The sequence below is a fragment of the Pteronotus mesoamericanus genome, unplaced genomic scaffold (assembly GCF_021234165.1).
Source record: "Pteronotus mesoamericanus isolate MK-2021 breed Mesoamerican mustached bat unplaced genomic scaffold, CSHL_Meso_final contig_56, whole genome shotgun sequence".
Taxonomy (NCBI): domain Eukaryota; kingdom Metazoa; phylum Chordata; class Mammalia; order Chiroptera; family Mormoopidae; genus Pteronotus; species Pteronotus mesoamericanus.
The window spans coordinates 10,648,946-10,719,870 of NW_026555201.1; the positions used below are offsets into that span (position 1 = coordinate 10,648,946).

General features: G+C 36.6%; 1 protein-coding gene across 4 annotated transcripts; it reads left to right on the forward strand.

Annotated features, from left to right (window-relative positions):
• Positions 1 to 15,177: 15,177 nt before the first annotated feature.
• Positions 15,178 to 46,062, forward strand: CPSF6 (cleavage and polyadenylation specific factor 6). 4 transcript variants are annotated; one of them, XM_054580085.1, is made up of 11 exons: positions 15,178 to 15,309; positions 23,933 to 24,142; positions 26,098 to 26,201; positions 29,034 to 29,179; positions 30,054 to 30,227; positions 30,355 to 30,465; positions 30,934 to 31,438; positions 33,751 to 33,866; positions 34,353 to 34,506; positions 36,925 to 37,117; positions 43,636 to 46,062. In XM_054580085.1, exons 1-10 carry the CDS (start codon positions 15,250 to 15,252, stop codon positions 37,112 to 37,114), a joined length of 1,770 nt encoding a protein of 589 aa, XP_054436060.1. In that variant the 5' UTR covers positions 15,178 to 15,249; the 3' UTR covers positions 37,115 to 37,117; positions 43,636 to 46,062. The 4 variants fall into 4 exon arrangements, with proteins under 4 accessions (XP_054436060.1, XP_054436061.1, XP_054436062.1 ...); XM_054580086.1 differs by having other exon boundaries at positions 36,928 to 37,117; XM_054580087.1 differs by lacking the exon at positions 30,355 to 30,465.
• Positions 46,063 to 70,925: the final 24,863 nt, after the last annotated feature.

Here is a 70,925-nt window from a genome sequence, read left to right on the forward strand (position 1 = left end):
CATGTCAACCTTAAACCTTCACTTTCTGACCCACTTTATTGTTTCTGACAGCTTTTGGGTGAATGTTTCTATCTTTTGGGTCTCTGTCCTTCTTTGATCATCTTTGCCAGCAGGGGGCTCTGTGCTCTCCTCCGGGAGTTCACTCTATGACACGGGATTTTTGCTCTTTTTTCTGAGAGCTGCCCTTCCGCATCCCAACATTGGCAAAAAGTAGTTACTAATTCTACTATCCTAGAATCTAGATGTTAAAAAAGATGCCTGATTTTCTAATGCCAATATTCATAAATACTTTATAATTAAATAATAAATCCCTCCTGGCTTCTGTAAACAATGGGTTCTGCATCATTACAAATGGAAATAAGCCTGACCTCCTATAGGCCTTTGTCTACAGAGTCTTAACAAATTGTAGTACTCTGAGCTCAATTGAATAGGTGCAAACTTGCTTCTCTGGAATATACATAGGCTGTCTTCTTTTTACCTAATAAGAGACATATAACTTCAGCTCATTTCTCTGGCGAATCACTTGTCAAAAGCGTGAGTGCTCTTCCTAGCTCAACTCTTCCATTCTTTCTCAGTGGAATGCAAAAAGGAAAAGAGATTCCTCCTTTCACACATAAGAAAATCATCTAGGAGGTGACTGTAGTTCTTGTCCACATCCCCTGTTGCTGAGTACTCTTTGCTTAATGATTACTTGAAGTGTCAGTGCTGCAGAATGAAACCACATTCAGGCCCCGTGATGATGGCCCCATGACTTCAATACAACCTTGAAGGTTGAGGTCATCTCTCATCAAGATGGAGCATTTCATCTCCTGCTCTAGCCCTCCATGAGCACCCCCAACATTTTGTCAAAGAAGAAGCCACCTCTAAGAACTATCCACACCAGTTTGGTTGCAGTTGTAAAGAATATGGTTCAAAAAGATATAATTTTGCATCCTCTTGTTTACCTGGTTGCATAAATTAGGTAGGTCTTAAAACAATACTCCATGCTGTGTTTCTGCAGAGAACAACAAGCTCTATCACATAACCAAAGCAGATTTTATGCATAATTCACTGCATTTCTCTTCCTAGAATACCTTTTTTTTCCCCACAGCAGCTGAAAAAATTTGTAAAAATCTCCTCTTTCTCTATACCTTTAAGCACCAGCATTACTCCCGGCAACTGGCCAGTTCCTGTAGAAGCCACAAGCCACTGAGAAAGTCTGCAGGACACTCTTCTGTCTGCCAAAAGGCAGTCTATGTTTATGGCTCTTGAAGACCAAAGAAATATACTGAGTAGTGGGTATCAGCTAATTATTTTTCTTGTGTAAACATGTCATCTGCTCAGGCTAAAGCTGAGGTCACTAGAACTGGGGTTCCTCCAGGTCTTGAAAAACATTGACCTCATTGGCCTCCTCTATCAGAGAGAGCACATTGTATTAGGAGGGACAGAAAATTCAATTTGAAATGATTTAAATAAGAAAGACAAATCGGTAGTTCATGATTTGTTACTCAAAGATTCAGAGTCAAGTCCTGGCTGATGTGGCTCAGTTGATGAGAACATTGTCCTATGACAAAGGGGTTATGTGTTCGATGCCCAGTCTCTCTCCCTTTGTCTCTCTTTAGCAATGATAAAACGTCCTTGGGTGAGGATTTAAAAATGTTTAAAAAAAAATAAAGATTAAGAGTGAGGATTTGCTACTTAAGGGCTTTGAACGTGCAGCACAGACCACCTGAGTAAGGACTGGGTTTCCTTCCATCTCTCCACTCAGTGTAGGCTTTATCCTTGGTCTCTACACCAAGGCCCTTGGGTGGTTCCAGAATCTTCTCACAACAACAAAATGGCTGCAGCAGTTTTAGCACATCCCATCACACCACACTCCCCAAGCAGGTGCAAGTAGTTCCTGAAGAACCGAGAGGCTTTCCCAGAAGACCCAGCAAACATTCCTTGGGGTTCATCAGCTGTGACTAGGATGTGTGAACCATCTCTGAACAAAGAACTGGTTTCTATGAAATGAGATTGTAGTTTTCTACCCCAAAGAAAATCAGGATGAGAAGTGAATTTTGAGTAATGAAAACAACGTTCATAAAACCTTCCTACCCATGTGCCCTTATCCTATCTTTCACAACTCCCTATGTTACCTGACACCAGTGACAGAAACCTCTGCTTATCTAAACTGATAAATTTTTCCGTGTTAGACTCAGAGGACCACTTTCCCTAGGTTATCTCATCTAATACCAAGTCCTTAAATGCCATCCATGTGCCTTCAGGTCATACCTTCGTCCTGAATGTTACAGAGATATGCTCAACTGTCTGATAGATATCTGCATTTATTTTATTCAAAAGCATTTGGCACTCTTCTTTAAAAAAAAAAAAGAATCCTTATCTTTTAGAGATAAATGCTAAAATGTTAAGAGAAGAAATGATTTATTTGAATTTTTCTTCAACATACTCCAGTGGACAAAAGGTGGAAGATGTGGATTTAGTTTAAATCAGATAGATGAAATGGTAGTTGTTGAAGCTGTAGGCGAGTATACATGAAATTACTATACTATTCTTTCTACCTTTGTGTATGTTTGACACTCTTCATAAGAAATTTTTTAAAGGCACCTCAAACTCAACATGTTTGTGAAATTAAGATATATTCAGCCACACTATATCCACATGTATAGAGACTTAATATAATACTGACTTTATAAGAGAAAAGGTATTTCTCTTTCATCAGAAAGTCTAATATATCACTCCACAGTGTCAGGGGCCCAAGTTTCTTCTATCTTGTTGTTCCACTATTTCTATGGTGCGCTCTTGGTCTTCATGGTCCCCAGACGACTTAATATCACATCACATTTTGACCAGAAAGAAGGAAAAGGTAATGGAGTATGCCACTTCCTTTAAGAGTGCACCCCAGAAGTCACAAACATCTTTCACTCAGATCCCATTGCCCAGAGCTTAATAGGTGAATAATCCAGTGGCAAGCAAGGCTGGGAAATATATCATCTTTTTGGATAGCCATGTGCCAAACTAAAGACTTCTAATAATAAAAAAGAAGGAAGGAGATACTGAGGGGCAACTTACAGTCTCTGGCCCATTTTGTCCCTCTCGTTACAAATATCCATGCGCATCCTTCTTCCCACACATTTGTTTCCTCTCTGGAGGCAGCCACCACCAACGTCCCATCCAGTTTCTGCATCTAGCTCAAAGTGTCCAATCTCTAGTTAATTCCCAGTCCTGTTTATGACATCCACATGTCATTCCTCATGGTCTCGTAGCCTATAAACTAAAAGACAAGTTATCTACCTCCAATCTTCCTGTTAGAAATTGTAGAGCAGGAATAGCCTATGTATATAAAATCTATTTGAAAAAGAGAAGAATGGGAAAAACACAGCATCTTCTGATTCATAGCAATCATCAAATCCTGCGGAGCACTAATTGCAAAGACTCCCTATCCCGATAGCAGAGTAAGTTCCTACGTTATCCAGTCTGGCAGGTGCCATTCTAGCTGTTTGGCGGTGAGTGGGTGGGGGAGTGGAGAACTCTCTCTTGAATCCTTGTCCCTTCCTCTCCATGACCCCAGGTTTTGTACTATGGCCACATCTGAAGTTGGTTTTGTAGAATGTGCCCTACTTAGGGTTGCTTAGTTTTCAAAAGGGACTTCTGTGGTACAGGCTTGGGAGCCTTTATGTAAGTGATCATACAACCAAAGGTTTCTCTGGACCTTTGTTAAGTCTCAAGACTGATCTTTTATGGAAAAAGCATGGAGCAGATTGTTCAGAAAGGAACACAGCCCTGCCAACACTTTGATTTTAGGCCAGTGAGGTCCATTTCAGACTTCTGACCTCCAAAATAGTAAGACACTAAATCCATGTTGTTTCAAACCACTAGGTGTGTAGTAATTTGTTACCACAGCCACAGGAAACTAATACAAGAACCTTCTACTTGTTAACATAGGGAAGCTGTGATACTGCTGAACCCAAAGAAGGAGGCATCCTGGAAGGGTGAGAAGAGGGCATTGTCAGTGATAGCTCTGCTCCCTGACTCTTTGAACACACTGCTTTGTGCCACATAGAGGTAAGTGCCATAAAGCCAGCAGCAAGAGCTTCCAACCAGGTATGTGGTCAGACCCAGACTGCAGACTCTTCACCCAATCTTTATCTCCACTTTTCTATCCCCGAATTTTCCATTCCTGACACAATTCTCTGGCTTCTAATACCTGCCTCTACCCCTCACCCTCAGTCTGTAGATTCAGAATTCTCTTCTCTAGCTCACTCAGCTCCGCCTTGCATGTAACTCTGCACTTGGCATTCATTGTCCCTTGATTTCTGTGACAAGCTTCAGGCAACAGGCCTCTCCGCCCCAGCTCAGCGGGTCCTTATGACTAAGGGAAGCAGGGGTTCAGGAGAGAACGGTGTTGTGATTGGGGGACCATGGTACTAAAGACTCAGCATCAAATAAATTACAGATTTGACCCATGGAATAGTTAAAAAGCAAAGAAAACTAGAAAAGTCTGTAAGACCTAAAAATTGTACTAAGCTGCCCAGGTCTTATAAAACAGAAATAAATCTGCAAAGATTTCCTAAGAAGACATCACACCATGAAGAATATAATCAGCACATTTAATTCAACATTATTAAATCATAAATTCAATATACCCAGGGAAAATATGCTAATTATATAAATATTAATTACTAATCAGACATTCAATTACTGTTTTACTAATGCCTCCCTTGTATTTAGAATAACTTAGAGGGAAAATCTAGGGAACCCAAGTTTTATTAAAAAATTATTCTGAAAAATGATCATTGTTTGCAGCATCTTAAGTGAAAATTTTGAAACAAGTTAAATATTCAATAGAGCAATAGCTAAATTAGTTATGCACAGACATAAAATATTATTATTCATATTTATCTTTAGGAAAAGTCTTAAAAACATGAGAAATTGCTTATTTTTATAGTAAATAAAAGAGGCAAGATAGATGAAATACAATATGATTTCAACTCTGTAAAATTCTGTATTGAGAAATATTAGGATAAAGTCACACAATGGATAATATATGTGCATTAAAATGATACAAAGGACTATCTATTGATACAGAAAGACATTTACATTGTGTCTTTGGGTTAAAAGAGGACATTTATTATGATGTCAGTTTTATTTTAACTTTTTTATTTATTGATTTTAGAGAGAGAGGAGGAAGGAGAAATATCAATCTGTTGTTTCACTTATTTATGTGTTCACTGGTTGACTCTTGTATGTGTCCTGACCAGGAATTGAACGCATAACCTTGGCATATCGGGACGATGCTCTAATCAACTGAGCCATCTGGTCAGGGCAATTGTGATGCCAGTTTTGAAAACAAATGTATATTTATCCATATACCTCAAAATATCAAGAAGGACACATGTGAAATGAAATAGAATTAGCTTCGTAGATAAGGTAAATTTTTATTTTCTCCTTTTTACTTTTCAGCATTGTCTAAATTTTTCTATAATCATCATATATTAACGGTCTATGGAACATTAAAAATACATAGTTATTTCCAGTCAGGGAAAAAAGCAAAAGAAAATACTCAAAGAATATACCCAACATGTTAATAGTAGTTGCCTCCACACAGTGATTTTTTTTTTATCTTATACTTTTTTATGCATTCTAACATTTCATTAAAGATACATTGTTATCTTTCTTTTTATTAATGGTTAAATTATCTTAAATTCTCTTTTATTGATCTTAGCACAGCTATGCCAGCTTTATTAACGCCTGTGCTTGTTTGCTATACCTTTTTGTATCCCTTTATTTCTAACCCTTCTGTGAGTCTTTGGTCAGGCATGTTTGCTACAGCATAATTTCAAGATCATATTGACTCTGACAATCTAGGGCTTTTAATTGGTGAGTTTAGTTTGATATGCACTGAGTGTGTCCTGATTTTTTGGACATAAACTACCATCATATTCTATGTTTTCTATTTATACTTTTGTTTTTCCTTCTTTTCTTTTTTCCTGGTTTCTGTTAGATTAGCAAAAAATTTCTGTCTTCCACCTTTTTTTCCCTGGTGTGAAGGTTATGTATCATGCCTCTCTGATTTTGGAGGTTTCCTTTAATTTTTGAATAACATATTTAACACATATAACAATTTAACATATTTTTCTCTAACAATGCCTGAAGTTATTCAATAGTTCTATTGTACTTCAGAAAAAAAAACCTTACTTAGCACAGGTTATTTCTATCTATTCTACTATCTTTATTATGCTTGCTCTTGCCAACATGTTTACTGCCTCATGGTTACAATATGATTGTCATAAACTCTGTTAGGTATCACATTTACATTCAAGCAGAAAAAGGAATGGGATGGGGAAAACTTTAACTTATAAATTGGGTATAGTAAGAGATTAGCAATAATAAAATTGAACAGTTTAACAACATACCTCTTTTATTTATTAAGAAGGCAAAAACTTTCTAATATTTTACTAGCAGAATTCCAACTAGGCTGCATTAACCACAACCAAATCACAATGCTATCCTAACTACAGAAGAAGCCAGGAAAATAAAGGCAACAAAGTGTTTGCCAGTAGATGAGGATTCCTTCCCACTTTAGGCAAAACTTGATTCTGACTCATAAAGAGGGAACAAAATGCATCCCTTCCTGCTATGATCTGGAGCAAGTGGCTATCCTCCACTGTAAAATTAGCACATTTGATTAGGTTATGTTTGTTGATGACATGTGGTGATGAAGGCCTGGGTCAGGATAACAATAACGGAGTAGAAAGGGTTTGAGAAATATTTAAAGGAAAACTCAAGAGGTTTGAGACTAAATGAGCCCAGGCTTTTCGATAACTTACATTTTTTCTTTTCATTTTTTTCATCCCTACCTAATAAACCCCTATATCCTATTTCCAATTGCTTTTATTCTAAGATTTATGTGGTATAGCCAGCACTGCTCTACCACCAACCTATTTAGAATTAGCTTTTTCTTCTGCAAAAAAAAAGGGGAGAGGACCTGGATTCATAGCTCCTTTCAGCTCTAAAATTTATTGATTTTTAACAATTCAATTCAGCCAACATTTATTAACTATTTATTCTCTTTATTGATTTGAGAAAGAGAAAACATCGATTTGTTGTTCCACTTATTTATGCATTCATCAGTTGCTCCTCGTACGTGCCCTGATCAGGGATCAAACCCAAAACCATGATGCATAGGAACGATGCTCTAACCAACTGAGCTACCCAGCCAAGGCTCATTAAATACTTTACACAACTAAAGCGTCCTTCCAGATTCTATGAGACCATAAAGATGAGAAAATGTGTTTATTATTCACAGTATAATAATGTGATATAAGGGTTTACCATCATTATCATCATCATCATCATCACCACCTATGGTCTTTTCTGCAGGCCTGCTTGCTTCCAAGGTCAGCCTTAACATTGTTGGAGCCTAGTGCAGATATAGTTTGTATTTTCACCCTAGGTATTTCTATTCCTGGCTCCATGTATTTGGGGTTGTTTCTATTTCTTTATTTATATTTTAAGAGTACATTTATTAAAGACGGGAACAGTGAAATAAGGAAGCATTTAGGATAGAAGAAGCAATAAGAGAGAGTCTAGTTGGGGGGCTGCTTGGGCTCACAGAGAAGTCAGAGAAAAAGAGGCCTTGGAGACAAGGGTCAGAGGGTTAGCCAGGGATGACCTGCCACGGCCCATGTCTCCCCTGTTTGCAAGTCTTATGAGGCCCCTTAGAGTTTAAGAAATGCATGTCTGTGGGGGGAAAAGAGAGGGAAGAGAAACAGGCAGGCTTGCTCCGGAAGAGGGAGACCACCACCTGAGACTGTTTTTTCAAAGAGGGAGACAGCATATAGAAAAATGAGTGAGTAGCAGGATTAGCTTCATTTTAGGAGAGTCCATGAAAATGAGATGGAGTTGGGGATACAATAGCTGGCTAGTCAGGCCTCTTGCTCCATCATAGCTTACCCAGCTCTTAATATGAAACATTTCTTCTTGACTTTGATTGATGAGGTGACATTTTGTAAAAATTTGTATGTGCTCACTATTGAATTATTTAATCACTGAATTGGCCATGTAGAGACTTAACACAGAACTAACTAATACCATATTTTGCTGTGTATAATGCATACTTTTTTTGCCCAAATTTTTGAGGGAAAAATAAAGATGCATATTATACCTAAGTAATACTAATTCTGTATCTATATAAATGTTTTAAGTGTTTTTATTTATGCTTGTACATTAAAAGTGTAAACCTAGAAAGCAATAACAATATCCCTATGCAAAATAATATCCTGAAATATAATAACTGGTTTTGTTTCTAAATATAAATAAATAAATTGAATTTAAAAATTTTTTTAAAAGATTTTTTTTCCTGAAAGTTTGAGCCAAAAACATGGGTGCTCATTTTACATGGCGAAATACTGCATGTGCCCTCTAATCTCATTCCTCTTTACCTCTGCAGCAAGATCCTGACTCCATGTTGCCGCCTTCGGTTTCTGCCTGCTTTCCAACTCGGTTCTCAAGTCTTTTACTCAACTTTGTGAATTCACTGATATCGTCACCAAACATTCTCTTACTGTTTATATGAGTTTGAGTCTTGTTTCTTTTACTTGCACCTGAATGCATCCTAAATGTCTAATAAGGAGAACCTATAAGTTTGCCAGTATCCAACCATTTTTGACCTATAAAATATAATTTTAGAAGGTTCAGTCTAACAGAATTTGGTAACAGGAACTGCAGTGTCTAAAATGTGCAACTGACTGATTCAAGGAAGAGCAAAAGAGGGTGTAATGCCCCACTTTTCTGAGCCTGCAAAGAAGTCTTATTTAGCAAAAAAAAAAAAAATAGTTGTCAATTGTTAATCAGTTGTCATCAAAGTGGAGGGAATATATAAATATATTCATCAGGATATGGAAAGATATTTGACAATGTACTTTTACATTTTTTAGTTAAAAAATTGAAGAATTAAGCTTAACTAATATTTAATATATGAACTAACACTAGTGTCCTCACTCAGTTCATACATCAAATAATTTTATGTCACTAAGGTTTGTGGCAGGCATGAATCTAGGTTTTCTGAGGCTTGATATACCTATATTTTGGGAGCTTTCTAAAAGAAAAAGAACAACAATTTGTGAATACAAAATAAGGTATGAAAGCAAATTGTTATTTAGAAGAAAAGAAACAGAAATTTCAATTTCCTGTGATCCTCTCATAAAGAGAAAATCATTATTTAGTATATTCCTGCCAGTAGAGACTTCTTTTTTGACTTGGGCGTCAATGAGGAGCATATTTTCCACTTGCAATTTTGCCTGTCTCTTTAGACTAATTTTCTAAAGAATAGTATCTGAAATCAGATACTATTCAGTGATTTCAAACTTTGTTTCTCTTCCACTACCCGTGTGTGGTGCCTAACATAGTTGAACTCACTTAGGTCTTGATATGACCTCTGGCCTTGCATCTTTGTATCACAGAAGCTAGGTGAGTCATCCCAGTGGCGATAAAAATATTCCTGGAAAGCATTGCTATACTAGATGGCTAACAACAGCTTACACCTAAGTATTTTCCATTAAACCCAAACTAAATGTACCCCCTCATTCAACATCCACTTGGATTTAAAAAGATGACTGCCTGGTGCATTTCTACCCTCATCTGGCATGAGGCAGGGGTGTATGACAGAGAAGAAAATGGAGTGGAAAAGAATAGTGGTCTCAAACAAATTGTGCAAGGAGCCCATGAAGTGGGGGACTTTGAATCATAAGCTTCTTTCGCTTCCCACATAGTCCCCCATGTTAGGGAAATGCAGAGAAAAGAGAGGGCCTTCTTCCCCAATGGACAGGATTTTAAAGGGAGTCCCGCAAACAGGCATTTAACATACTTTACTTGCAGTGTATTACGATACACAGCAGTTTACGAGAGCCCAGTTACATAGACTTACAAAATCTATTTTCTAGCTTTAACTAAGCTAACCATCACAAAATGCCCAAGTGTCTTAAAAAGAATCCTAAGAAACCCTGGTTCATAACTAATAGTAATAACATAAATATGAGTGAAAGACAAGAAAATGGCAGAGCCAACACTTTTATGCTTCTAGTAGGAATTCTCATCAGCCACATAATAAGATGAAAACAATGACAATGTTATCTGAGCTGACAAGAGTTGGCCCCAAAATTTCAAGACTATTTGAAATATTCATTTATATCCACTAATGATGGCATGAGGTTATGATGAGTAAAACATTTTAAAATCTTGCTTATTTCATTCTATAAAATTTTATATTGATATGTATGTTCATGATATTAAAATGTTAATATAAAATGCCTTAATAATGTTTACATTTATATATTATGACTGAATGTTTATAAATATTATACTCATAGAGGTGAGAATTTTTAAAATTCTGGGGACCAAATGGCTAAACTATGGCCTGTAGTACATTAGAACCAAAGTCACGTTCCTTTAGTGATTATGACATTTATTTATTTTGAGTAAGTTATAATGACAACATGTGTTAAATATTTAGGGATTATGGATTTTCCTGAATCATCAGGCTTTTGTCTATGCCATCCGATAGGTGAAATATGTTAGACAACCTTTACTGTGTCTGCTTAGCTCAAAGTAATAATTTTTCACTTACAATTTTCCAGCCTTTCCAAACTCAGGATAGAATTCATGAGCCCTGTGTTTACTCTGTGACCCTGCTGCCTTAGACAAACTTGATTGGCCAAGTAGACTTTTATAAAAACTGAGGTAATCAGTTGCTTTCTCTTTAGATTTTGTCATTTAAACTAAGATAGATGGACATTTTCTTGAAAGGTGGTGATTTAAACTCTGGAGCATAGCTGCGTTGCATAGCTATGTGCACAGAAAGGAGAAATATTTCCTTTATACAGAGAAATAGATGTACAGAAAACTTTAGGACATTATTAACCTCCTTTCCAACTCCTTTACTACTCTTCCTAAATATTTGATTTTATATTGTTTATATTGTTGGAGTGATGCAATTATGGGGTAGAGGTCACAGCCAAAAAATGTGAGCAACTCCTAGAAGCTGGAAAAGGCAAGAAGGTAGATTCTCCTCAAGAGCCTCCAAAAGCAATGCAGCCCTACCAATGCTTTGATTTTAGCTCATTGAGATCTGCTTTGGACTTTTGACATCTGAAACTATAGGATAATAAATTTGTGTTGTTTCAAGACACTAAATTTGTGGTAATTTGTTACAGCAGCAATATAAAACTAAAGTAGGTGGGCCAGAAGGAAGTTCCTCTGCAACAGTTAACATACAATTATTGAATTCCTCCCAAGGTGCTTTGGACTTTCAACTCTATGTAGATTTGAATAGAATTTCAGAACTGAGAGGAACCTTCATGGAGGAATTGAGGTAAAGACTTTTCTAAGGTTACTAAGCTAGTCAGTAGTAAAGCCAGGACAAGAATTTAAGCCTCCAATTTTTCATCTAGGTACATTAATGACTATAAGATGTCTACCAAAAAGGCTGTTATACAGAAGGTATTCAATAAGTGGTAGAGTTCTTGTTGTTGTTGTCATTGTGATTATGCACTTTTAAATTTATAATATTTCACTTTTAAACATTGCCAAGTAAGGAGGTACCCTGTGTTAAAGAACCCAAAATTCAACTGCAAAATTTAAAGACCTAATTGGCTTTATTGAACAATTCATGAATTGGGCAGTATCTCATCTAGTAAGTAGAAAGGTGTTCCAAGGAGCTGTACAAAATGGCTTTTATAGGCAGAAATGGGGTGGGTCAAAATTGTTAAAAGAGTGAATTATTTCAGGCAAGGTCACCTTTCCTTACTGGAAGGAAGAGGATCTTATTAGGCAGTTTACCTCACTAGTGTTAACCACAAAATTCCTGACTAACTGGCTTAAAACTCCACTCCAGGAAGAGGCTGAAATGACAAGTAGGTTAGGTAGTCAGTCTTGGTAAGACTTACAAGTGACTCCATTTGGAGTCTGCTGTTTCTTTTTTATCTCTGAAACAAGCATTGACCTGTGTGGCTCAATTGGTTGCATATCATTCTGCTGGTTTGATTCCCGCTCAGGGCACATGTCTGGATTGCAGGTTCGGTTCTCAGTCGGGGCGCAGGCAAGGAGCAACTGACTGATGCTTCTCTCTCACATCAATATTTTTCTCCCTCCCTTTCACCCTCTCTTCCTCTCTCTTTAAAAAATAAATAAAAATCTTTAAAAAAATACTCAAAACAAAATTCAGAGTGTTTCTGCCCTTGGGGGCATTTTCAGATCGAAACAATATGGTTGAGAGGTTAGGCTGCAATTTTGACATCTAGGAGAACAAAATATGGAGTCTAGGTCTTGTCAAGTGTGGTGTCTATAGTAAACCGTGTTTTGGGCTTGTCCTCAGAACAACAGCACCCTGGGAGGTAAGGGTGAACAAAACTAAACCAATCGCCCCCAAGATTCTCAATCATCTAGATTAGGGTGAACCTGTTTGTTGGTACTCCAAGATCCTATCAAAAGAAAATGAAAATCCTTTATTAAAAAAAAATTGTAAGTCTCACATTATTTTTCCAATTATCTTGAGCACACAGAGAGTCAGGTAACAAGACAACATGAGTGAGAACCAGCATAAACAACACACGACAAATAACTAGAACAAAAAACTAACAACAGACCCAATGGAACTTCAGGCATTGAAATTACCAATGACCTGGAATGGGTCTGCCTCAGGCTGGCAGATAGTGTGTGGGCTGTTGACTTCATGCGGAAAAGATTTCCCAGGATGAGTTTACGTGATTTTGAGAGCGCATTTATTAAAGGGATCAGTGAAACAAAGGCATGGCTTAGGTGGAAGGAGCCTGTATAAGTACTCTGCTTCAGCTTATGTTGTAGGAAAGAAGTGAGCCACACTGGGCTGTAAGGACTCACTGAGAAGCAACTCATAGTGAAAGAGGTGAGCCCAGGTGGGCTGCTTTTAGCTCACTGAAAAGTCTAGAATAGAAGAAACAACAGGAGAGAGCCCAGGCTGTGCTCTGCTTTGGCTCTCTAGAAATGTTAGAGGAAAAAAGTGAGCCATGGCAGGGCTGCTGTTAGCTCCCTGAAAAGTCAGAGAAAATGGGGCCTTGGAGACAAGTTCAGGGGGTAAGGCCCAGAGGAGCTGCTGCTGCCTGCTGCTCCTGCAGTTGCAAGTCTTGTGGGGACCCTTAGAGTTTAGAAGAGAAAAGTAAAGATGCATGCCTGAAAGGAAGAAAGATGTGGGAGTGTTGCCGAGGGATCTTGAGCTGAGTCTTTATTGGGGGTTCTTCCAAACATACATAATGAAAGAGCAGAAAACCAAAGTCTAAGAGAAAAAAAAAAATCTCAAAAGCAGCCATGGAAAAACCCCCAATGACCTTCAAAGAAACAGCCACACTGCCCTGGCTGGGTTGCTCAGTTGGTTAGAGCATCATGAGTGAGGTTTTGGGTTGAACCATTTTGGGGCACCTACAGGAGTCAACCAGCTAGAACTGCAAACCTGTGTTTCTCTCTCTCTCTCTCTCTCTCTCTCTCAAAAGAAAAAGAAAGAAAGAAAGAAAGAGCCACTCTAATGGCTAATTTTTTAAAGGCAACAACAGAAGTCAGAATCTTGAAATTAGTTTTAAGTGTACCAAAAGAAAGAACATAGACTGCTTCTCTTGTCAAATCCCCTTCTGTGACTCTCCCATCTTCTTTCACTTGTGATTGCTTTGAACCCACCAGGAAATCAAGGATAATCTCCTTACCTCATGATCTTTAACTGAATCATATATGAAAAATCTATTTTGCATTGTAAGGTAGCCCATTCACAGGTTCTGAGGATTGGGATGTAGTCATCTGTGATGGGCCATCATTGTGCCTACCACAGTACTCTCCTTTACCATGAGTGACTCTTCTTCTATAAAGCCCCATGGGAAATCAGTATAGTATTTTCAAGAAGCAGAAAAGCATAAGGTATTTTGCGTACTGCATTTAAGATTACCATGAAACTTCCACCTTGGTGAGGTGAATATTGTTACCCTGGTTTTAAGGATTCTGAGATTGAACATGAGAAAAATTAAGTAACCTGACTGAGCTCACCTAGCTGGTAAAACGTCTTACTAGAAATTTGTTTCCAGATCACCAAATTGGTCTTCATGACTCCAACAAAGGTTTGTCCACCATATCCAGAAAAGATATTGCTTGGCTTATTTATCATTGAATGAATGATTTCTGGCCAGTCTGGATCTTAGGAAACACACTTTAATTTGGTGGCAAAGAAATAAAGAAAAAAGTAAGTTTCAAACTAGGAGACATCTTTCAATCAAGTATTGGTGGTAACAGCTCTTTATCAACCACAAGACTCTGGTTAAATTCCATCGATTCTATTAGGCTTCAGTACCCTCATCTGTAAATTGAGCTGTATGGACCTCATAACACCCTTTTCAGTGTTATCCCCACCCCCACCCCCCTATCCCCGCGGGAAGGGGCATTCTATGATTCTACGAGAGAAGCCCCTCGCCTCAAGATGCCTCCACCTTGTTGGGTGGGCTCTAGGATGACTGCATTCATGTTAGAGATATCTGAACTATTCCAAAGAAAACCAACAGCAGATCTACGGAGGAAAAAAATGAGGGGCAATGAACGGGGTAAGTGGTGATGAAAGAACACGAGCAGGCGGCAGAGCTGTAAACATAAATAGAATGCAGATAATCTAGGTAGCATGCAAATAACTCAAGATAACCATCAACGGCTGTCTAGCGTTTGCAAGACAAATGAAACGCTGTTGGTGTCTGAGCGAGGATGCTGGGGTAAGTATATATTGTTGTCGCTCTCAAAGCGCTCGTAGAATGCTGGGCTACACTTTGTATTTATTGGGGGACGTGGAACTCCTGCCTTTCTAGAAGCCCTGGCTGTGAGACATGTTAAGAAAAACTGTGAAATAAAAATATACAAAACGTTTGACTGCGCCAGGGGCGGCGAGGAAACATAATTTCTGAGAACGGGGACGCCCCTCTCCTCTAGCCTCTTAAGGCCTAACTCATCCACACAAAAGAAACCGCCTAAGACCTCGCCCTCAGACAGGTAGCTTTTCCTCTCAGCCCGCCGAGAGCCTCAGCAGCTCGGGCGACCTCCGCCCCCAACTCTGCATCCCCCGCCAGCCGCCCCCGCCTCACCCCCCTCCCCGCTCCGTGCCTCGGAAGTGACGCAGCGTGCCCCGCCCCCACCGCTAGATCGGCTGCTGCTGCCGCTGCGGGTCGACCTGCAGGAGGCAGCGGCGGCGGCGGTGGACAAGGCCGAGGGAAGATGGCGGACGGCGTGGACCACATAGACATTTACGCAGATGTGGGCGAAGAGTTCAACCAGGTACGTGAGGGCCCGGGCCCACGCCGCCGAAGCAGGTGGTTCTGCGGCCCAGAAGCTGACTTGGGCCCGTCGAGGGCTGCGAGCCGGAGCGGCTGCAGACCGTGCGCCTTTGCGGTCCGTGGGCCGTGCCCCCAGACCCCTGCGCGCCGCTCCTCCCCACCCCCCTGCTTGTCGTTCTACCGCGTCGTTTCGGGGGCCGCGGTCTGTGCGGCCTGATGCGGGGCCGTGAGCGCGGACGCGGGCCGCAGTGTTGACGCCGCTGGCCGCAGTACCGCCGCCGCTGGCTCCTCCCTCGCTGCCGCCTCGCTCCCCATTGTTGGCGGCGGCCGACGGGCACTTCCCGCCGGGCAAGGCCCGGGCCGTGGAGCCGCATGTGTGCGGCGGAAAGAGCGGGCCGCCGCCGCTCGCCGTCCTCTGCCACGGGTTGAGGAGGAAGCCCGGCGAGGCGCGCGCTGTCCGCCGCCTCTTCCCCTGCCGGGCCGCTCGGGCTCCGATTTCTCTCCACGCTCCATTTTGTCTTTCTGTCCGCGCACGGTCGCCTCATGGAAGGCCGCATTCACTTGCCTTTTGTAACCCGCGCGCCTGGTTTCCTGGGCTGTCTCAGTGTGTGCGACAGGCTTCGGCGTGGCGCCTTCCTTCTCCTTTCCTCACAGTTTCTTACGGCGGCATAGATGTGGGCGCGTTTGCAACAAGTCCTTTGACTTTTGGGCCGATCGCTCTTGTTAAAAGTCGGTGCCCTGGCCGTCCCTCGGTGGTCGAGGGCTTGCGGTGCCTTTGAGGCCCAGTCATTCTTGGCCTTTTTGATGAAAATACATGGGACGATAGGTGGTCTGGGCCAAAAGGAAGACTTGGAAGCGGAGTGGTTGAATGGAACAAAAAAAAGATGGTAGCTCACGAGAGATCAGAGGAGTGATTAAAATAAAGAATGTTCGCCCGAAATTCTTATACCGTTTAAAAATAAAGGGTTGTAGATATGGCTTGATTTTAAATGCTAAATGTCTTCCGAGGGATCTGCTTTATGTTTTGGAAGGTTGGAGAAAGTGAGAGTGCAAGGTTTCCCCGGCATATTATAGGCCACTGTTGGCCTACGACGAGCCACCGAGCTTTGTTGGGCATCCTTGCAAAGATCTCATTTGTTAACTAGAGTCGTGCCGTTTAAGCTCTAAGCCTGCTGTTCACGTCTTTACTGCCTTTTATGTAGTAACACGTTTTTAAAAATCACATTGTGCCTAAAACTGCAGTGCATCAAAAAGCTTTATTTTTTTATATTTTCCAGGTCGGTATGAAAAACTTAATAAAATTCTACTGGTCAGTTGTGGCCCCCCCCCCCCCCCCCATTGAGGATCTTATGTGTGACTAGGGGCTTAAGATTTATTTAATTTTTTTTTTTCCATTGGGAAAGCTAGAAAACCTTATCTTCTTTTTCAGGAATGACTTTGTGACCCTGGTTTCAAGATTAGAAAAGAAAAAAATTTTAGTTAGCTTTAAATGTTTCCTACGCCATTAAAGACGGACTATGCTTAAATGTAAGCCATTGTAACCAAATGTTAGGTTTTAAAATTTTTATTCTTTTTATCGTACTTGTATTTCGAATATATGGTGCCTTAGTATGTCAGTGTCAAATTAGAAAGTTATCTTAAGTGCTACACAGTCAGATCTAATGCTTTTAAGGCCAATAAAGACCGCCAGGAATTTTTTTCCTTTTATCAAACCAGTTTAACATTTCATCCAAAAGTGGACCTTACCTGCAAATAAAGGAACAAATAAATGTTCAACACTGTCTGTCTTAGCTTTTCTTACAAGAGTATATACATTTGCTTTGCTTTTCTACACACAATAAATTAAGAATTGGGGTGCAATTGTAGAACTTGGGCTTTCTTCAGGACCTCTTTGTGAAATATATTTTAGGCTTTCCAAGGCTTAATTTGGATTGGCATTTCTCTAATTTGTATAGGTGGATGGAATGATACTTCTTTATCTCTGTTACTGCTAGTGCTGACTGAGCAGGAGGTAAAAAGATTAAATTTTGTGGCCCTGATGAAGAACTGTTACAGGGTTCTTTTAAAAATGTAACTTTGGTTGACTTGTACCTATACAGCATTTTCTCTCACATATAGTTGTATAGTTTTAGTAATAGATTTTTTTTTAATACTTTTATAATAGATTAGTGGGATTAAATAGAAGACACAAAAGATTTTCAAGGTTCAACCTTGGGTTTTTTTTTTTAATATTTATTTTTTAAATCTTATTTATTTATTAGAGTGAGGGGAAGGGAGGGGGAGAGGGAGAGAAATATCTGTATGGTTGCCTCTTGCACTCCCCCAACTGGAGACCCCAGGTGGGGTCGCCTGCAACTCAGGCATGTGCCCTGACTGGGAATCAAACTGGCGACCCCCTCATTTGCTGGCCAACATTCAATTCACTGAGCCACACCAGCCAGGGCCATCCTGGTTTTTAATTAGTTATTGATTTATTGATTTTTAGAGAGAGCGGGAAGGAGGAAGGGAAGACGTGGGGTTAGGGGAGAAACATCTCTGTTGCTCCACTTAGTTATCCATTCATTGGTTGATTCTTATATATGCCCTGACAGGGGACTCCAGCTCGTAACCTTGGTGTGTAGAGAGGACACTCTTAACTAACTGAGCTACCCTGCTAGGGCTCATGCTGTTTTTTAAAATGTTCGTATTATTGACGCTTTTTCCTGAAATTTTATCACAATTAGAAGCAACTACAAAATTATTACTGATATATTTACTTTGCACTATATTTCTAGCTGGTGTCATTATTTGTATTGGTTGCTGTAGTAAACTCGTTTTGTTGTAGCTGGGTAAAATGTTTTACTAAGTATGACCAGTCTTATTTTAGCTTCTAAACTGCTGTAAACATTTTTAAAGATCTTTGTTCTTTAATGTAAGCTGCAGTTTTCATTGAATTTGTGTGTTTTGAAATTCTTTGTAGTCTATGTATTTTCCATTTCTTCTAATTTATTTACCTTTAAATTTTTATTTATTGGTTTTGGGGGGGGAGAAAAAGAAAGAAAAATCTATTTGTCCACTTAGTTATGTGTTCATTGGTTGATTGTTGTATGTTCCCGGCATAGGGATCCAACCTGCAACTTTGGTTTATTGGGATGATGCGTTAACCAACTGAGCTACCCAGCCAAGGACTCTTCTGTTTTAAATAGGCATAGTTTTATGAAGCGCAGGCGCACACGCGTGCGTGTTTGTGTGTTTTGGTAAAGCACATATACACTTATTTCAAAAAGTGTGAGACATTCAACTGTCTTAGAAAGAACTTAAATTTGGAGATAGGATAAGAATAAGTTAATGAAACTATAATAGAGTTCCTTTCTTTACTGGAATTTGAGAACGGAGAATAAAGTTGAAGGGGAGAAGAAGGCACGAGGGACTGGGTTATTCTTTATGCTTACTCTTTAGTTCTTAAATTGTAAGTCTTTGGATGTAACCAAATTGAGAACAGTTGTTCCAGGGGAAGGAGAATTTGAACCACATCAGATCTCTGGATTAAGTTGAATTTGGAGTTGAGAAGAAAGCGGTTTTGTTTTAGCCTTTAGTGTGTATCAGTTTAATTTGAACTAGGATTTGTACTCAAATACAGAGTTACTAGCCTAATATTAATAATTACAGACTTTTATTCTGATTAAACTCAATAACAATTTTAAAACTCAATTGTTCAAAACATCTTGAGTTTCTATTATATGCCAACAAAGAGGGATGCAAAGTTTAGATAGAATGCACTGTAGTGCAGGTGAGAGGCACCTACATAATTTTAACAACTCTTGACAGGTTGTGTATTACAGAATCCACTCCTTTGTGTGTATCTTTACCTGTAGGATTTTTGTTGGCAGAGAAGGGGAAGGGGAAAGTCAACAATTCTATGAACCTCAGGAAAGCTGATTATGCATTAAAGTGGTGTGTGTTTTGCTTGCTGGGGATCAAAAGCTCTGAATGTAGAATTTAGTTACTGATTTGTTTGACAGTAGGTCACTGATAACTGCTGCTTTAGTAATCTGACCACCCAACTTTAAAATGAAACTATGTTAGTGGCCAGAAAAAAAATTTCATTTAGATGTTATGAACCCAGGCAGCCTCATAAGTCAGCTTGCCTTTATCTCATGAGTCATTCTACTTTATATTTAATCATTATGTAGCCATTCCTGCCAGTTGTCTAGCCAATATTGGGAAATGAGTTTATTAGACAAATATCAGTGAAACCTTATTTCTGAAAAATTTATATGTAATAGAAAACCCTTTAAGATACAGATGTAAGGCTGAGAATGAAGTTGGTATAAACTGATTCAGAAACTTGGAGAGAAATGTTTAGGGGAGATAGAATTCTTCTCACTCTATTATTCTTTTTTTTAAAATTTTATTTATTTTGAGAGTGGGGAAAGGAGGGAGAGAAGCATTGATGATACAGAGAAACATCGATCAGTTGGTTGCCTCTGTAACCAGACCCACAACAAAGGCATGTGTCCTGATTGGGAATTGAACCAACGACCTCTTGCTTTGTGGGATGATGCCCAACCGAGTCACACTGGCCAGGGCTCACTTCTGTTGTTTATGAGTATGATCCATTCAGCTGCCTATAAATTGTCTCCTTTGTGGTTTATGTGGCATGCTTTTAGAAAGAAGTTGGCTTCCTTACTATCAGTTGAGCTTTTTACAGGGATTACAAACTAATTTTAGTATCTACTCAATATAATTAGACAAAATCAGAAAATGACGTATTTTCTTTATTAGATTTTTATTTATTGATTTTTGAGAGAGAGAGAAACAGAAACATCGATTTATTCCATTTACTTATGCATTCATTGATTGCTTCTTGTATGTGCCCTGACCAGAGAGCAAACCTGTAACTATGGCATATTGTGATGGTGCTCTAACCAACTGAGCTACCTGGTCAGGGCAAAAAAAAATGAATATATTCTTTAAAAAAAAAAATAGGTATTCGATTGTGTTATCTGATACTGGATCGTGTGTGGTAATATTTTTCTTTCTTGATACAGAATACATTTGTAAATGCAAAATGTAACTTTCCCTTGCTTCTGTTTCTCTAAATGGAAATTACTATTAAATTACTTGGATTTCTTTTTCCCCTCCAGTAGTGGGATTTTGAAATAAGTACTGGTAGTATCATATAATGCAAGAATGATATTACTACAATTTTAGGACCAAAAGCAGTGTTGGACCTGTCAGGAAGAATAAAGTATATAGTACAGGTATACCATAGTCATTCCAATAATGGTATTCAGTATATACAGTATATATCTGTGATATTGAAGTTTTATGGAAGGTGATTAGGGAAAATATGTCTAAAAACAACTTTTTGGGAGGAGGGGGATGGTGATAATGAAAAAATGGTTGAGAAACATTGCTTTAAAAAGGAACTAACAGAATTTTGATTGCTTTATTATCCATGTTATTTTTAAGTGTTTTTCTTTGACTTGGCAACAGCTACTTGTATATGATGTATATCTCGAAGTGCAAAATCTTTAGAGGATACATAGCCTTTAGAATGACTGTAGTGATTTAGAATGTACAGAATGAAAAAACATTAGGGGTTTTTTTTTTAAACAAACCCTAATAGCCGTTAATAATTGGAAGTTATATATAATGTGCAGCTCTATTGGTAAGTATCTACTATGAAAAGTAGATAGTTAAGATTGGGCAACATGTGGTATCTAAAATATTTAGAGGGGTTATGTTGATGTTTTCTTGCTTTCAAATGCCGTTACAATTTCCTAAAGATAGTAATTGTAAATACCTTATGTAGTAGAACCTGACATTGTTAACCATTTCTCTTTGACAAAGTAGAAGCCATTTTTTGTTTGTTCAGTACACTTTCAGAACTCTTTATATATGATGTACATTTTGCATAGAATATACATGTTTCCCCTCTTTTTAAAGTAAGAACAAAAAGGATATGTTCTGTATTTCTTTTTTTTAATATGGAGGATAGGTGTGATATGCCGAAACTGAAAAAGAAGATTACTGATAATACAAAAGAGTATATGCTTTGAGTTGAATTTTTAGCAGTGGCAATAGATGTATTTAGAGTCATTAAATTTTTTTTTCACCACATCCAAATGTCTAACTATTAGGCTAGAAGTACAGGCTGTGGCCTTGGAACAGAGCCAAGCTAACTAGTCCCCATGGAGATCAAACCCCAGGACCGTGGTCTCAATTGGCATCATACTTCAGCCAACTGGTAGCAGTCTAACTGCCAAATTGGCTGATCATTAATATTGGTAGAATCATATCAATATGGAAAATTGGCTGGTGTCAACATAGGAATTCATGGATGGAGAAAAATATTGATTGTGATTGACCAGGTTAGTGTAGCTGCAGTTACGCTTCTAAGTTATTTTCTACTTATGTAAACATTTCCCTAGATTTAAAACCATTGAAAGATCAAATAATATGTTAACATGTTTGGTGAAAGAATAAATTTAAGTACTTTGATTTTAGTCCTACTGTTAATAACCCTTGCATTTTTTGTTTTTTTGTTGTTGTTGTTTTTAACTCTCAGACAGTATATTGTGATCTCTGCTGAGACTGTATGTATAGTCTGCTGAGGAAATGCAGCTCCCTTTGTATAATAATAGGAATGATTCTTTTTGAGGGGCAGAGCTGGATCCCAAAAGAGTTTTAAAGAGCTCACTACCCCTTGTGGGAGGCATTTTAGTATTTCAAGTGTGTGAAACCACTGCTGCAACCATGTCACCTGAAGCTTCACCTACATTGAAACTTCCTAACAAAACTAACCTCCTTTTTTTCTAATTTTTACTATCACTGCAGTTTGAGCATGTTGCTTTGTTTAACAAAAACTCAGTTCTGAAAGATTATTTTGGTATTGCTGTACAAACAAAATTAAATTATGGCATTAGTGACTTGTGGTCTTAATTTCTGCCCATTGCTAAAAATGGCCTTGCTCCCTAGCTTAACCTGAAATTTTGGGTCCCTCATTAAATGCCTTGCTCTCTATCTCATAACAAAATTGTTATGTAAAAATTCTGTTGTATAATTAATAAATTGGTTGACTCTGTTATGCAGAAGAGTGCCTGAAGATGACTTTACAAATTTCAGGTCCCTTTGGCTATATGTATAAATGGTCTTTCTCCTAGGTTTTCTTTTCTTTTTTAAAAAAAGTTTTACTCTGGCTTCATTCTAAATAACACTATGTTCCAGTGGGGCTACAATAACAGTATTTTGTTCATCTGTTTACAGTCATATTACAAATGCTGTCTCTAAGTCATTCTCTGTCCATGTAATAGTCCCTAAAACTATTGGCTCCTCTTAATGCACCATTGATATAACAATTCCTCTTTAATAGAAATAAATTGTATTGATGGGTGAGGATATGAGTTGTGTCTGAACTCTTAAGTTTGTTGCTTTGTAACTGTGATTGTCTCTTTTTCTTGTCTCAATTACAGGGTGGGGCAAAATAGGTGTACACTTTTGAGTGAGTTTATTCTTGTGTTTTTATTTATTTATTATTTTCCATACAAGAAACTGTAAACCTACATTTGTCCCACCCTACATTCTACATCATAGGAATAAAATAGTTTTGTGTACTTAGTAGTGGAAAGGGAGAAAGATGAAAATAGATTTTTCTCTGATACAGGGAGTTAAGCCTATGGTCCAGTAATGATTACCAAAGGCAACTTTAAGTAGTGTTGAGTGTTCTGCAATACCTGCATTTCATTTTGAGCGGCTTATTTACAAATAGAACACTCCTTTTTCATTTTTCACTTCTTTATATATCTTTTTCCTTTCTTGTTTTTCTCTCCCTTGCTTATTTAGGCATGTAAGTGGCATCCCGCTAGGGTTGCCTTAATTCTGCTGGTGACAGTGCCAAAGCATAACTGTATCCTTTTTCTTGTCCTTTTTCTCTTGTTAATTGACTAGATATCTAAGAAGTTAGGTAAGCATTAACTCTTTGTTGACTGAGAAAAATAAAACTGCTGCTAGACACTATTTATTGTTTCTTTTTCCCTTGTTAATTTGTTATGACATTGGGAATCATTTACATATCCATGTTTTATCATTTCATCATTCCTTCCCTAAGCATAGCTCACTCACTATGCTTTTTTCCTAAAACTAAAAAGATTTCACAGTTCTGGGAAACAAGATCCTCAATATCACAGAAAATAATAGTTGTTTCTTTCTGCAGTTAAAGATTTGCAGTAGTTCTTAATTTTGTTTGTATTTTTGTGTCAGTTTTTTAAAAGCTCTTTGTATTCGTGTGTTGTTTTTCACTTTAAGAATATTTAACTTTCAAGAAGAGTTTTACATTATTACTTTATTTTGTCTCTGTGTCATTCTTTTCCCAGAGGAACATTATTTTCTGTGTTATAACAAATAGAAAATTGGATTTATTATGTAGGCATTTACTTTATAGGCACTGTACAAAAATACATGGTGTGGCATAAAGTGAGAGAAGGTTCTTGCTGATATCTTTGGGCCTTTTTTGATCTTCTGCCAGATGTCTAAAACAAATAGTGAATTTTTAAAAAATAAATAGTTGAGTGAATTTGTATTCAAATCTATTTAGTGTAGTAGTCTATCATATAATTTAGAGTATTATTTCTGTATTTCAGGAAGCTGAATATGGTGGGCATGATCAGATAGATTTGTATGACGACGTCATCTCTCCATCTGCAAATAATGGAGATGCCCCAGAAGATCGGGATTACATGGATACTCTCCCACCAACTGTTGGTGATGATGTGGGTAAAGGAGCAGCACCAAATGTTGTCTATACATATACTGGAAAAAGGATTGCATTGTACATTGGAAATCTAACATGGGTAAGTAAACTTACCATATGAATTATATTATTGGTAATTGATTTTGAACTACTCCAATAGTTTAATGTTTCTCTTGGGTTTTATAAAATAAGCATGTGAAATTAGTGAATTTTTTGTTCTACATGCTTATGCAATGAGGAGAGCAGTGGGGGAAAAAAAAATCTTTAAAGCCTAAATTCCAGATATTCTAGTTTTGAATTTTGTAGTCATTCAACTTATTTTGGTAGATTCCAATTAAATGCAGTTCACCTATTTTGTCTTCAAGTCAGTTGTTCTTTTCTCCCACTTCTATACTTCACCTCTCTCAATTTTACAAAGAAAAAAAAAGCTCATATAAGGTCTCAAAGCAGGATTCAGAACTGAAGGAGAGAAAGAGACACAATTCATATTACAGACCTGTTGAATTTAATTTCTGCTCTTAAATTTGAAATCTGATTTATAGAAAAACTGCTGTATACATTATTTTAATTTGAATTTATGAGACCGCATGATTAGTGGTTGTGAGTTTCATTAACTGGATGTGTAATGGAACTGTTGATAATTTTATAAGCATTAAATTTTAAATACTCATTAATGCAGTCCTATAGAATTTTTACATCTTTACTTAGAAACATGTATTATATATACTGGAAAGTTTAAAAATTGTCTAGAAATCAAAACTTATCCTTCCTAAGAAGGAGACTTGACTTTGGGTGGTGAACACAAAATACAATATACAAGCGATTTTTAAAGAGTTGATTTGAGAGTAGGGGAAAGGGAGAAACATTGATTTTGTTGTTCCACTTATTTATGTATTCATTGGTTGATTCTTGTAATATGTACGCAGAGTGGGGATTGAACCTGCAGCTTTGGTGTATCTGGATATGCTGTAACTGAGCTACCTGGCAAGGGCCTATACCAGCTATTTTCTACTGAAGTCCCTTAAGAATGAAAACATGAAATACTTGACTTTAGTCAGGGGCACTGACCTCTTTTTCCGTAGATTTTCAAGTAAAAAAATGACAACAGCCAATATAACAATAGCCCTCTCATGTGAATGAATCAGCATTATACCTACTTTTGTCAGATCAGCAAAAATATTTTTTGGTGTGCCACAAAATTTTAGTAATTAGTTTATGTGTATCATGAAGTGAAAAAAGTTGAAATCCGCTGCAATATACAGATGATGTATTATAAAATTATACACTTGAAACCTATATAACTTCAATAACCAATGTTACCCCAATAAATTCAATAAAAATTAAAAACTTGTCCCTCTTCCACTTTCTTAATAGCATTTTATTTTTAAATGTTTACATTTTTTAAAAACTAACTGACTGATCTCCTACCACCCAGTCTGACAATTTTATAATATTAGAGACAGTAGCAGTATAGAATGGCTGCTAAGTAAGACTTTTCATCTTAGCTCTTCTATTAACTAGTGTGTGATGCTGGACAAGTTCTTTAACCTTTCTATTGCAAATATGAAATGGGATTAACAGGATTTGTAAGATTGTTTTAAGAGTTAAATATTTGATATAAAATACATGATAGGTACTCACTACATGTTTGTTTATTTTCATCTTTTTTTTTTTTAATGGAATTTATGTACTAAAAAAAAATTGCCTTTAAGGGGAGGAAGTGACAAGTGAGGTTGGTTTTATTGAAAATTAAAATCTTTGCAGGTTAAAGTTGGAAGAGACCAGAAACTTATTGAGTATAAAAACATCTATATATTCTGTCTCCAGGGGTTTGTATCTTCTAATTTCTGAAAATTATCATGGAATGAAGTTTTGTCCTCAGATATGTACTTATGTGCTATTTTAAAATTGGAGACTGACTTTCAGCAACTGCACTTAGTTGAACTGAGCATTAATTTCTCTTGTTTATTCTGAATTTACTCTTAAAAACTAAATTGAAACAATAAAAAACCTTGGATATATTTTGATGCTTAATGAGGGGGAAATGTCTTACAGTGGACAACAGATGAAGATTTAACTGAAGCAGTTCATTCTTTGGGAGTAAATGATATTTTGGAGATAAAATTTTTTGAAAATCGGGCAAATGGCCAATCAAAGGGGTAAGTGTTGTTTTTTTCCCCCTAATATAAATTAGTATCTGGTGTTACAATTTTTTGGGTAAGTTTCCTTAAAGCTAATGCTAACTATAAATGTGTGTAGGATACATTATTATTCACATTGGCAGGAGGTTCTTGGGCAAAGAATTGTACTCAATTCATTCGCCCTGTAATCCAGCTCACTAAAACTAGTGGAGCTGGAAGTGTGGACAGATTATGTCTATTCTTTAATTTTCCTCCGTTTCCTCCACCTATGGTTGAAATGATTGTTGAGATGACAGTTTGAAGAAGTGATATTCTTGTGATTAAAGAGAAGGGGAAGATGGGCAGCTGGAGAATAATGTAACATGGAAGTTTCCCTTTATTTTTCTAAACTGTTTATTTTTCTAAACTATACAAATGAGGTAGGGTCATTATAGGAACATTATAAAACGTAGATATCCAAAAGTAAAAAAAATTTAAAAGCCATAATCTCACCATTCATAGATGATCACTCTTAACATTTTAGTGAATTTACTTTTAGATTTTTACATCATGCTTCTTCATATTTTTATTGCAAAAAGACCCCAGGATTACAATTCATGTTTTATAACATGTTGGATGCAAGGAGTAAAGCAAGTATTTATCAATAATAAATTCTCTCTAATGTTTAATTCTTTCCACTTGGTATGCTGCTACTGTAATTTATTTTAACCATTCTTATTTTTATTTGGGTTGTTTCCAGTTTTGCCTATTATAAGTATGTTATAGCAGGCATTATTTTATATAAAACTATCTCCTGAGCATTTGCAGTAACTCCTACTTGGTGTTCCTGCTTTCAGCCTAACCTACAGTTTATATACTACACACAAAAGTTGGGAAAAAGTGACATCAATATTTGTCTACTCAGAATCTTCTGATGACTTCCTATCTCATTCAGAGTAAAAGCCAGAATCTTTACTGGTGGCATTATGTGATATGTTTCCCTACTACCACTCTGACATTATCTCCTTCCTACCACTTTTTGCTTCCTTATGCTGTTTCTCTTTGCTGTTCTTCAAACACATTCATTCTTAGGACCTTTACAGTAGGTGTTTCCTCTTTAGTTTACTTTTCCCCCAAATATGCACATGGACCTCACTTTGTTCAGGACTATGTTTACAAGTTCCCTCCCTGACAGTCTTGTGCAAAATGGCACCTTCTGTTCCCCTCACTGTGTTTTTTTTTTTTCTTTTTTCCTGTTTTTAGTGTATATTTATTGCCCTGTCTCCCGTTACATTATAAGCTGCACAAAAGTAGGGATTTTGTTTTGTTCACTACTGTATCCTTAGCCCTAGAATGTTGCCTGGCATGTAGAAGGTGTTGCGTTGCTCAATAAATACTTGTTAAACTAATGAATTCATTAAATTTTTAAAAAATTTAATCTGGACTCAAAACAGCAGAATTTTTTTTTTTTTTTTGACCAGCATAAGGCCTCTAGTTAATGACCATTTTGAACATTAGGGAGAAAAGGGTCTAAACTCCTAATAGCCCTTCTGATAATAATCTAGAATGTTCTATAGCTGTGCAAAATTGGTAATCATTTTTTGTTTTAAATGCACTTTTCTTGTGATAAAATTCACATACCATAAAATTCATCCTTTTAAAGTATTCAAGCATATTTACAGTTGTTCAAGCATTGCCACTATCTCATTCCAGAAGATTTCGTCACCTCCAAAAGAAATCTCATACCCATTAGCAGTTTGTTTCTCTGGATTTGCTTAACTGAACATTCCATATAAATGGAATCATAAAATAAATGGTCTCTTCTTTCACTTGGCATGTTTTCAAGGTTTGTCCATGTTATAGCATGTATCAGTACTTAATTATTTTTATGGCCACATACTCCATTATATGAATATACTTCCTTTTTTAGAAATTTTACCCATATTTGATGGACATTGGGGTGTTTCAGCTTTTGCTATTATGAATAATGCCCCATGAACATTCATTTATTAGCTTTGTATTAATATATGTTTTCAGTTTTGTTGGACATGTATATACACACACAGGAGTGGAATTACTGGATTATGTGTTAACTCTATATTTAACTTTTTGAGGAATTGCCAGATCGTCAAAGTGACTATGCCATAGTACATCCCTGTCAGCAGTGTATGAGGGTTCCAGTTTCTCCTCATCCTCTCTAACACTTGTTAATTATCTTTTTGATTACAGCTATCTTACTGGATGTGAAATGGTATCTCCTTCTGGTTTCGATTGACATTTCCCTGATAGTTAATGATGTTGAGCATCTTTTCATAGAGGCATTATTCATAACCAGAAAGTGGAAACAACTCATATCCATCAATGAATGGATTTTTAAGATGTGTTATATCCATAAAATTGAATATAATTCTGCTATAAAATGGAATTAAGTACAGATACATGAACATGAATAAGCCTTGAAAACATTACACTAAGTGAAAAGCCAGTCACAAAGGACTGCATATTGTATGGTGCTGTTCATATGAAATGGCTAAAATAGGCAAATCCATATTTAGAAAGTGGATGAGTGGTTGCTTAGGGTTAGGGGATGGGAGGAGATGGAATAATGGCTAAATGGGTTTGGGGTTTGTTAAAATATCCTAAAATTGATTGTAGTGATGGTTGTGAAACTGTACTAAACCACTAAATTGTACCCTTTAAATGAGTGAATTGTACATTATTTAAAAAGTTGAAGATGAAAGTGTGAACTTATACAGCTTTAGTTTAAGAAGTATTTTAGATAAAATTAAATTCAGGCTATTTCCTTTTTAATAATAGTAACATTATTAATCCCTCTTCATTTTCTACCTCACCCCTTTAAACATCTTTTAGGTTTGCTCTTGTTGGTGTTGGATCTGAAGCGTCCTCAAAAAAGTTAATGGATTTGTTGCCTAAAAGAGAACTTCATGGTCAGAATCCTGTTGTAACTCCATGCAATAAACAGTTCCTGAGTCAATTCGAAATGCAGTCCAGGAAAAGTAAGCAATTCCTCTGAGGCTTTTATTGAAAGAGGTGTATTTTAATCAAGATTGCTAGCATTTCTTAGATATTTTACTAGAAAAGTCATCTTAATGTATAGTTTGTTGGAGAACCCATTTTTGAAAGTCCATGCTTTCAATTTGATTTGATTACTGGTTATGACTGTGGTCCTGTGTACTGGAAACCTACTCCCATTTTTCTCTAGGTGTCACAAACCCAATACTATTCAACAGTGTGCAAGTTCTGTAGCCCTGCCATGCTTGTCCTGTCATTCCCATCCTAGAGAAAGGAAGAAACTACACTCTAATCCTTAGATTGAAGCCAACTTAATGTGGATGTGTGTTACGGTGGTGGAGAACCCACTGATAACCAGAAAATATTCGTTGATTTCTGCTTGATACCAAGACCTTTCACCACTTGGTAAAGTGAATATAGAAAAGATTTGCCATTACCCACTTACAGATGTTATCACTTAAAGAGATAAGATGAATGATCATGTAATTAACAGAAATTCAAGTGGCACTTAAGGCTTAACTGAAGAATATGTTGCAAAATTTAAATGATTTATGTTTAATGAAATTCAGATTTCTGTTGGAGAATTTTGGTCTTGGCTGCTGCAGGGTACTGTATTTTGAAAGTAACTCATTCATTGGAAGTACATCTATGCCTGGATATTTGAGACTTCAAAAGAACTTAAACAGATGTGAATGTTTTCCTAACCAATACTTCTGAAGTAGTTTGGATAGGCCCAAGGCATCTGCAAGTTAGTGTATAGTATAAATGAACTTTGAAATATGGTTCTTTCTAATAACAGTGGTTACATTTCAGAACTGTTTTAATAAATGCTATTTATGAGTATTTGGATATTTGCAGCTACACAATCAGGACAAATGTCTGGGGAAGGTAAAGCTGGTCCTCCGGGAGGCAGTTCACGTGCAACATTTCCACAAGGTGGTAGAGGACGGGGCCGTTTTCCAGGGGCTGTTCCCGGTGGGGACAGATTTCCTGGGCCAGCAGGACCAGGAGGGCCACCCCCACCTTTTCCAGGTAAAAATTTTCTTAAATTACCATGGATAAAATGTGTCTATCTAATACCTCTTTCCTTTTCTCTCTTTTCAAGTAATGCATTATTAATGTGTCTTACTCTCCTTGTTATGCTATTTTTGGAATCCAGGAAATTTGATCAAGCATCTTGTTAAAGGAACTCGGCCTTTGTTCCTGGAAACTAGGATTCCATGGCATATGGGGCACAGCATAGAGGAAATACCCATTTTTGGCCTAAAAGGTCTTTATTTTTCTCCAAACTTGCTTGACTTATATATAGAATATTTACATCCGTCTTATTTTCTTACCTCTTAAAAAATTCTTTCAAGACCATTTTTCCTTGTTTCACTTTCTAGCTTGGCATCAGAGTAGACTATAAGGTGGGTGATTTCACCGTAAGAAATGTGTGTATGCTGAAAGAAGGAAACTATCTCTAAGCATTATTGTCTTTCGTAAAGTTTTTGTTTCAGTAATTTTTCTTAAGCATAAACTGAGAAGTTAAATTTGTAAGGATATACTTCACCTTTGTAATTGTTAGTGTAGCATTTACCACATGGGTTTTATTTAAAGAGAAAGCATCTTGGTCTGTGAGTTAATGCTTTAAAGTATAACCTTGGCATAAAAGTTAAAATACCTTATTGAAGTGTTTCTTTCTCTCTCTCCCCTCCCCTCCCCCTCCCCCTCTCCCTCTCTCCACTTTATTCTGTAGCTGGACAGACTCCACCACGTCCACCCCTAGGCCCTCCAGGCCCACCTGGTCCACCAGGTCCTCCACCTCCTGGTCAGGTTCTGCCTCCTCCTTTAGCTGGGCCTCCTAATCGAGGAGATCGCCCTCCACCACCAGTTCTTTTTCCTGGACAACCTTTTGGGCAGCCTCCATTGGGTCCGCTTCCTCCTGGTCCTCCACCTCCAGTTCCAGGCTACGGCCCCCCTCCTGGTCCACCACCTCCGCAACAGGGACCACCACCACCTCCAGGCCCTTTTCCACCTCGCCCACCTGGTCCTCTTGGGCCACCCCTTACACTTGCTCCTCCTCCGCATCTTCCTGGACCACCTCCAGGTGCCCCACCACCAGCTCCACATGTGAACCCGGCTTTCTTTCCTCCACCAACTAACAGCGGCATGCCTACATCAGATAGCCGGGGTCCACCCCCAACAGATCCTTATGGCCGACCTCCGCCATATGATAGGGGTGATTATGGGCCTCCTGGAAGGTAAGTTAGTATGTATTTTCGAATGTAGATTTTGTATATTTGGTAAAAGATAATCTAGGCTCCATCACTGAGGTTTTTTAAAAAAAAAAATTACAGCCTTTTTCTCCAGGTATTTAGTTTTCTGTTCTCTTAATAGACCGGGCAGTATGATATGATGAAAAACATATAGAACAGAGTTGGGAATAATCCAGCTCTGCCACATATATAGCCATGTGATTTAGGGCAAGTCACTAAATCCTGGGATTCATTTTCTTCATTTTTTAGGTTAAAAAAGGTTTAAAAGGGTAATTTATTATTTTTAAAATTATTATCTAAAAAATGAAGTTTAAAGGTCATCATGTCTAAAAAAAAGTAGGCAGGCATATGGAATTCTATTTTTAAGATTTTAAAGTTTGAGTCTTGTTTACTAATTGATGGCACTACATAGAATAGTAAAGTTTATTGTTTTAGGAATTAGGTTGGTTTATTTGATAAGTACTACCGATTATTTCTTGCACTATAGATTATATCTTGCTGATTATGAGTCCTGAGTGGCACATTACTAACTTTTAATTAAAATGGGAGCATTAACTAACTTACAAGGGTATTTGGGTAGACAAAGGCTTGTAAAACACAGACCTTGTGGAAGTTAAAATGATGGCGAACCTTAGAGAAAAGCTGGGTGGAAACCCATGTCGAACTCAGTGATCTTTCAGCCCCTTTTCAAAGTAATTTAAAATTATCTATACTGTGATAACTTGGAAAGCTGTGTTTATAATTTCCAAGAAATGTTTGTCTCTTCAGTTTCTCTTGAGATTATCATTTGATTTTGTGTTCTTTAACTATCACTGTTAAACTACTTTATGTTTCAGTTTGTCTGATAATCCTCTAGAATGGATTTCAGTGTCTGCCTAATTCCATACAGTTGCACAGCCCCTCTACCCCGCAGTAAATCTGATGTTGTAAACAAAGTCTATTAGCAGTTTTCTCTCCATAGAGGTTTTATCTTTGTGAGTGTCAAAAATGCTTCGTTTTCTTTAAAAGAAAGTGTTAGAACTGCTAAGCTAGTGTGATTTTTCTTTTATTCACTTCAATTCCCATGATCAACTAAATGTCAAGTGTTCACCTTTAGTAAATAGAATTGGGTTGGATGACTAGTTCAACAGCTTGTAATTTGAGTCATATCCCGTATCAGGTTTTCAGAAATTGGAAGGAGTATTATTGACTGGTTTTCTAATTGGGGGATGCAGGGTGCTGATTTTCGATGGGCAGAAGTCACAGCATTTAGTTGAGATCGTACATGGATTTTGAACAACTTATAATTTGATCAGGATGTTTATAAAGTTTTGGGAATAAAATTAACACCTTATAAAGCATGCAGAAATTAGCTGTTCATTTCATTGGAATGAACAACCTCAACTCAATGTCCTTAACCTAGTGTCTTACCAAGTAACCAGTAACTAAGATGGCAGAAATTGTATCTTGACCTGTACTGCACATGTACAATTTTTAAAGTTGTCAAGCAGCTTTAGAAAATCTTGGCATTTTATTTATTTTTCTTTTCAACAAGTATTTATGTTTAGTGAGTACCTTTTATTTTCCAGATACTCTTCTAGGAATTCAGTGGCAAGCAAGATCTTGTCTGTCCTGAAATTTTCTTTATCAGACATTTATAATTTTTCATTTGTGTGTTGGGCTTTCTGCCTAGAGGATCCAAATGTAATGAAATAAAATTCCTGCTCTTGATTGTGTAGGCTGTTTTTTGTGGTCAGCTGTGTGTGTCTGTGTATGTGTGTATTCATCAAAAACAATGTTCTTATACCCATTGTATGACTGAAGAATACTATTTTGTAGATATGTAAATATATTGTTTTTGAACTATAGAAAAACAAGATTTCTAAGCTCCTACTTCATTTCAGCTATAAGATTGTGGTGTAAGAGAATTTTGCTTACACTTTTTGTTTTAAAGATTTTATTTATTTATTTCTAGAGAGGGGGCAAGGGAGGGAGATAGAGGGAGAGAAACATCAATGTGTGGTTGCCTATCGCCTATCCCCACTGGGGACCTGGCTCACAACCAGGTATGTGCCCTGACTGGGAATCAAACCAGCAACCTTTTGATTCCCAGGCCAGCACTCAGTCCACTGAGCCACACCAGCTAGGGCAGATTTGCTTTCTTTGTAGGAGAAAATAAGCATGCTTCAATCTGGAAAAGTAGTAAACATTAGCTTTAAGGCATTTGTCAAAAGTAGCCAGTATGAATTGCTTTATACTATTAATACTAACTTAGAAAATCTTTTGAGTATGATTTAAGGTTTATTCTGTTTTCATAGGGAAATGGATACAGCAAGAACACCATTGAGTGAAGCTGAATTTGAAGAAATCATGAACAGAAATAGGGCAATCTCAAGCAGTGCTATTTCAAGAGCTGTATCTGATGCCAGTGCTGGTTTGTATATTTGTTTCTGTATTAATACTACTTATTTATGTTATTAAGAATGATCATTTACATGTAGTAACTTTTATTGTTATATTTCCAAATCATTACCTGTATTTTATTTAAAAAGGTATTGAAGAAAGCTATGTCACAGTGTAATGGAAAAACACCTAATTAAAAATTCCAGGTGCAGGCTTAAATCTTTCCCTGACATTTAGTTACTCAGGAGCCTTAGGTCAGCTCATTTATTTCATATTTACAAAATGATAACCTGCTTTACACAGCTATAATAATAACAACAAATTGTACTATTTTTATGTACATAAAAGCCTTTTCCAAATGGTGAAACACTTACCAAAAAAAAAAAAAAAGACATCTTCTGTGATCATTTTAGAGTACACTCCTTTTGTAAACTGCTTTATCACTCTTTACTGCAGGTGGTTTGGTGGTATTTTGAAAACAATATTCATTTGACTCGAAGCCCTCTTCCCCTTACAGGTGATTATGGGAGTGCTATTGAGACATTGGTAACTGCAATTTCCTTAATTAAACAATCCAAAGTATCTGCTGATGATCGTTGCAAAGTTCTTATTAGCTCTTTGCAAGATTGCCTTCATGGAATTGAATCCAAGTCTTATGGTTCTGGATCAAGGTAAAACTTTCCTGTCTCATGTCTATTTAAAACTGATGCTTTTACAAATAGAAAAATAATGTGCATGGGACTTTAAAATAGGACTTTAATTATACTTATTACTGTTTACTCAGCGGTTATAGGGTTGTTTTTTGTTTTGTTTTTTCAACTCTAAATCAAATGTCAGGTGTTCATTTGCTTAAAACTCTTTAAAGACTTCAGTTACTCTTAGAATGAGACTCTAAACAGACTGTGTGATAGTAGTCTCTTATTTTTTTTCCACCCTCATTGTGTACTTCTCCCCTTGCTTACTATTCTCTTGCTGGTCTCCCATCTCTGTCTTTTGACACCTCAAGCACTTGATCATCTCACGGTTTTTGTACTTGACATTCTTTCTGTTACGAGCCCTTTTCCTTGGCTCATCAAATGGTTTCTTATTTTTCATGCCACAGTTCAATCTAACTTCTAGCAGGGGTCTTCTTAGGATATTTTCTTTGTAGGAGAAAGAACATGTCATGTTCTTTCTTTCGTAGTACTTCCTATATTTTTATTGTTAATTCACATTTTTTTTCAGTATACATATTGAAAGATGGAGGGGGCCTTCCTTACTCATACTGTTCACTATTTTTTTTAAATTAACTTTATTGGGGTGACAGTGGTTAATAACTTTATATAATATTCAAGTACACAATTCTGTAATACATCATCTGCATGTTACATTGTGTTCACAACCCGAAGTCCAGCCTCCTTTCATCTCCATATATTTGACCCCCTTTACCTTCTTCAAAATTCTCCCTCCTCCCTTACCCTCTGGTAACCACCATACTGTTGTCTGTCGATGAGTTTTATTATTTGTTGCTTTCTTTTTTTTAATATACCACCATATATGAATGAAATCATATGGTTCTTGTCCTTTTCAAACATTGCATTTAACATGATGCTCTCAGGATCTGTCCATGTTGTTACTAATGGCAGTATTTCATCCATTGTTAAGCTGAGTAGTATTCATTGTATATATGAACCACATCTTTATCTAGTCATCCATCAACAGACACTTCGGTTATTTCCATGTTTTGGCTACCATGCGTAATTCTGCAGTGAACCTAGGGGTACATATATCTTTATGAATCAGTGTTTTCTAATTTTTTTGGTAGATACCCAGAAAAGGGATTCCTGGGTCATATGGTAGCTTTATTCTTAATTATGGGGGGAACCTCCATGCTTGTTTTCCATAGTGGCTGTCACTGCAGTGCTTCTAATGACTATACAGAATGGATGCTAAATAAACATTTCTTGAACAAGGGAATTTATGAATGAATGATTTATTAGTTTTTTAATTAGGTAAATTCCATTTTCTAGCATTACTGCTATCCTTGATATTTTACGTATTTTTGAAAGTTAGACCTTTAATCTTCACATGATACTCTCATATCTGTCTTTTGTGTACTTTATCTGGTGGTAGAGTCTTCTTCATAAAATTAAGGAAAAGGAGATTGCCATTGTTATGATCCCCAACTTTATAATTACCTTTTGACCCACTGTAAGGATTTTTATCTGAACGTATTAGTCATAGCAAAAACCATATCTTACAGTCTTTTAAACTGTTTAAGTCCAAAGTAAGAACCTAATAAATGTTTGCTAAGTGTAGTTGTCTGGTGCAAAAATACAAAGTAGAAATTTAAACTAATAGGAAATTGTTACTTATTATGAATTTCAAATTCAGAATATTTTCTAAAAGTATTTTAGGCAACGTACTTTGTTAAATTACCTGTGTTTTTTTAAGTGGTTCATGAAACATTTGTCTTTATTAAGTAACAGTGTGAATAGTATCCCACTCTTTACTAGTGATCTTAACTACTAGGTTTTCTCTGCTTCCTTCCACACTTCTAGCCCTCCAAGCAAACGTGTCTATATTTGTAGAAAGTTTCTTAGAGGAGTAGCATGTTTTGGTTAGTTATAAATGTAAAATTGATATTTATATATAGGTTTAGGTAACCTATGTTAATAGGTGATGGTTTTTATGTATTTAAGTTCCATTGTATATTGAGTGATATCATGAATTTATAAAACTGCCTTCTCTATGTTCTTTAGCTTGATACAGAAGTTCTTTGAAATTTTATTCTTTACCTTTCTGGTTTTCATTCAGTTAATACTACCTTTCTGTTTTACACTACCAGTTATAATAGATATAACAGATGTATTGCCCTGGTGTGACAGGTTCCCAGTTTTTGGGTGAATATTTTTTAAAATGGAATTTCTGCTTCATACTTTTAGGTGAGTTGATAAATCATTGACAGTTCAGGATGTCATAAGTCTAAACTATAAAGACTTAAAAAGAATTTTTTTGCCTTTGGTATTTTTGGTGTTAAACACCAAAATACTGAGTATCTTTTTAAGCTGCACAATTATGGAGAGCATTAATCCAGTAATTTCTTTTAGAAGACGTGAACGATCGAGAGAGAGGGACCATAGTAGATCACGAGAAAAGAGTCGGCGTCATAAATCTCGCAGTAGAGATCGTCATGATGATTATTATAGAGAGAGAAGTAGAGAACGAGAGAGACACCGGGACCGGGACCGAGACCGAGACCGAGAGCGTGACCGAGAGCGCGAGTATCGTCATCGTTAGAAGGTGAGTATTCCTTGTTTCTGCTGTATTTAATATATCCATTATTAACAGTAATTATAACTCCGAGGCTGTTGTTTATACAGTATATACCTACATTTTAAATGATCCAACTACTTGTTCTGAATTTAATCTTCTGGAAGCATCTGAGACAAATGACAGGTAAGTAAGAACAGGTAAAAAGAATTTGACCTCTTTGAATATTGTATTGTTGAGTTAAAACTTTTAGCTTTCAGATTGTTAAGAGTCTTAAGAATGCAGGAAATAATCAAGAGGACTCATTGTCTACTTCTGAAACCTAAAAATTAGAATTCTCTTAATCACAGAGTAGGCATGTGATTTAAAATAAAAAAAAAGTTATTTCATATACATAATGTGCTTGGACTTTTAAAAAATAAATTTCAAGTTTCTCTTCTGGAACTAACTTAATTTATCCCTAAAACTTGTAAAAGTGCAGGATGGTTTCTCAACTTTGAAAGAGCATTTCTACTTTAAAAAAAAACATCATTTAGTAAATACGTTTTTCCTACTATCTGGTTTTTGTTTTTAAAAGAAATAAAAACAGTATTCTTTAATTTGCAAAGAAGATATGAAACATTAATTTAAATGGGTTCAGGGTACTTTATGAATTTTAAATTGTATCAAATTATATGTCCCAGGTTAGAATAACCGTGAAATGATTTCCTTTGATGTCTCATTCATAAACCATAATCATTGTCTTTTTTTCTGTATTTTAAAACGTGTACATTTTTCATAAAACGGGAAGAGTTGTCTGTTTCTACTTCATTTTCACGTGTAATTTTATTTTTATATTTGTGAACAGCATTTATTCATGTGAAAAGTGGGAGGAGGGCACTACAAAGACTTGTGCATGTTACACAATTATTCTGTAAACAAATATTTTTTCTTTATATGTTGGTGGCATATTCAAATTAAGCTAAAACAAACCCCTTGTAGGTTATACTACTCTTCACACAGTTATTTTCCTTAATCATGGGAAGCACTGGAAATTAAGTGATGGTGATTGTTAGTATTTAAATTGTTATGGACAAAATCAAAGACTATCAAATGTATAATTTTGTGGTAGGATAGCAGTTTCTTTATAGTAGATATATTTGAGCAAATGGTAATTTTGAATAATACAGTTTAGAAAGTATGTAAGTCTTTATTTTTATGGTACACAATAAACTATTTCATTAATTATTTCCAGTATTAAGGGTCTTTGAAGTGAAAAGGCCAGTTTTAAAACTGTTTCTTGCATTCAAATATGCATTGAGTATCAAAATTTTAACTTTAAAATAGTCCTCCATGTATTGTATTATAGAACTTAATATAAATAATTCTCAAAACCTTTTTTAATATGATGCGAAACACCTTTCACTTTTAAAATTAAGCTGATTGAAATCGATGCTGTGTTTGGATATGAGTAAGAATTGAATGTTATTTCATGTAAATTCAAATATTAAATTTTAAACATACAGGGTTTTTTTCCCCTTGCGTTGAAAAGATCTGATTTTAACTTATGAAAAAATTCTCAGTGTCCATCAGTTGCTTAAGGCGAATTGTGGCCAACTTTACTTGAATGCTTAACTATGTCAGCCATTTCATTTATATAGTAAGGTACAGATCCTCCAAGTTATATTTTTATTTAGACTTTGTCAGTTATCAGCAAGATTCCATTTACTGAAGGCATGTTAATGAAACTTGCATATGTTTTCAGTCAACTCTTAAGATTGTATGTCTTCATCAGGGGCTTCTGAACCAGTTTGTACCCAAAATTAATTAATGAGGTGTTTTTTTGTTTTTTGTTTTTTTACTGGTTCTATTTAAACTAGCATAGTCTTTGAATTAACTAACATTACATTCCAGTAATGGGTACACCTAACTAGATCATGGCTTGAGTTTTGTTAGATTCAGACATTAACAATGAATTCTTAACTTGCAAACTCTTTGTTGACATTTTTTATTAATCACTGATGTGTACCATACCAAAATTTCCATGTTTTGTTTGTACATTAATCAAAACTGAGTTGTAATATTGTTACGTGCCTTCATCCAAGCAAAATTTTACATGAGCATTTCCAGTGCACAAAATTCTGTTATTCTGGGATATTATACTTTTGCTATACCAACCTTACTTATTGCGTATGTAGACATGAATAAACGGATGGGGACTGGGATTAAATATTAATTAACTTTCTGCACATTTAATAACCATAATAATAAGGTCTGTTGACCTTTTAAATATGAGTCCTTTTGAGCTTTCATGTAAATCTTAAATTGACTAAATGGAGTAAGAGTAACTTGGAAGCTAAGGTGAATGTCAGTAAGTCTGTATACATATAAAACAATAATGTAATCTATTATTAAAGTGATGATGAATGGCTAAAAGGGCAAGTTCTTAATTTAACTGGAAACATAATGATATTGGCAAGCTGTTAATGTCTGTTCCATCTTAATTTTTTTGTGTTTGAACTGTTGGTAATGTTAATTGCATTCTCATTTTAAAAATGTATTAGTTTTTCTAAAGGCATACAATATCTAATTTCAAACATATTATTTTAATGGGACTATCAGTATTGTAAATTTTTGGTATGTAAATACATTGTGCTTCAAATTCTGTAATTTCTGCCTCTATTCTCAGACCACTCTGAGCAAAACAAAAGTATTTCAGTGTTTTAAGATTGTATACTTCTTACAGGAATAATTTTACATTCATAGTTGAATTGTTTTAGGTTGCATTCTACTTACTACTTGTTTGGAACAACCCTCCTCAGTAAATTTCTGTTAACGATTGAGTTTCTCTTTTGTACTAAAGAGTATTGAAACCAAATTATTTTTAAAAATATTCATCTCTCCCTGATAAATGAGGTTTTATATATTCTCAAATCATTATCCACTTCTTTGCTAAAACATTTAAGCATCATGTATCGAATACGGATTAAATAATTATACTTTTTGTTTAATGGTTACTTCTGCCGTAAATACTATGATATTAGAGGTTGGTATTGAACAAGATTTAGGGCACTTTGCATTCCTTACTCAGTTTTTACAGCTTTTCATTAATTTAGGAAAAGCCAAAAGAAACAAAACTTTTCTATATACTAAGATGTTTCATCTTCTTAAGAATTAATGTTACTGTGAGGCTTATGTGAGAATTAAATTCTCTTAATCATCTGATGAAGGATACTGGTCGTAATGAGATTTAAAAATTATATCTGCAACTCTTAGGTTATCTGAGATCTGCCTTAATATTGTCCAGCCCTGTGTTTTCTTTGTGTTTTCCCATATATCCTAACTGCTTCATTAGGATATGCTAGCTTTCATTTCTTTTGCTCTAATTTTTCTTGCTTGTAGTATTAACTTGCAAAACCTGTCTGACTACACAGCTATCTTAATTGTTAAGTATCAGAGGGTAGGAAGTGATCCCTTGAATGACTGTATAGTGTGCCTTTGCTCACTGTGGTTTAAGAATATGGTTGTTTACAAATAATTAATGTTCCCTCTTAAAAAAACAAATCAGTGCCAATGTGAGTCACATTGCTCTCTCACCATCATCTTAGTATGAAATTTATTACCATTGTTTTAATTTGTAAATTAGGTTGTTTTGAATGAATAATGTTTTGAATGACTAGTTAGCATTGTTTAACAAAAATCTGATAACCAACAAGTGCTAAGTTTGCCGCACTATCCAAATTTACTCATTTGCTATCTGCAGTAGCGTATTTTAACTCTCGCAGTGAATTTTAAATCACATAAACATTTGAAATGTCCATTTTGTGAAATTTTAAGGGCAAAGCTGAGTTTTGTTTGTCGTGAAGTTTATTCCTTCCTACTCTTTAGTGAACTGCCTATAACAATAATCATGTAAAGATTTTATAGTGTAATAAAAGGGTTAGTTAAAATGAGGTAAGTACTATATTTAAAGGTTGAAAGATGAAAATACAAAATGTTTGGGTACTAAGGGAATTTTTTGTAAACATATACAGTAAACAGAATTTTGTGTGATATATTCCTGTCAATGCAGGAGGGACTTTTGATTTTCAAAAAGATTTAACTTAAGATACTTCTATTTCTTTTGCTTAAGCCCATCTCCATTCCTCTCATTAAGGAGAAATTTTGAGATAAAAGTGAATTTTATTTTACTGAGTTAATACAAGCACATCTCTAAAGTATTACAGTTATTAAATTCAGTTATTAATGTGAAAACTTACAGAAGAGCCATGTCAAATATACATTTGAATCTTTACTTAAAGGTTGGGTTTGCCATGAGTTTAAGATACTGATGCTAACAAATTTGGTTAGATAGTTTCTGACAGAAAACTTACAATTTGATTTGTTAGTATTGACTTAATCTCATGTTTATCTGAAAATGCAGGTGCCTCTCTGTATTGAAATCTTATTTAGTGCTCACTTTACAGACTTCATTGAGGAGGTTCAGGTTCCATTTGTTGACTTAGTTGCTTAACAACTGTTAACATAGATCTCCCTTTTATAACTGATAGCTAAAGCAAGTAATTGTGTGGCTTTGACATGAAGAGATTTGACCAAATGGTATTCTGAAAACAAGAGCATTGGATGTATTTGTCGCTTTTAAGCTTCTTTTTGATATCTTTGTTTATGTAGATGTCTACTTAGAAATTTAAGACTATAATAATATGGAATTGGATTATTGGAAATGGGTTGTATTGCCTTCAAATTTGCTTCCGTTTGAGATTGTAAATTTTGTATTTCCAAAATGGATAACTGTGAAGTGTTTAGAAATAGAAATAAAAACTGTCAGAGTATTCCCCAGATTTTATGTCTGTATGGTGAAAATGAGAGACTTATTAATAGTGAAGATCTTACTCTAAAAGTATAAATCATGCAAAAGATGAGTTCATTCGTCCTGGATAACAATGTGTTGTAATTTCATGAACAGGATTTTCTACATTAAAAGTAGTAAAATTCTCCATTGGAGTGATGAATGATATAACATTGCAATGTATACCATATGTTTTTTGGGAGGGTTGGGTATTTTTGTTTTGCTCACTGTGACATTAAATTAATTTTCTCTTTTAATGACTTATCCCTCCAAGCATAACAAAAATAAAAATAAGTAACACGCCAGGGAGATAACATTTTTTTTTTCAGTTAGATTTGTGACTTTTTCAGTAATCCATTTTTTCATATTCCTTGTCTCTTTAATACTGTGATAGTAGTTTTCAAAGTGCATTGCAAATAAAAATAAAACATAAAAGCAGCCTTTCTAGATTTTTTCTTCATAAAATAATTCCACCAAAAGGTTCATCAACAATGAGATAAGGGTACAGTAACAGGTGACATTAGAAATGGCTTAAGTATCTTTTTGAAGAACGTGGGCAAATAGAAATCACTTAAAAGAAGAAGTCCAGGATATTAGCACTGTTTTTTCTTTTTGCAGTTGCAGTTTAGGTTTTACCGCTAGGCAGTGTGAACATTACATGTGTGTGTACTGATGCTCTTAAAATTCTTAAAGCTAGTGGAAAGGACATAAATGATGAAATTATAGTTTTAACAGTATTAATTACTCTTAATTGTAGAGCAAGAATATTTCTTAATTTTATGGCAAAATATCACTCAAAACTGTGCTCTTTTGCCTCTTACTATATCATCTTATTGAAATGCTCTCTTCGAATTTATATTTTAAATTCACTGATGTTTCACTGATCGCTTATATCCCAGTTAATTGAATGTCTTTTGTGAATCCCTACTTGAAGTTTGCATATTTATGTATTCTTAAAATTTTAGTTTATCAGATTAATTGGTTATTTTTTCTTTGTGAGTTTTCAGTAAAATTTATCATTGTAGATTTCTAATTAGCTTGTTTTGGTTAGTTTATATACTACATTAGGTATTTAAATATAGGTGGAATAGAGTGAAAGTAAATGTTTTAAATTTGTATTATGTCTAAAGATTTGTATGTGGATGTTATATTTATTTAAATGTGCATACTAAGCTATATATTTATAAATTTTATTTATAAGTATTGTAACATGGAGGACCTTTTGATTGATAACATTTCAGAAGTTCCTGTATGCTGTCAAATACAACTAATTTGTAAACTAATTTATTGCATTTATATTCAGTTCACATTTAATTGTTAATGTGTTCTATAGAATTGGTATGTGGCTGAATGAAAAATAATCACATTAAATCGTTCAAGCATCTTTCATTTATTTTTGTAGTATGCATACTTTAGAAAATGACTTATAAATGTTTTCATCACAGAAACAGTAGCTGTTATATTTTCACTTCTGTTTCAGTCATTAAATTTATAAAACAATAATATCCAAGAAAAATGAAATCAGAATGTCTAATTATTATATAAATTGGGAGCATTTCTCCACCACAAAGGCAGCTACTGTTTCAGTTATTCTTATTTTGTGTTAGAATACGTAACAGTGAAGTAGATGCACGACTTGTGTATGTATAGTTAAGCCAGCGTTTTTCTGTGTATTATGGGGAATAGCAAAATCTACATCACAAATTTTGACACATTACAGCTGAAGGAAGAGGAACACCTTCCAAGACACAAACAGTCTTCATGAGGGAAACATGACGCTTGTCCAGCAGTTTGCTTCTTGTGATTGAACTGAACCTGTAAGGATTCATGGATAAAATGAACAGGAATAGATCTGAATAAAGCAAATCTGCATAAATGGTAACCAGTAGCTCTACTTTTATTTTTTATGTTGCTTAACTGTTTTTATTTGAAGAAAACCTGTGTGATTTAAAAAGTTATAGCTTTTGCAACTTTATTACTGGTTATATACTTTTTGGCCATTATAATGTGCAAGCAATTGGAAAATGTCAAGTAAATGCTTGTTTTTATAGTAGTATGTTCTTGTTAAAAATGTTCATATGATAATGTCTGTAAACAGCACCACTTTGATTACAATAGATGTAGTGTTGTAATAAACTGTTTAATGGGGCTGATGTGTAAAGCTGTTCAAGTTATTTGATGTTTACACCTCAGGGAAAGTCTTGTGTTCAGCAATATCTAAAGATAATGTTATTATGACATTTATACTGTCCTTTAAAAAAGCATTGCAATAGCATTTTTGGATATGCATCAATCTAATCTTGCGTTCAGTGAATTAAACATACTAATTAAGTGTCTGTTGCCCTTGATTTTGATATTAGGATAGGTGATTACATGGATATTTAATATTTCTATATTCTGCTTTTCTAGCTGTTTTTACCTAGTTAGCTTGTGATTTTTGCTGAATGGTATGTAAACCTGTAAAAATGAAATTTCACAGACATAGCAATTCAGGCAGTGTGTTAGGGGTCAAAATGATTTTGTGATTTTAACACTTTAGTAAAGACTTATACGTTATTTGCTACAGTACTGCAGCTTAGTTACAGCACAGATGTACTGAAATGCTTAATTGTAAACTGCTGGCATTGAGAAATATTTTGACAGTTCTGATTTGATGCGGCAGTTATTTGCGGTTTTATATTCATAGTGCTCGTGGTAAATTTTTGAAGCCGTGGGCAGTGTAAATACAGTCACACAGCAGACAGATTTGAGTAAAGAAAGCCTTAGTTTTATTTTCTGGTTACTATATAGATTTCTGAAGGGTGTGATGTTTAATTAACATCAGGTTGTAGTCTCCTGTGTGTGTAATGGGAGCTTATAGGTATATCCTATCTCCACAGTTTAAGGAATTCTGTGTATTTTCATGCAACCTTATTGGTTCGTGCTAGAGTTGTTTAGTTAATCAAAGATTTTTTTCAAACCTGCCTTGCATACAGGCCTCCAGTAGAAGCACTTGCCTAGCATATGTTCTTAAATTGCAAAATCAGCATAGGCAGTGTCACTTTGATTAGACATTTTATAGAAAGATTATTCTGAATCACTACAGAGATTTGAGTTAAAAACCTTATGCAGATTATAATTTGATTTTAATGTTTTTAAGATCTGATTATCTTTGAGAAATCTTCTGATAATACACATTGGGTTTTTTTTTTTAAAGTATTGCCAAACTTTAGGACAATGCTTAAAGTATTTTTAGGCACCCTAGATACTATGTCATGTGCAACAATAGGAGCCCTCTAGAGAACTGTACTGCAGTTCTTCACTTTCATCTTGTGCGCTATCACACGAGTTCTTACAAAATTAGCTGTTTCAAATTATTCATGATATTGTCAGTTTTATTTTAAAATATTTTGTGAGAGTAATGCATGGGATCATTGGTGTTTATCAGAACTGTTTGCTCTCAAATATTTAAAGTCGTTTATCTTGTTGAAATGCACTTGCCTTTTTAAGATCTGAGAGTTGTATCAAAATCAATTTCCTTGTTTTGTGTATAGGTGCTTTTTTTAGTTTTTTATTATTTTCCTAGTTTTTAATATTTTCATTATTATGTCCTAATGCAAAGTATGGACATAAATATATTACAGGGGAAATTAGGTAGTAGTAAGCTTAAAAGGTAAGTAAATATCCATGATAATAAAAATTTCTCTGAACAATTTTTAAATGGAATCATAAAATTCTAACTGCATTTGAACTTGAAATGAAACTGGAAATTTTATGCTAATTAAATTCTTTATTTACTTTTTCACTTTTTATCAGTGGAACCCTTTAATTGCTCATTCTATGTCACTCCTCTCCCTACATGGCTGATTTCATTATGTGGCTTGTTGCAGACTGTGTGAGTGTACTAGAATTGCTTGCTGCTAGTTCATTATTTTTAAGTATCGTCGGAAGGAAATAACTTTTTGGTTTGACCAATTAATTTTTGCCGTCTTTCTCTACCTGATAACACATGAATGTATAGATGTAAAGATGAAAATTGCAAGGCTTGTTTTATTTATATCCCTTCTGTTGTCTGTGGGCTGATGTGATTTTGAAAAAAACATTTTCTTTTAATGTATAAAAACAATCCAAAGAGATAAATCTTTATTTACCCACACACCAAAAAAAAAAAAAAGAGGGTCCCAGAGACCTTTCACTTTCTTCTTAGTCATAATTGTAGTGAATATGAAAACAGACTTGAAGTTAATTTTAAAACATAGCACTTATTAGTGCTATGCAGTCACATTCCTTTCAGCTAGTAAAGTTATGTGTGAATGATACAGCACCTGAATGGTATTGCTTCTTGAAGCAACACTTTGAATTTAAATGTGCTGCTTTTAGTTACAGGACATATGTTATGGGAAGGATATTCCAGTGTAAATTTGGAAGTGTTTGTCAGTTTTCATAAGCAAAATCTGGCCTAAGTTGCGGTGGCTAGTGGTTATAGTCCATTTAATGTTCCCTTTACCTAGAATATTATTCTTAAGCAGTAAACTACAATTTCCAGTTCACAAATAGCTTATAGCTTAAGGTATTATTTTTATTTAATTCTCCCGTGGAGAACATTGTTTTGGTTTTTTACTAGTTTTTTTAAGGTCAGTTCCTAAACATGGAGGTTTTAATGAATGTTGTATAACATTTTATAGTGAAAGGGGGAGATTGTTGGAAGGGTAAACTTTCCCTTACTATTTAAATGTGCCAATAACTAAACACATCCTGTTTTATACAATGAGATTCTACTACAAACTTCCTGTTGGAGTGCTCTCAACATTTTGGTTTTTATTAACCTGGATGATCATTGCGTTTTCTGTATATCATAAGATGGCTCCAATTTTGTGTTTTAAGGTTTAGCTTGTTATTTTAAGAGAATGTTTATGTTCCGATTCTTTACTGATAATACAGTATTGAAATTCTTGGTGTTTTACAGATACTATCTGCCTTTTAAATTTTAATCCATTAAGTTCATTTGCATCCCATAGCCATTTGTAAATGTTTCCCACAGTTGTATGTACTTAAATGCACGCTTACCCATTGTACATATCGGACATTTTTTGTGCTAAAATATATTAAGTGGGATTTTTGTAGCAAAGCATCCTATTTTTCTGTTCTTAAAGTGTGTGTGTGTGTTTGTTTTGTTTTTACATTAATCTTCAGTTTAAACACTGGTGTATTTTTTTTTTTTTTAGCAACTTGACTCTTAGAAGCCTTAGACTAATTTTTAAATATTCAACCAAAAATTATGAATTTATTAAGATGTGGCCTTACATATAGCATTCCTTGCATTAGTAATGTGAGATTTTTGATTTAGAGAGATCAGAAGATGTAGGATTAAAGTTTCATTGTAAGTTGAAATAGAAAACTTGCTAAAACGTCTAGGCTTCTGAGAGGAAGTTCTTATACTCTTCTTTCTTGGCATTAGAAAGAAGCAACATGAATTTTTCTGAATATTCAAAATATTCAGGCAATTGTATCCTGTTCAGATTGATTTAGGTTTGTCTTAACCAATGTTTCTTTAAAATTTCAGGTGGCATTCACACTGAGTATGCAGCTACTATGGTTTTTGTATGGGACGTATAAACATTTAGTTAGGTACAGATAGATTTTAATGTTTCAAAGACTTCCTGCTATATTAACATTGTAATGGGAGTCTTTTAAAATATTAAGTAGAATTTAATTGAAGTCACACAAATCTTAAAATGGTGTCTGCGGAGAGTAAATATTGCAAAGAATTTTCCATTCCATATGAAAGTATGGGTGTAAATGTTTTACATTAATTTCATATTTGGACAGACCCTGCATTCAGAAAAAAACATTTCATTTTGAAGATGGTTTTTTTCTTGTCGCATTGTTACTGCGTAACACTTCTCAGCATTTTGTAAGTTATTTTAAAATACAATGGTGAATTCATGTTTATTTTTTTACGTTGAAAATTGAAGTACTCAGGTGGTATTTTAATGGGAAAGGATCCTTTGGGGTAAATCATAGTGTATTCTAAGGAATGCATCTATAACATTGACGACTTTAGCCTTAATAAAAGGTCTATTATTCCTTCTTCCTCTTCATCCAGTGGTATTTTAGCAAAGTAGTTTACAGCCTTGTGCAGCCTTACAAAGTTGTTTTATAATTTTTAACAGAATGCCCTTAACAAAAAAATTGTATCATATTCCAGTATCCATAAATTACTGAATCACGGTTTGTAAATAATTTGTCTAATACTAGAAGGCCAAAGAAAGTCTTGAAATTTTAGCTATTGACTCTGGTGACTTCACACAATAAGATTTCTGTGCAAAAGGTAAGGTGATACTCGATCAAAAGTACATATTTTTGGTGTCCATGAGAACTAGACTTCCATATTTGCTTCTATTAGAAAGCTCATTCCATTTTATTAAAATGTTTGTAATTGCAATTTTGTGTTTAATGTTTACTTTCTGTCTTTTCTTTCTTTAGCATTTAGGTGATTGTTCAGCAGTTTGCTATATGGCCATTGTTGGCCTTAAACTGCACTAGTAACAAGCATGGTATTTATCTTGTATTGAAAATAAAACCAGTTTTGATAATACTTTGCAGTTTGTCCTTTTTGTTTGATTTACAATTCATTAACCATTGTATATGGCTTAAATATTGTACGAGGCCTGTCCAGAAGGTATCCAGCCATGTAGTATAGAAAATACAGGTATTTACTAAAGTAGATACAAGAAACATTGTACATAGGACAATGGCGCCTCAGTCCCCTTCAAAGTAGGCACCTTGGGACCTCACACTGTTCTCCCAATTGCCATCAGCTGTCACCTGTTGTATTTTCCTGAATGTCATCAATGGTCTGAAATCTCTTCCCTTTCAAAGATGATTTTAGTTTTGGGAGAGGCCAGAAGTCGCAGGGTGCCAAATCTGGTCTGTAGGGGTGCTGAGTCACCAGGGTGATTTGATGTTTTGCCGAAAAACCCCACACAAGACCTGATGTATGAGCAGGCACATTTTCATGATGAAGCTGCCAAACACTAGTCCCATAGCTGTGACCTTCTGAATCATCTGAATAGTTGCCTTGGAGGAATGTTCAGGACTAATGCAAAATTTGATGAAGATTTGTTGCTCTACTCACCCAGTCATTTTGAATGTGGTGGCCACACAGTACACATGCTCACTCAAAAGACATCCACCGGCCCCATTGCCCCCAGTACAGTGAAGTTGTCATTGTTCGCACATGCACATTCCAGTCCACTCTCACTGGCTGCCAGGTTACATCAATGTCACACAGACTGTTTATATCAACAATGGCTGGGCATATTCCTGACAGACCTCGTATATCTATTTGGCCATATTCAGTATAACAAAAATTGGACTGTTTTCTATTTTAAGTCTGCCTCTGGTATGGCAGTAATTTTGTCCTGTATTGGCATTTGATGGTCCTTAAAACAAATGGTATCTGGCTAAAATTAAGATTTAGAAGCCTGAGAAATTTTTAGGCTCTTTTATTATTAAATTTAAAGTTCAGAAAACATTTGTCTGGTTTCAAGGGATTATTAACGTTACTAGACTTGAATCAATAAAAATGTTTGTAGAGCACAGCAAAAAAATTTCACCAGTAGTTTTAAAATAGTAACAAATTGTGGTAATTGAAAAAAATACAGTAAAGATTAAAAAGTATTAAAAACCTTACAAGAATAAAAATTTTAAAATAACCATATTATATAAATTTACTTAAAATGGTAACAGATTGTGATTTCAGTAAGGTTTCTTGTGTTTGGTATTATATCAGGCCCCAGATTTCTCACCGGTATGCTTCCAAAGTATGTTGAAGGTAACAATTCTAAACAGTTAAAATGACTATGAGAAATAAGTTATAGAGATCCTTTTCCATATCCCAATTAAAATTGTGGTTCAGGTTTTGATAGTTTACCTAATAATTTTGTTACATGTATATAATTTAAAGAAAATTCCATTCAGTGATCCTCACTTGCATTTGAATTAAGACTTTCAGAAAGTATTTTATTGAGTGAAAAGATTAATAGATACATTTTTTAAACCAAAGTACCACACACAGCTTTGAATCTGTTGAGGCCTACTTTAGAGAAAGGAGTTGTTTTTTCGTTTTTTAGAAAAACATTGTTTTTTCCCTTTATTGGTTTTAGAGGGGAAAGAGTAACATCAATTTGTTGTTCCACCCATCCATGCATCCATTGGTTGACTCCTATATGCCCTGACCAGAATGAATCCACAACCTTGGTGTATAGGGACAATGCTCTAACTAGCTGAGCTACCCACCCAGGGTGGGGGGTTTTAAATAATGGAATTAGAGGCAATTTTTTTTTTCAACCTCCTAGTTTTATTTCCTCAACACTAATTACAATGAAACAAATAGTATTAGAAATGGTTTCCCTTTTATATTTTACTAACAAGTTTCTGGGTTTTACGTCAGTTCCGATCAGCTGCCATTGTCAGTGCCAGGTGAAGGATGTATACATTCTTTACCTTACAAAAAGCTATATTCAGAAAATGGTTTTATTTCCATAATGTATACTGAGACCTAAAGAAGAAATAACACAGTTTGGTAAATAGTGAAGAAAAGGATCTTCTAGGGTCAAAAGTTTGAACAGAAGGCCTTTTGGCAGGAAGGGAGCATATTAGGAATTAGAAGAGTGCCAGTTCAGCTGAAATAGGGAGTAATGGTCATAGCTTCTGTGTGGGGCTCAAGAGAAGGCAAGGGATAGGGATAGGACCTTCCAGGGTTTTTGTAAGTCACATTAAATATTGTCCCAAGTATGATAAGGAATCATTTAAGTGCCACAGTTAGAATAGCATTTCAGATGTCTTGATTGCAGATTAAAGGAGGGAAAGAATAAGTGAGATAAACTGACGAAACTATTAAAAGCCTTCAATTACAGGGACGTAGGGGAGCAATACTCGTAGAGAAATTAGTGAAAGGCAAAGTTGACAGCATTTAGTGACTAAGTTTGGATATGACAAGGTAAGATGATTTAGAGCTTATGTAATGGCATGCCATTGACTGAAATGGGAAACTGGTAAAAGACATGGAGGCAGTATGAATTTCGAGTTTTTGAAATCCAAGAAATAGCAACTGGTCATAGCCATATGGTTTTGGAGTTCAGAAGATGTTAAAGCCATAACTTTTTAGTAGCAAATATTTAGAGAAGAAACCATCTAAATATGGGGAGAACATGGAGAGGGGGGAATGTGAGGAGTCTGGTACAACTTTCAGGTTCTTGGTTTGGGAAACAAACTGATACTCTTTGAGATCAAGTAGTATGAAATGAGGCTTTGGATTGAAAGAAACACCTTCCTCGGGAAGGAAGATACAAATCAAGATAAGTTTGTGGGCTGTAGGGAGGTGGTAGAAGTTTTAAGACATACCTAGTGACTAAGATAAGATTAAGGCCGAGTGGTTCAGTTAATTGGAGTGCCATCCCATACACCAAAAGGTTGGACATTGGATCCCTGGTCAGGGCACCTACCTAGGCTGCAGGTTCGGTCCCCATTCTGAGCGTGTATGATAGGCAACCAATTCATGTTTCTCTCTGTCCTCTCCTCTCCCTCTTAAAGTCAATCAGCATGTCCTTGGGTGAGGATTTTTAAAAAGGTAAGATTGAAGGCATTGTACAATAGGTCATGGCTTAAGTTTGGGAGAATGAACTTGATGTTGATCTGTAGAAGTATGGTCAGGACTTGGTTAGTCTAGCTGAAAGTAGGCTTCATTTTTGTGGCAGCAGTCCACTTAGTAATACTTTCAGTCACAGAGAAGGTAGGTAGGTAGGTAGGTAGGTAGGTAGGTAGGTAGGTAGGTGGGTAAAGCTATGGGATAAGGAAGACATAGTATCTCTGTCACTTTTCAATTCAGTGCTTGTCAACCCAGCTGCAGAATAGAATCACTCATACATCCGTATTTTTGTGGTGGGTGTGGGGTGGTTGGTTGCCACCAGCATTTTTAAAAATTGCTCCTGTACTTAATCTTAAATCACCATGTTAGCGGTACTGTTCTCTTACAAGCGAGCCAGTGGTGTCAGAGTTTCTAGTTAGCAGAATGGGGAGTTGAAATAGAGGGTTGGTTTGTTTGTTTTAAAGATTTTATTTTTAGAGGGGACGGGAAGGAGAAAGAGGGAGAGAACCATCAACGTGTGGTTGCCTCTTGTGTGCACCCCCCCGCCCCGCCGCCCACTGGGGACCTGGCCCTCAACCCAAGCATGTGCCCTGACTGGGAATTGAACCAGTGACCCTTTGGTTCACAGGCTGATGCTTAATATGCTAAGTCACACCAGCCAAGGGCTGAAATTATAATGGGTTTTATTCCAAATCAGCTTATCATTTAGCAATGTCAGTGACTTGCTAAATTTTACCAAACTAAGCCTCCACTGCCGTTAAACTGTAAGCATTTCAGAATATCTTACTTTAAAATGTGTTTCCACAAATTGCATACCTGCTCTTTACAAGATACTGTGCTAGATAAGACAGGCCACAGCAACCTAGTGGTATCTTGTTAATTTTAAGAATACTTCATAGATACTTGCAGTTTCTATCAACATAACAGCTATCCTGTATTTCACATTACGCATTACTTGTAAACATGCTATTGTGCATTTGTGCCTACGAGGAGACTTCCTGCTATAAACCTGCATAGCAATTTGTTTATTCTGTCCTTGGCTTTCTAAATGATCCAAGCCTATGAATGGACACGAATGAGAGGACAGGGATGAATGATGAATGACACAGCTCCATCCATACTGAGCATACCTGTCAGTAAATCTACCTAAAATTACCTGCCCTCTGCCGACATGAATATTGGGATCAGAACAAGCCCTCTTATCAGAAGTGAACTGATTATAAATAGGCAGGTAAAGTAGGGAGTCATAAATGAAGGTTTTAATTTAAATTTTCATTATACCATACATTGTCTCCTTTGCTGTGTCTCAACCTTTTAATTTTGGGGTGTTCCCAGGGAAAAATGGTTAGTCTCTTACATTTCTTGGTACTCTTCCTGCTCATGGATTTATTTCTTATTTATTGTCAGCTTTCTAAGTATATTTCCAATTCCGACCTTTTTCCCCAAACTGGAGGCTTGATCACCTACTGGACATCTTTTTGAATGTGATAGGCAGCTGTTCACCCTTTGCCATTATTCCCCACCACCTAGTCCACCCACAGTCTTCCCTAGCAGCTAACATCACCTCAGCTGCTTAGGCTCAAAATGTTGAAATCATTCTTGATTCTTGACATTCCATATTCAATACATCAGGAAGTCTTTTTGTCTACCATCAGAAAATACCTAGAATCTGACCACTTAACCTGCATTATGACTGCTTTCATCGTTTGCCTGTATTTCTGCAGGAATTCCTAATAGGTTTTTCTGCTTTTACGTCCCTCCAGTTTTCTCAGCACATCTGTCAAGAGTTTTTGTTGTTTTGGTTCAAAAACCTGCAGTGGCTCCCCATTTCTACAAGAGTAAAGCTCCAGTCCTTAAAAGGTTCCTCCATAATCAGGTCCCAGTTCTCTGACCAGATCTCCCAGTACCTTCTCCCGTGCTCACTGCATTCCAGCTGTTCTAGCCTCAATTTCCAAACAGGCCAGGCATGTTCCTGTTTCTGTCTTTGCGTAGGCCATTTTCCTGCGTAGAATGCTTTGGATATCTACCTTTCACCTTTCTATTGAATACACTGCTATCTCCCTTACTCCTTGTTCTTTCTCCAAGCATTTATTAATATGGCATGTTATTACCAAGCACAGTATGTGTGTGCTCTCCATTACAATAAAACTTGTTTTCTGTTAAGTCTTAAGTGCCTACATCAACATACGGCACATAGTAAAGGTCTACCACATCTTGTTTGTTTAAGCTAGTTCAGCATCTTTCAAAATGCAAAATATAACAACTGCTGTTTTAACCATTTTTAAGTGTATATTTCAGTGACACATTCACAGTGCAGCCATCACCGTGTCCAGAATTTTTTCAAAAATTCTCATTAAACAGTAACTCCCCATTCTTGCCTCTCTCACCACACCTGGCATCCTCTACTGTACTTTGTGTCTGAACTTGCCTATAGTAGGCATCTCATGTAAGTAGGAGCATACAATATGTGGTCCTATGTGACCAGCTTACTTCGCTTAAGCATAACATTTTGAAGAGTCATCTATGTAGCATGTATCAGAATTTCATTTTTATGGCTGAATAATCCATTGTATGCATATTAGCAGGTTTTGTTTAACCCTCTATCAGTGGACATTTGGGTTTCCACCTTTGGGCTATTGTGAATAATGCTGCTATAAACATTGGTGTATAAGTATCTGAGTCTCTGCTTGGGATTTTGGGTAATACCTAGCAGTGGAATTGTTGGGTCATAAGGTAACTACCTTTGAGAAACCCCAAAACTTTTCCAAAGCAGTTGTGCCATCTTGCATTCCCATCAGCAATGCGTGAGATTTTGTTTCTCCACACCCTGATCAACACTTATTTTCCTAAAGGGTGTAAAGTGATAGGTCAAAATATTAATTTAGTTTTTATTGAACCAATTCTGTTTGCACTCAAATTTCATTGGCTTACATAATTTTAAATTGTGAAGTCACAGGAAGAGTACTGTTGGCGTAGTTTTGGAACAAACAACTGACTCAGTAAACAAATTAGAGCAGTTCTTGGATGTGTATGTTGTGTGAATAAGTCAGTTGTACAGGAATATATAACAAGTTGGTTATGTGGGGAGCACTCAACAGTATTGACATTTTCTTATGTCATCAAGTGGCCTCAAAGCTTGCTACTAAAAGGAGTCCACATACTATCAATGTCAGCATCATCTGGGCTGGGAAACTTTAGAAATTTCAAATCTGAGGCCCCACGCCAGACCTCCAGAATCAGATGGTATTGGACAAGATCCCCAGGTGATTTATATGCACATTAAAAATTGACAAATTGTGTTTTTAAACTGCTTTTAATGGCTACCTGGTATTTAAACTTATACCACGATTCAGTTGTTATCATTGAATATTCACATTGTTTCACTAGATTTTTCCTCTAGTATAGAGGATACTGCAATGACTATCCTTAACACGTTAATCTAAATGTTTTCCAAAAAGTAGTTTGTTGGAGTGTTTGATTCAGTGAACATTTAAGGTTTTTGATACAGGAAGTTGCCTTCTGATTTACCTTCATTCCAGCTATATGAAAATGCATATTCCTCACAACCTTTTCAATAATGGGTCCTTTTTAGCTCTGGCCACGTGTCCGGGAAGCAACCAATTGTCGTTTCTTCACCCCCCTGAGCCCTCCTGCCCCCGCCCCACTCTGCCTCCCTTCTCCCTAAAAATCAGTGAACAGATCCTAGGGCGAGGATTAAAAGAAATAATGGTTGCTTTTAAAAATCCATCAATTTTGGTGGTGAAAACTGGTATATTTAAATATTCTGATGTTTACAGTGGCTTAAATGTTTTGTTTGAAAATATTTTAAAACACAAGTGTGCTGCCATCTAGTGGTGGCTTTATGTAAGAAACGTAAGCCATGACTGACTGACTGCATTTTGTAACGGAGGGAACAGTTTAGTGTATGCACTCAGGACCAAAGTAATACAACCAGTAAAGGGCAAACATAAGAACTAAAAGTTCCAAACCAAGCTTCAGTCACCAAGAAGAATATGAGAGATTCTTTTCTAAACCAATGTCCCTGTTAAGTCACTACAGTCAAGTGGAATGAATGAACTGGTAATGCTTTGATTATTCTGGTGAATCAGTAAAACCTTTTTTGTTTACATTTTTATACTGAAAAATATTTTTGAGTTTCCTCAGTGCACACCAAAAGTCATTTGAAGGGAAGGTATTCTGTACCTACATGTTTTGTGCTAATATATACAGATCATTAATTAGTATATTTAGTATTTCTTTGAAGAAGTGTATAGTATTCTGACATTCTGAATAGAATTCTCATAGTAGGTGTAAGAAAGTGGTCTTAATTTTACATAGCTATATAATACTGTCTTTGTTTTTAACACTCAGTGAAAGCATATCTTAAGCATTTGAGTGCCTACTTTGTACTAAGTATGGGATTCAGGAAGGGTATACAAGCCAAAGAATATGCTTTCTGCCCTCTGGGAGTATAGAAATAAATAAATTTCTACTGGATGAATATGCAAAATGAGTGCAATGTGCAGAATCCCTACAGCACACAAAGAAATAAACAATGTGCTGTCTAAAAGAAAGGAATTAAAGAGGTCATGTTGCCATTTCCCCATGTGTAAATAAGTGTCAAAGCAGTCCTACCAGGGTTCCTTATTTTATAGGTGAGGAAACATTTAGATTCAGTAGCAAAGGAATAATCTACTTTGGAGTCAGAGGAGCCAGCCTAGAGAATGTGACAGTGGAACTTCTCAGTGGTCATGATTTACAGAGGATATGAGATGGTATGAGAGACTATAGGTAAATTAATAGAATTTAAACAATTCAAAAGAACTTAGGCACTCCTATGTTCAAGCCAAGTGCTGGAAACAGCCTCACTGCCCATCAGTAAATGAGAAGATAAAAAACTGGTACATTTGCACAATGGAATACTATGCAGCAGTAAGGAAGAAGGAGCTCCTATCCTTCGCAACAGCATGGATGGAACTGGAGAGCATTTTTGCTCAGTGAAACAAGCCAGGTGGTGAGAGACAAATGCCACGTGATCTTACATATAAGTGGGATCTAATGAAAAAACAGGAGCAAAATAGAACCAAACGGGGAAGATACTTAAAACTGACAAAGGACTAATACCAAGAATATGTAATAATACACAGATCTGCAAGAGCATGACAGAAACTCATTAGGAAAAGGGGCAACAGATGTGAACTGCCATTTCACAGAAAAAATAAATACATGAAATGACATTTAACTCCATTAGTAATTTATGAAATACATGTTAAAATCACCAGTGCTATTTCACACAAAATTGACCAAAACTTTTCTTGATTATTCAGTTCTAAGTACTGGGTATGATCCAATGAAAAATACTGCTGAAAGGGATGTAAGTTGGTACAATCACTTTGGAAGACAGCATTACTTTGTAAAGTAAATGTGCACGTGCCTGTATACACACACTCAAGGGAAACTCCTATCTCTGCCCTAGAAGACGTTTACAAGAATGTTAATGGCAACATTTCTATTAGAAAAAGCAAAAACCTGGAACAGCTCAGATATTCACCAACCTTAGAGTACATAAATAGAGCATTTGTACAATGAAATACTATATAGCCTGAAAATGCAAGAGTTCTTGCCACACACAGCAACACAAATGAATCCTAAATTTAACGACTGGAAAAAGCAAATATTCACACAGGTTTATTCCATTTCTAGGAAGTTCCAAAACAGGCAAAATTTTGAATATGTGTTAGAGATTCCTATATTAGGGAAATAATAGAACAGTATTACAAGGAAGTCATAGTTCTGGAGGCATGGAGGCAGAGGAATGCAATTGAGGCAGTGTTCCACAGGGGGCCTCTAGGCTGTCGTAGTGTGTTTGCTAATCAGAATGGTTGGTACCCATGTGCTTTTACTCTTTGAAATTTAAATATGCATTTTAATACCCTCATTTAAAGATTAATCTAGAAATAGGCTTTTTGTGGTATGTCTAACAATTCTAGGCCTTTTAACCTCCATCATACCTAGAAAATGATGTACGAGTATTTAAAATAATACTTGTTATTTTTCCTAAAACAGTATAAATGCTGCTGTAAAACAACGAGTTTCCTATTGATATCTTAATTTTTGTTTCAGTACGGTTGATCTGAAGTGGGAGATAACAGTCCAGGGAGGGAGTGGAGATAGCAGGTAGGCAATGTTATAAACGGTTTCTTTATCAGATTCTCAACATGGAAGAAAGGCATGTATAACTTGAAAAAGCAAATCTTAAAATTACCACTGTTATATTTTATTTAAAAATTTTAAATAACAACAAAAGAGATCATAAGATTTATATCAAAAGTGATCTCATGACACCACTTATAAAGCACTTTCAGCCTGGCTGGTGTGGCTTGGTTGGGTGTTGACCCACAAAACAAAAGGTCAATGGTTTCATTCCCATTCAGGGCACATGCCTGGATTGCAGGTTCAGTTCCCTGTTGAGGTGTGTACAAAAGGCAGCCAATTGATGTTTCTCTCCCTCTTTCTCCCTTCCCCTCTATCTGAAATTTAAAAAAGGAAACACTTTTACACAGTACTAGGTAGAGGAAGCCAAGTGCCTGGTCACAGTGTCTCATATACTAGAGTAGGTGTTGGGAGGACTACAGTTACCAGCAATGGTCAGTAACAGGATAAACATTCTGAAACTTGTCAGTATTGGTGGGATGCAGTGGTCATTACAAGTAACGTACTTGGATATAGACTGAACATCCTCCCTGGCTGGGCAGACCATTCAGGAGTTTTATGCCCAGCACCTTTGTACTTGAGACAGTAATCTACCTGTACCAAACCATTTTAGCCCTTTCCGTCGGGGCATGATGCCTCTTTTTTCAAATACTGTTTTGGAAAACAGCTGCTTATGCCAACAAGTCCCAAATCTTGGAATGATGTCCTTACTTGGAGTCTGCTTCCTGAAGAAATTGGCTAAGATGGAGGTCACCGGAACCAGGGTCTGATCAGGATAGAATGGGCCCTAGTACAGTGTTGTGAGCAAGTACCATTACATGGCAGGCTGAGCTGGTGCGGGAAGTTAGTATCGGGGTGGCAGTGAGTAGTGTCTTCCAATATCTGAAAGGCCCTCATTAGCAATGGGCTCTGTGTATTCTTTCCCCCCACCCCCAGCAATTGAGTAACCCACTAGGTGCCAGGCACTGTTTGGGGTGGTGGGGGGGGATTCCTTCATCTTGTGACTAGTAAAGAAATGAGAGGTTACTTCTTCCGTGAAGAAGTGGATATATTTTCATCAGTTTGGAAGGTCCCTAATCTATAAATGAGTTCTTGTTGGATATTATGAAGATAATTTTCATTGAAGATGTAGCTCGGAAATTTCAGTTTGCCTGATACTACACGTGTACTTTCCCAAGTTAGCCCCCCCAAAAGTGGTCCTGCAGTATTCAGGAAGTCTTGGAACAGGTTTGTGGGAGGTCACACGGGGTCTAAATCAGGACATCATACAGTTAGCCTCTCTAGCATCAAGAGCATTCATTCATTCATTTCATAAATATGCTGGCTACTCATGTACGTGCTAGAAATGCAGCTCTGAATGTGACAGCATCCTTTTAGAGCTTGCTTTTAGTGAGAAAATAGGTAACAGTCAAATATACCAGTTGGTCCTAAGTTATCAAGTGAAATTAAGGAGAGTATTTTTATGTAAGGTCATCAGGGAAGGGCTTCATAATGCATGGTTTAGGCAGAGAGCTGAAGATAATGAAGGAGTCGATATCAAGGCCGTTCTAGCAGAAGGTGAGTGCAAATGCCCTACAAGGTAAGGGTAGCAGCAAAGGCTGATAGGATGAGAGAGGTCAGAAATGGATTTAGGGAGGAATGATTACATAGGGCTTTATAGGGATTGGTAAAGATTTTAGCTTTTAATCCTGGTGTGACAGGAAAATCAGAAGGGCATGAGCAGAGGAGGGATACAGTCCTGCATTTTATCATTGGTTACTATCTGAAGAGTGGGCTGCTAGGGAGCAATCGTGGTAGCGGGCAGACCAGTTGGAATGATTTTGCATTAGTGTAGGTAAGAAGTTACAGTGGTTTAAATTAAATTATTAAATAGTAGTGGATAAAACAAGATTTTGAGTGTACTTTAAAGATAGAACCAACTTCATTTGTTGGTGAACAAGAGGTGAAAGAAGATAAAAGAAAGAAGGATATTTCTAAAGTTTTTGACCTAAGAAAATAGGTTCTTTTACTGAGATGAAAGAAGACTAGAGGGTTGGGTGAAAACACTTTTTGGTGGGAGCGGAAATCAAAAGTTTTGGGTTGGGTTGTTGAGTTTGAGACAACTACTAGCTCAAGTGGAGATACCAAGTCGTCATTTGGATACATCTGGAATTCAGGGATGATTTCAGTGCTGGAGATACGATTTTGGGAGGTATCGGTCTCTAAATAGTGTTTAAAGCAGTGGACCAGGTGAGATTCTGGGGAGAGTGATGATGGATAAAGAGAAAAGTTCAGCACACTGAACCATAAGGTGCTCCTATGCTTAGAAATAGGGAAAACAGAATGACTCAACAAAGGAAACTGAGGAGGGCAGCTTGTTTAAGTAAGAGACAAGAAAGGGAAGGGAGGGAGGGAGAGAGGAGGCAAAGGAAGGGAAAAAAATGAGGGTGTCTCAGAAGCCAAGTTTCATAAAAGAGGGAGTTTAGTGTGTTTCACATGCCACTGAGGGATTCAATAAGATGACTGAATTGGCCATTTGAGCTGACAATCCAGAATTCACTGGTGACTGAATAGTGAGGGAAAAAGATGATTGGAATGAATTCAGGTTGGAATGAGAAAGGAGGTAGTCTTAAAAAAGTATTGCGAAGAGCAAAGAAATGGGAAAGTAGCTGAGAGGGGATGTTATTTTTTTTTTAAATCATGTTTATTCTACTACAGTTGTCTCAATTTTTCCCCCTTTGCCCTCCTCCACCCATTCCCCCCCACACTCACTCCCACAGTCAATTCCCACACTGTTGTCCATGTCCACGGGTCATTCATACATGTTCTTTGCTTACTCCCTTCCCCTTCTTTCCACCATTGTCCTCCTTCCCCATCCCCTCTGGTCACTTTCAGTCTGCTCCATGTTTCCATGCCTGTGGTTTATTTTGTTCGCTTATTTTGTCGACTAGACTCCACTTATAGGTGAGAACATATGGTGTTTGTCTTTCACTGGCTGGCTTATTTCACTTAGCATAATATTTTCCAGTTCCATCCATGTTGTTACAAAAGGTTGTGGAAGGAGTTCCTTCTTTACTTTCTTTTTTTTTTTAATGCAGATTGATTTTACTTTTTAAAATGTCAAAATCCATTATAAAATATTAAAAAACTTAAATCCATTATAAAATCTCAACAAATTAAAACAACAGGCCACCGGCACAGAAATCAAGTAGATCAATGAAATAAAATGAGCATTCTAGAAACAAATGTATATATCTGTCTAACAATGTAATATATTATTAAATTGATATTTCAAATCAATGGGGAAAGTAAGGCTTATTCAACAAAAAAAGTGCATGGACCACTATTACCTGAAATAAAACAAATATAGAGCCCTATTTCATACATTATACAAACACCATTCAGGTGAGTTAAAAATCAATATGTAAAATCTAAGGACTTTTAGGAGGTAATACAAACTAATATTTTTCTTACCCTGAAGTAAAATATTCAAGCCCAAAAGCTATAAAGTAAAATATTGACAATATGACTATATAAATATTTAAGATTATACAATAACATACATATAAAAAAGTTAAAGGACAAGTAGAATTAGGAAGTATTTCCTACACATCTAATGTATTGAAAGTATTTGCAACACATCTAACAAAAGGTTAATCATTTTTGGTGGGGCAGGGATTATACAAACATTTAGTCAAAAAATGGATAAAGAGTACCAAAAAGTCATTTAAAGCTTTTTTAAAATAATAAAAATAGGTGAGAACTATACAAAAACAGGTTTAGCTCCAACATGTAATAAAGTAACACAACATCATTGTCACAATCAGACTAATAAGTATTAAAAATACTGGTAATATCAAGTAGTGGTGACTGAAAGGAACTGTATTCGTAGCCTCTTTTTCTTCATCTTAAAGCAGTCCCTTTAGCGTATCTTGCAATGCTGTTTTGGTGGAGGTGTATTCTTTTAGCCTTCTGTCTGGGAAACTCCTTATTTCATCTTCCATTTTAATGGAGAGCCTTACTGGGTAGAGCAGTCTTGGTTGTAGGCCTTTGCTTTTCATGACTTGGAATATTTCTTGCCGTTCCTTCTGGCTTGCAGGGTTTCTGTTGAGAAGTCAGCTGCTAGCCATACCGGGGCTTTCTTCTATGTTACTACCTCTTTCTCCCTTTAGGATTCTCTGTTTGTCTTTGATATTTGCCATTCTGATGATGATGTGTCTTGGAGTGGGCCTCATTGGGTTCCTCTTGAATGGGACCTTCTGTGCTTCCTGGACTTGTGTGACTTTTTCTCTTGTCCAATTAGGGAAGTTTTCCATTATTACTTTTTCAAAGAGGTTCTCTAGCCCTGGAAGGGGATGTTACCGTTAATCAATAAAAGCCTGAAGTGTTGTGCCAACCAAGTGTCATGATTTATTCAGAATGGCCAAGCCACATTTTAAATGCCATCTTCCACGTTTGCTTTGTATAAAGTTGAAGCCCCCAAGAAATACATATTTTTACAAAATATTCACCCTCTAATGAATTGCTCAGGGAGTAGCAGGAGTACGTAGAAGTCTGGAATAGTGACCTCAGTGAGGCTTCCACAGCCCTAACAATGGAGCTTCCCATTTTTCTCACACAGTACTTCCAGACAGCCTCTGTCTGTAACAATGCAGGCACTTAGCAAGGACACAAACAGTAACTCAAAAGCTTTGTATTTTCCAGACACACACTATGGGGAAGTTTATTTGCCTCCATATGTGTAAATACTCATGTAGGATCGTTTGTGATTAGCACGTGAGATAGGAACCCATTCTTTTGGGGGCAATCATGTAGGCAGTTGTAATGACTGAATTCTTTTGTACAAGTGGAGAATGGTAACCAGTGAACTTGGCAACAGCTTAGATGCAAAGTTCCTTCCACCTTTTCCTAGAAGAAAACCAGAGCAACGGGAGGTGGCAGGGGTGGATAAAGCCTGTGTGTAGGTTTTCCTAGTGCTTCTGTAAACAAAGTACCACAAAAACAACAAATATTGACTCAGTTTTGGGGCCTAGAAGTTTGAAATCTAGGTGCAGGTAGGGCCATGATCTCTGAAAACCGTAGGGTCTTCCTTGCATCTTCGCAGCTTCCGGTACCTTGTGACAGTCTCTGGTTTTCCTTGGCTTGCAGTGGCACGACTCCAGTATCTGCTTTCATCATGGCATTCTCCCTGACTTTTCATGGCTCTGTTTATAAGGACACCAGTCATACTGAGTTAGGGGCTCACCCTACTCTGGTGTGACTCCTTCTCATCTAATTGGCATCTGCAATGTCAAGGTCATGTTCTGAGTTACTAGGAGTTAGGACTTCCATTTATCTTTAAAGGAGGAGAAGGGGGGAACACAGTTCAACTCCTAACACCCTGCAAACTATTTTCAGTAAAACTGGGTTGCAGATCAAAATCTACAAATGACAAAATATGTAAGTAGTATTGAAAACAGTTGCAAATGCTGAGGACTGTTGGAGTAGTGGGGGAGGAAGGATAGATAGTATCTTTTAGAGCGAGCAAAGGGAATAAAAAGAAAGCCAGCTAGAATATATGGTGTGAAATATTTGGCATTACATTGAAACAAAGATACTGAAGAAGTGAGGAAGAGCAAATAAAGCTTGACATCAGACGAAAAGTAACCAGAAAAAGCATTTCATAGAGAAGATGACAATTATAACCAAGTAACTGTACTATCCCTGGACCCAGACAAAGGTGGTCCCTGCTCTGGGTCCCACACTTTGGAGGGACCCACATATCACAAGCACACAAATTAATTAACAAATAGGCAGCTCTGTCACATTGGATCTGATGCTCAGTGTCAGCACAATGCAATTAATATCAGTAACTCTCAACTTCTCTTGTGTGAATATCCCCATTCAGCCCTGTAGGGAAATATTTCTCCAAATCCTTTTATCAATATCTTCAAAACAAAAGACAGCTGTCCAAACACCACAGCAGGTTTGAGGATTGTGCTGCTACTTACATTGCTTCATAGAACAGGGAGGATTTGAGTGTCAAATTCTTTTCACCACAAATACAAAAGATTCCTGCATAAGAAAAAAAGTATTGTCTCCCATTGATTTTCTTTTGTGTTCTAAGTGTACCAAAGTCTTTATGTCCCTGTACAAATTTGGTATACTTTTATTTATTTTTTTAAATGATTTCATTTATTTATTTTTCGAGAGAGGGGAAAGAAGGGAGAAAAAGAGGGAAACATCGATGTGTGAGAGATAGTTCTTGCTCACTCCCAACTGGGGACCTGGCCCAGAACCTAGGCATGTGCCCTGACAGGGAATCAAACCAGTGACCTTTCATTTCACAGCCTGGCACTCAATCCACTGAGCCATACCAGCCAGGGCAAATTTGACATTCTTTTAATATAAATTTGTAATCCTATAGACCATTACAGTCAGTGGAACACAAATTATGTGAAGATAGTATAACAATATTATTAGTGGTTGTGCTGAAATAGAGGCCAGAAATAAAATTTATGGAGTAAGTAATATAACTTATGAAATATGTGTGCTTATTTTACAAACATTGCTGGTGCATCAAGAGAACACCTAGACATGTGCAGTAATAATTAAGTTCTCTGATATTTACTGAATTTCAATAATATAGCTTTACACATTTTTGTTGTTTTAAAGGTATATGAGGGGGGACCCTGAAAAACTTGGAATTTATTTATAAAAAGATTGTGTGTTCTTACATGGTTAAGCTTCAGTCCCCTTCAAAGTACTCTTCATTTGATGCAATACCCCTATTAAGATGTTTTTCCACTGCTTAAAACAGTTTTTGAACTTGTCAATTTTGGTGTCTTTCAGTGCTTCTTCCGTTTTTTGTTTCACCTCTTCCACATCAGCAAAACATTTCCTTTTGAGGGCTTTTTTCATCCAGAGAAACAAAAACAAAAGTCGCTCAGGATGAGATTGGGTGAATAGGGAGGGTAGGGCATGGGGGTCATGCCGTTTTTGGTCAAAAACTGCTGAACACTCACTGCCGTGTGGGAAGGTGCACTTGTAAATCACCCATTGTGAAATGGGTGATCATGCTGAATCAGAATGCAGTTTTGAAGTCTTCAGAAAAATTCGCGGAAGCTGAATGCAGCCTCTCACAATAATGCCAGCTGGTGCACTGAGACAGATGGGTTCCTAGAACTCTGAACTAGTGGGGGAAGCCTGTACTACAAGGGGACTGCCCTCCTGAAGATAATTCTGTTTCTTGGGGTGGGGTTCCCCCTCATACATTTGTCAAAGTAGAAGGTTAGAATATATTTTATTTAATAGTTTTAAAGCTTAATTTATAACTTTAAAATTTAGACCTGGTCACGGTTCCCATTTGTATTCTTGCCCCAGGCCCTGGGCCTGCCAAATATCTGACAGGAATGAAAAGCAACAGACAATGAAGCAATTATAGTCATGTCTCTTTATTTATGGGAGATACGTTCCAAGACCCCCAGTGGATGCCTGAAACCTCAGTACCAAACCCTGTGTATACAATGTTTTCCTATACATACATATCTGTGATAAAGTTTGATTTATAAATTAGGCACAGTAAGAGATTAACAACAATAATAAAATAGAATAATTTTAACTATTCTGTCATAAAAATTACACAAATGCACTCTGAAATCTTAGACCATACGCGCCCTCTGGTGCTCACGTGGGATTATAGAAGGCCTAGGCGATGAGATGGGGCGAGGCGAATGGCATGGGCACTGTGACAGTAGTGTTAGGTGTCGTGCCATGACGATGCCAATGGTTGGGGGAATTTCATATTTTTATTTTAGTTTGAGTTTTCCCAGTGTATTAAGTATTCAATGTTATTCAATAATACCTCTTAAGGCAGCTTTAATTAATGAAAGCTATTTGTCGGGCTTATGTAGAGTTAATAAGATATTACAATATCTATTATATTCACATGAAGACCTTTCTACTAATGTTTCTATCTAAAATGTTTCTTTAAGTTAATTCCTAATGAAAATAAAATGCTAAATCACTGGGATAGCCCTGGCCGGTGTAGCCCAGTTGGTTGGAGTGCCATCCCATAACCGAAGGGCTGCAGGTTTGATTCCCTGTCAGAACACATGCCTGGATTGCAGATGCAGTCCTGGTCTGGGTGCGTGGGATCTCCAGTCCAGACACGTATAGGGGGCAGCCCATCAATATTTCTCTCTTGTATCGATACTTCCTTCTCTCCTCTCTCCCTCTCTTTCTAAAAGCAATGGAAAAAAAAAAAAGTCCTTGGGTAAGGATAAAAAAAAAATTGGGATAATATACAAATTCATAGGAAATGGAAGAGAACCCTGACCTCCAGATGAGGAACTCGGACACCTCCATGCCTTGATTTCAGCCTGTGAGACTCTGAGCAGAGAACCCATCTAGGCTGTGTCTTGACTTCTGACCTGCAGAGACAGTTAGATAATAAATGGGTACTAGATTAAGCTACTGTGTTGTGATTTGTTAACACAGCAACAAATAACTAATACAGATCACCAACCATATTATTTAGAATGCGTTGTATATATAGATTGTACCATCAGAAAATTCTGTTCTGTCAGATGAAAAATAATGGCAATTTCAGAGTTAAATGAATCCTTACGCTGATTAGTGAATTCTTTGTGGTTAGAGTTCTAAGACTCAGCTGCTAGAGAACGACTGCAGTGGCCGGGCACATGGCTCTCGGCATAGGTAGTTCATACTGAACTTCGTTTCTTTGGGACGAGAGGGAGAATCTCTGACTTCTTCCATAGTCACCCTCTAAATCCTCTTTTAAACGACAGATCTGATTAGGTCAGGGTTACCTAGGATAATCTGTTTGAAATCTATTTTGTCTGATGTAAGTATTGCTACACCAGCTTTTTTTGTTTGTTTGTTTCCATTTTCATGATACATTCTTTTCCATCCTTTAAGTCTGTGTGTATGTTTTGTTTTGAGGTGGGTCTCCCATAGACAGCATATATATGGATTTTGTTTTCTTACCCATTTATCTACTTTCTGTCTTTTGATTGAAACATTGTTCAATCTACTTACATTTAAAGTGGTTGTTGACAGGTACATAGTTATTGCCATTTTATTATCATATTTATGGGGTTTTTTCCCTTTTTGAGGGGTTTTCCTTCTGAAAGAAATCACTTTATAATTCTCCCCAAGTCCATTCATTCTGTCTCAAAGGGTAAAATTTTCTTTTTTACAGCTGACTACTACTCCAAGTCAGTCAGAGAAAGACAAATACAATATGATTTCACTCATATGTGGAATCTAATGAACAAACTGAACTAACAAGCACAGTAGAGACAGACTCATAGAAGGATAACAGCTAAGGGGTGGGGGGAGGGTAGGAGGTGGAGGGATTGCGCAAAAAAGGAACATGTACATGGACAACAATGGAGTGACTGAGAGGGGAAGAGGGGTACAAGGGTACTAAATAGTAATGCAAAAAAAAACAATTAAAAATTCATTTTCCAGTTAAGATGGCGGCATAGGTAAACATGACTCCCCTCCTCATACAACCAATTCAAAATTACAGCTAAAATATAGAACAACCATCACTCAGAACTGTCAGAAATTGAGTTGAATGGAAGTCTGACAACTATGAAATTAAAGGAGTCATATCCATCTGGAATGGTAGGCAGGGTGAAGACACAGAACGGGCTGGTCCCACATCCACGTGTGGTGGGTAAAAATTTGGGAGGGATATCTCAGGAGCAAGGAGTCCCAGCTCCACACCAGCTCCCCCAGCTCAGGTTTCCAGTGCCAGAAGGTAAGTCGCCATAACTTCTGGCTTCAAAAAACCAGTGGGGACTGAGTTGGTGGAAGAAACATCTGGAGTCCCTAACAGTTCTTAGAAAACCCACACATGAATTTACTCAGACTCCCTCTGAGGTCCAGCACAAGGGTAGCACCTTGAAAGGCACTGGTGGCATACAAGGAGGACCTGAATGTCTGGCATCAAGTTGGGAGCTGAGGCACAGCTTTCTCCCAGACAGAAGGGCAGGCAGAAGCCATCGTCCCTTTTCTGAGCCCCCCTCCACCCCCACTCCCAGGGCCACAGAGCTGGCAGGTGGGTGCCATATCTGAATCTCCATCAACCTGGTTACCTTTTCCCCACCCTGGAGATCCCCTGAGACTCCATTCCACCCAACGTACAGGCCCATACAAACTGTTAACTGACTTCCATATGAATGGCTGGTATAGGCTCATGCTTCACAACTTCCTAAATCCAATCAAACAAGCAGCAATCAGTCTCAGTGAGCCCCCAGGCCCAGCACTAGCAGCAGCCAGTCTAGAGTCACAGCTTTGCTGCTTCTGGGAATCTCCAAGCCCAGCACAAGTAGCAGCCATCTCAGATTGCTTTATAACTCATGCAGGGTGTCCTGGGCAGAACACAAGTGGGGGTTGACTTTTGCCCACACCGCCTGAGAAACCCCAAGCCTGTGCACCCAGTGGACAGCTACAGACCACATCAGAGCACCACTACCCTGACCCTGCACAACAGATCATCTACAGAGGGTGGAGGTTGGAGACCTAGTGGTCAGAGCCAGTCCTTGCAGATGACTGGCCTGGATAAATCCCTCCCATTGACCTACTAACAGCAATCAAGTCTCAAATACAAGAGGAGGGTGTACTCAGCCCACAGAAAGGGCACACGTCAAGTACCAGCTTGGGTGACGGGAGTTTGTGCCACTGGACCCTTCAGGACACCTACTGTATTAGGCCACACTACCAAGATAGGGAATCATAGCAACTCTACCTAATACATAGAAACAAACACAGGGAGTCTGGCAAAATGAGGAGACAAAGAAATATGGCCCAAATGAAAGAACAGATCAAAACTCCAGAAAAAATTAAACAAATGGAGATAAGCAATCTATCAGATGGAGAGTTCAAAACATTGGTTATAAGGATGCTCAAGGAACTTCGTGAGAACTCTAACAGCATAAAAAAGATCCAGTCAGAAATGAAGAATACACTAATAGAAATAAAGATGAATTATCAGGAAAACTGCTGTAGAGTGGACAAAGCTGAGAATCAAATCAATGATTTGGAGAATAAGGAAGCAAAAAACAACTAATCAGAGCAACAAGAAGAAAAAAGAATCCACACACACAAAAAAAATGAGGACAGAGTAAGCAGCATTTGGGACAACTTCAAGCATTCCAACATCTGTATCATAGAGGTGTCAGAAGGAGAAGAGAAAGAGCAAGAAATTGGGAGTCTATCTGAAAAAATAATGAAAGAAAACTCACCTAATTTGGTAAAGGAAATAGATATGCAAGTCCAGGAAGCAGAAGAGAGTCCCAAACACGATGAATGCCAAGAGGCCCACTCCAAATGACAGCATAATTAAAATGCCAAAGGTTGAAGATAAAGACAGAATCTTAAAAGCAGCAAGAGAAAAGATCTCTACAGGGAAGTTCCCATAAGACTGTCAGCTGATTTCTCAAAAGAAACTTTGCAGGCTAGCAGGGATTGGCAAGAAATATTCAAAGTCATTAAAAGCAAAGGCCTACAGTAGAGATTGCTCTACCCAGCAAAGCTAAGGAGCTTCCCAGACAAGAAAAATCTAAAGGAGTTCATCATCATCAAACCATTATTATGCGAAATATTAAATGGACTTATTTGAGAAAAAGAAGATACAAACCATGAATGATAAAATGGCAATAAGTAAATATCTAGTAACAATTTAATATAAAAAAAATGAACTAAACAAACAAGAAGAACAGGGAGTAAACCGTGGATACAGAGAACATTTTGATTGTTGCCAGGTGGGAGGACGGTGTGAGAGAATGGGTGAAGAGGTGAGGGGATTAAGAAGTACAAATCGGTAAGTTACAAAATAGCCATGGGGCTGTAAAGTACAGTATAGGACATGGAATAGCCAAAGAACTTATAAGCATGACCCATGGACATGCACAACGGTGGGGGGATGGCCTGAAGGAATGGGGTGTGCTCGGTGGAGGGGGCAAACTGGTACAACTGTAATAGCATAATCCCTAAAATATAATTTAAAAAATTTAAAATAAATAAACTTCAAGGATTGCAAAAAAAATAAAAATTAAGGAAAAAAGTCCATTTCTTGTAATACTGATTTGGTGATGGTGAACTTCTTCAGCTTTTTCTTCTCTGAGAGAAAATTTAGTATTTTTAGATCACAGTTGACTGTGGCTCACTGAAACCCTGAAAAGTGAGACCACAGATAGGAGGAGATGACTGTACTCCTATGGTAGAAGAAAACAGTGCAAAAATACAAGAATACAGATGGCCAGATAATAGAAGATGAACTATGAAATGACAGACTTGGGAAAGAAATAAAAAAGCAAAACCATTGTAGAAATGGAAATAAAACTGAAAGAAGCAAAATGATACCAAAGTGGGTTTTTTAAAAAGATTTAAGGATTATTGCTTTCAGTAACTTATTACAGAAATAAGAGAAAGGGAGGCAAAAAGTTTAACATTTATAATTGAAGTTCTAAGTAGAAAATCAACATAATTTCCTGAACTGAAGACAGAAATGTATATGTTGAAATGACCCACTCTGGTCTAGGAAATAATGGTTGGTACAAAGAGGGTTCTGTTTCCAGCAATGGCAGAATAGGTATCATTGGCCTACTTTCTCAGTGGATACAACCAAAAAAGCTGGAGAAATTTTACAGGGGTGGGTAAAATTAGGTTTATAATTGTTAGTATGTGAAACAAGGAGTTTATTCTTGTATTATTATTTATTAGTCATTGTGTTATTATTAATAGTCACATTTTAATTGTATTTTTTCCATTGCCATTTATCTACCTTATACCCTCCCCTCCCCGACATTCACCACACTGTTGTCCATGTCCATGAGTATTTTTCCTTTTTGCTCAATCCCTCCACCACCTAACCACCCCTGCCCTGAGCTGTCAGCCTGCTGTCCATCTATGAGTCTCTCTCTATTTTCCTTGTTAGTTCAGTTTGTTCATTAGTTTCCACATATGAGTGAAATCTTACAGTATTTGTCTTTCTCTAACTGCCTCATTCCACTTAGCATACTGTTCTTCATGTCCATTCATGCTGTCACAAAGGGGAAAGTTTTATTTTTTATGGCTGAATAGTATTCCATTGTGTATATGTACCATAGTTGTTTTATTCACTCATCTAGTGATGGACACTTGGGCTGCCTCCATATCTTGGCAATTGTAAATAA

Excerpts from the sequence above, each read along its gene's own strand:
- CPSF6 (XM_054580085.1), top strand. The coding sequence starts at position 15,250 with ATGGCGGACGGCGTGGACCACATAGACATTTACGCAGATGTGGGCGAA. Across the intron at positions 15,310-23,932 it reads TGGGCGAAGAGTTCAACCAG|GAAGCTGAATATGGTGGGCA; the intron begins GTACGTGAGGGC and ends TCTGTATTTCAG. Across the intron at positions 30,466-30,933 it reads ACCCATTTTTGGCCTAAAAG|CTGGACAGACTCCACCACGT; the intron begins GTCTTTATTTTT and ends TTTATTCTGTAG.